General features: G+C 46.2%; 2 protein-coding genes across 2 annotated transcripts in view; one reads left to right on the top strand and one right to left on the bottom strand.

Moving 5' to 3' along the window:
• LOC139375515 (multiple PDZ domain protein-like) overlaps positions 1-6,908 on the top strand; it is a 108,160-nt gene extending 101,252 nt beyond the window's left edge. The window contains exons 37-38 of the mRNA XM_071117348.1: positions 1,009-1,132; positions 6,672-6,908. Coding sequence (XP_070973449.1) covers positions 1,009-1,132; positions 6,672-6,818 — 271 coding nt within the window. The 3' untranslated portion in view covers positions 6,819-6,908. The remainder of the gene's footprint in view (positions 1-1,008; positions 1,133-6,671) is intronic.
• Positions 6,909-25,755: 18,847 nt separating this feature from the next.
• Positions 25,756-46,641, bottom strand: LOC139374622 (5,6-dihydroxyindole-2-carboxylic acid oxidase-like). The gene is made up of 9 exons (XM_071115653.1): positions 46,577-46,641; positions 41,436-41,794; positions 39,011-39,119; positions 37,834-38,047; positions 37,090-37,294; positions 29,388-29,555; positions 27,613-27,792; positions 27,345-27,491; positions 25,756-26,006 (listed from the first exon to the last, which is right to left on the bottom strand). The coding sequence occupies exons 1-9, from the start codon at positions 46,588-46,590 to the stop codon at positions 25,807-25,809; spliced, it is 1,596 nt and encodes a 531-aa protein (XP_070971754.1). The 5' UTR covers positions 46,591-46,641; the 3' UTR covers positions 25,756-25,806.
• Positions 46,642-72,089: the final 25,448 nt, after the last annotated feature.

The following is a 72,089-nucleotide window of genomic DNA, read 5'->3' as shown; positions in this document are numbered from 1 at the left end:
GAGGGAGAGGGAGAGTAGGTAGAGGAGGCTGAGGACAGGGAGAGGGACAGGGAGAGGAGGATGTAGGTAGAGGAGGCTGAGGACAGGGAGAGGAAGAGGGGGAGGAGGCTGAGGACAGGGAGAGGGAGATGTAGGTAGAGGAGGCTGAGGACAGGGAGAGATAGAGGAGGCTGAGGCCAGGGACAGGGAGAGGAGGATGTAGGTAGAGGAGGCTGAGGACAGGGAGAGGGAGAGTAGGTAGAGGAGGCTGAGGACAGGAAGAGGGAGAGTAGGTAGAGGAGGCTGAGGACAGGGAGAGGGAGAGTAGGTAGAGGAGGCTGAGGACAGGTCCAGGGCCAGGGGGATGTAGGTAGAGGAGGCTGAGGACAGGGTCAGGGCCAGGGGGATGTAGGTAGAGGAGGCTGAGGACAGGGCCGGGGAGAGTAGGTAGAGGAGGCTGAGGACAGGGTCAGGGAGAGGAGGCTGAGGACAGGGTCAGGGAGAGGAGGCTGAGGACAGGGAGAGGGGGATGTAGATAGAGGAGGCTGAGGACAGGGTCAGGGAGAGGAGGCTGAGGACAGGGAGAGGGGGATGTAGGTAGAGGAGGCTGAGGACAGGGTCAGGGCCAGGGGGATGTAGGTAGAGGAGGCTGAGGACAGGGCCAGGGAGAGTAGGTAGAGGAGGCTGAGGACAGGGTCAGGGAGAGGAGGCTGAGGACAGGGAGAGGGGGATGTAGGTATCCTCTCCACAGGATCAACTACCCTTCACAACAACATGAGGTGGTTATGTACTGCTGTTTATAAATGTTTAGCTCCATAACACATTGATTCTCAACTATTTTGTCCCTCGGGGCCACCGTACAGCAATATTTTAACACTTATTTAATCAATGCTGTTATAAAAAATGGTCACATGGCAGACAGTTTGTTTAACACTTTTCACAAATGCAAAAATGTTTGGAATGACATCATTTCAGATAGAGAACCGCACATCTGACATGTTGTTGTTGTTGTTGTTATATCTCCCACAGTCCCCAGTTTTATAGAACCATCAGTCTGGACAGAGGAGCTCTGGGTCTAGGCTTCAGTATAGTAGGAGGGTTCAGCAGTCCCCACGGAGACCTGCCCATCTACGTCAAAACTGTCTTCGGAAAGGTAACTGTCGATTTCATGTATAAAGGTAACACAGGCCTCTATTTCATTTAGAAAGGGAACACAGGCCTCTATTTCATTTAGAAAGGTAACACAGGCCTCTATTTCATTTAGAAAGGTAACACAGGCCTCTATTTCATTTAGAAAGGTAACTGTCGATTTCATTTAGAAAGGTAACTGTCGATTTCATTTAGAAAGGTAACACAGGCCTCTATTTCATTCATAAAGGTAACACAGGCCTCTATTTCATTTAGAAAGGTAACTGTCTATTTCATTTAGAAAGGGAACACAGGTCTCTATTTCATTTAGAAAGGTAACACAGGTCTCTATTTCATTTAGAAAGGTAACACAGGCCTCTATTTCATTTCGAAAGGTAACACAGGCCTCTATTTCATTTAGAAAGATAACTGTCTATTTCATTTAGAAAGGTAACACATGCCTCTATTTCATTTTAGGAAGATAACTGTCTATTTCATTTAGAAAGGTAAGACAGGCCTCTATTTCATTTAGAAAGGTAACACAGGCCTCTATTTCATTTAGAAAGGTAACTGTCTATTTCATTTAGAAAGGTAACTGTCGATTTCATTTAGAAAGGGAACACAGGCCTCTATTTCATTTAGAAAGCTAACACAGGCCTCTATTTCATTTAGAAAGGTAACACAGGCCTCTATTTCATTTAGAAAGGTAACACAGGCCTCTATTTCATTTCGAAAGGTAACACAGGCCTCTATTTCATTTAGAAAGATAACTGTCTATTTCATTTAGAAAGGTAACACAGGCCTCTATTTCATTTAGAAAGGTAACACAGGCCTCTATTTCATTTAGAAAGATAACTGTCTATTTCATTTAGAAAGGTAACACAGGCCTCTATTTCATTTAGAAAGGTAACTGTCTATTTCATTTAGAAAGGTAACTGTCGATTTCATTTAGAAAGGTAACACAGGCCTCTATTTCATTTAGAAAGGTAACTGTCTATTTCATTTAGAAAGGTAACTGTCGATTTAATTTAGAAAGGTAACACAGGCCTCTATTTCATTTAGAAAGGTAACACAGGCCTCTATTTCATTTAGAAAGCTAACACAGGCCTCTATTTCATTTAGAAAGGGAACACAGGCCTCTATTTCATTTAGAACGGTAACACAGGCCTCTATTTCATTTATAAAGGTAACACAGGCCTCTATTTCATTTAGAAAGGTAACACAGGCCTCTATTTCATTTAGAAAGGTAACACAGGCCTCTATTTCATTTATAAAGGTAACACAGGCCTCTATTTCATTTAGAAAGGTAACACAGGCCTCTATTTCATTTAGAAAGGGAACTGTCTATTTCATTTAGAAAGGTAACACAGGCCTCTATTTCATTTAGAAAGGTAACACAGGCCTCTATTTCATTTAGAAAGGTAACACAGGCCTCTAAGGTAACACATTATTTTAGTCCTCAATGTCAATTCAATATACCTATCATTCTACTGTAAATTCCTTGTTTCTTACAACAACCAGTAGAAACTCAACAACCAGTAGAAACTCAACAACCAGTAGAAACTCAACAACCAGTAGAAACTCAACAACCAGTAGAAACTCAACAACCAGTAGAAACTCAACAAACAGTGGAAACTCAACAACCAGTAGAAACTCAACAACCAGTAGAAACTCAACAACCAGTAGAAACGCAACAACCAGTAGAAACTCAACAACCAGTAGAAACTCAACAACCAGTAGAAACGCAACAACCAGTAGAAACTCAACAACCAGTAGAAACGCAACAACCAGTAGAAACGCAACAACCAGTAGAAACTCAACAACCAGTAGAAATGCAACAACCAGTAGAAACGCAACAACCAGTAGAAACTCAACAACCAGTAGAAACTCAACAACCAGTAGAAACTCAACAACCAGTAGAAACGCAACAACCAGTAGAAACTCAACAACCAGTAGAAACTCAACAACCAGTAGAAACTCAACAACCAGTAGAAACTCAACAGAAACTCAACAACCAGTAGAAACTCAACAACCAGTAGAAACTCAACAACCAGTAGAAACTCAACAACCAGTAGAAACTCAAACAACCAGTAGAAACGCAACAACCAGTAGAAACGCAACAACCAGTAGAAAGTCAACAACCAGTAGAAACTCAACAACCAGTAGAAAGTCAACAACCAGTAGAAACGCAACAACCAGTAGAAACTCAACAACCAGTAGAAACTCAACAACCAGTAGAAACTCAACAACCAGTGGAAACGCAACAACCAGTGGAAACTCAACAACCAGTAGAAACGCAACAACCAGTAGAAACTCAACAACCAGTAGAAACTCAACAACCAGTAGAAACTCAACAACCAGTAGAAACTCAACAACCAGTAGAAACGCAACAACCAGTAGAAACTCAACAACCAGTAGAAACTCAACAACCAGTAGGAACGCAACAACCAGTAGAAACGCAACAACCAGTAGAAACTCAACAACCAGTAGAAACTCAACAACCAGTAGAAACTCAACAACCAGTAGAAACTCAAACAACCAGTAGAAACGCAACAACCAGTAGAAACTCAACAACCAGTAGAAACGCAACAACCAGTAGAAACTCAACAACCAGTAGAAACTCAACAACCAGTAGAAACTCAACAACCAGTAGAAACGCAACAACCAGTAGAAACTCAACAACCAGTAGAAACTCAACAACCAGTAGAAACTCAACAACCAGTAGAAACTCAACAACCGGTAGAAACGCAACAACCGGTAGAAACTCAACAACCAGTAGAAACTCAACAACCAGTAGAAACTCAACAACCAGTAGAAACTCAACAACCAGTAGAAACTCAAACAACCAGTAGAAACGCAACAACCAGTAGAAACGCAACAACCAGTAGAAACGCAACAACCAGTAGAAACTCAACAACCAGTAGAAACTCAACAACCAGTAGAAACTCAACAACCAGTAGAAACTCAACAACCAGTAGAAACGCAACAACCAGTAGAAACTCAACAACCAGTAGAAACTCAAACAACCAGTAGAAACGCAATACCCAGTAGAAACTCAACAACCAGTAGAAAGTCAACAACCAGTAGAAACTCAACAACCAGTAGAAACTCAACAACCAGTAGAAACTCAACAACCAGTAGAAACTCAACAACCAGTAGAAACTCAACAACCAGTAGAAACGCAACAACCAGTAGAAACTCAACAACCAGTAGAAACGCAACAACCAGTAGAAACGCAACAACCAGTAGAAACTCAACAACCAGTAGAAACTCAACAACCAGTAGAAACGCAACAACCAGTAGAAACTCAACAACCAGTAGAAACGCAACAACCAGTAGAAACTCAACAACCAGTAGAAACTCAACAACCAGTAGAAACTCAACAACCAGTAGAAACTCAACAACCAGTAGAAACTCAACAACTAGTAGAAACGCAACAACCAGTAGAAACGCAACAACCAGTAGAAACTCAACAACCAGTAGAAACGCAACAACCAGTAGAAACTCAACAACCAGTAGAAACTCAACAACCAGTAGAAACTCAACAACCAGTAGAAAGTCAACAACCAGTAGAAACTCAACAACCAGTAGAAACTCAACAACCAGTAGAAACTCAACAACCAGTAGAAACTCAAACAACCAGTAGAAACGCAACAACCAGTAGAAACTCAACAACCAGTAGAAACTCAACAACCAGTAGAAACTCAACAACCAGTAGAAACGCAACAACCAGTAGAAACGCAACAACCAGTAGAAACTCAACAACCAGTAGAAACGCAACAACCAGTAGAAACTCAACAACCAGTAGAAAGTCAACAAACAGTAGAAACTCAACAACCAGTAGAAACGCAACAACCAGTAGAAACTCAACAACCAGTAGAAACTCAACAACCAGTAGAAAGTCAACAACCAGTAGAAAGTCAACAACCAGTAGAAACTCAACAACCAGTAGAAACTCAACAACCAGTAGAAACTCAACAACCAGTAGAAACTCAAACAACCAGTAGAAACGCAACAACCAGTAGAAACTCAACAACCAGTAGAAAGTCAAACAATGCAGCTGTGTTTGATGCCGTGTCTCTCCCTCTGCATCTGTCTCTCCCTCTGCATCTGTCTCTCCCTCTGCATCTGTCTCTCCCTCTGCATCTGTCTCTCCCTCTGCATCTGTCTCTCCCTCTGCATCTGTCTCTCCCTCTGCATCTGTCTCTCCCTCTGCATCTGTCTCTCCCTCTGCATCTGTCTCTCCCTCTGCATCTGTCTCTCCCTCTGCATCTGTCTCTCCCTCTGCATCTGTCTCTCCCTCTGCATCTGTCTCTCCCTCTGCATCTGTCTCTCCCTCTGCATCTGTCTCTCCCTCTGCATCTGTCGATCCCTCTGCATCTGTCGCTCCCTCTGCATCTGTCGCTCCCTCTGCATCTGTCTCTCCCTCTGCATCTGTCGCTCCCTCTGCATCTGTCTCTCCCTCTGCATCTGTCGCTCCCTCTGCATCTGTCTCTCCCTCTGCATCTGTCTCTCCCTCTGCATCTGTCTCTCCCTCTGCATCTGTCTCTCCCTCTGCATCTGTCGCTCCCTCTGCATCTGTCGCTCCCTCTGCATCTTTCTCTCCCTCTGCATCTGTCTCTCCCTCTGCATCTGTCTCTCCCTCTGCATCTGTCTCTCCCTCTGCATCTGTCGCTCCCTCTGCATCTGTCTCTCCCTCTGCATCTGTCGCTCCCTCTGCCTCTGTCTCTCCCTCTGCCTCTGTCGCTCCCTCTGCATCTGTCTCTCCCTCTGCATCTGTCTCTCCCTCTGCATCTGTCTCTCCCTCTGCATCTGTCTCTCCCTCTGCATCTGTCTCTCCCTCTGCATCTGTCTCTCCCTCTGCATCTGTCTCTCCCTCTGCATCTGTCTCTCCCTCTGCATCTGTCACTCCCTCTGCATCTGTCGCTCCCTCTGCATCTGTCTCTCCCTCTGCATCTGTCTCTCCCTCTGCATCTGTCTCTCCCTCTGCATCTGTCGCTCCCTCTGCATCTGTCTCTCCCTCTGCATCTGTCGCTCCCTCTGCATCTGTCTCTCCCTCTGCATCTGTCTCTCCCTCTGCATCTGTCTCTCCCTCTGCATCTGTCTCTCCCTCTGCATCTGTCGCTCCCTCTGCATCTGTCGCTCCCTCTGCATCTGTCTCTCCCTCTGCATCTGTCTCTCCCTCTGCATCTGTCTCTCCCTCTGCATCTGTCTCTCCCTCTGCATCTGTCTCTCCCTCTGCATCTGTCGCTCCCTCTGCATCTGTCGCTCCCTCTGCATCTGTCGCTCCCTCTGCCTCTGTCTCTCCCTCTGCATCTGTCGCTCCCTCTGCATCTGTCTCTCCCTCTGCATCTGTCGCTCCCTCTGCCTCTGTCTCTCCCTCTGCATCTGTCGCTCCCTCTGCATCTGTCTCTCCCTCTGCATCTGTCTCTCCCTCTGCATCTGTCTCTCCCTCTGCATCTGTCTCTCCCTCTGCATCTGTCTCTCCCTCTGCATCTGTCTCTCCCTCTGCATCTGTCTCTCCCTCTGCATCTGTCTCTCCCTCTGCATCTGTCTCTCTCCAGGGAGCAGCGATTGAGGACGGCCGGCTGCAGCGCGGGGATCAGATCCTCGCCGTGAACGGTCACAGTCTGGAGGGGGTCACCCACGCCGGCGCCGTCGCCATACTGAAGAGGACCAAGGGAACTGTAGTCCTCACCGTACTCTCCTGAGTGTCAGTCCTCACACAACCGTCTGTCGCCCTTTGATGATGTCATTAGCAGACTACATCAGGGTTGTGTTCATCAGGAAACAGACAAAACAGGGAGGGACTGTCTGAACTTTCTTTTCAATAAGAAACATTCATTTATGTGTTCTGTTGCAAAACGTTTTGCTACGGTGTGCGCGCTAATGAACACGACCCTGTTTATCTCTAGAAGGAGGTGAAGATTCTCACAGAAGAATGTCTTCTATATGTCCTCCTAGATGTAACTGGTTCTCATTGTAACAAAACTATGAACCCTGTAATGCATGTCTATGTGTCTGTGTACATCAATATGGACCTCATCATACCAGACTACTGACTACTCACATCACTGTGTCCTTCTAAATGGACCTCATCATAGCAGACTACTGACATCACTGTCTCCTTCAAAATGGACCTCATCATAGCAGACAACTGACTACTCACATCACTGTCTCCTTCTAAATGGACCTCATCATAGCAGACTACTCACATCACTGTGTCTCCTTCTAAATGGACCTCATCATACCAGACTACTGACTACTCACATCACTGTCTCCTTCTAAATGGACCTCATCATACCAGACTACTCACATCACTGTGTCTCCTTCTGAATGCACCTCATCATACCAGACTACTGACTACTCACATCACTGTGTCTCCTTCAAAATGGACCTCATCATACCAGACTACTCACATCACTGTGTCTCCTTCTAAATGCACCTCATCATACCAGACTACTGACATCACTGTCTCCTTCTAAATGGACCTCATCATACCAGACTACTCACATCACTGTGTCTCCTTCAAAATGTACCTCATCATACCAGACTACTGACGACTCACATCACTGTCTCCTTCTAAATGGACCTCATCATACCAGACTACTCACATCACTGTGTCTCCTTCAATATGCACCTCATCATACCAGACTACTGACTACTCACATCACTGTGTCTCCTTCAAAATGTACCTCATCATACCAGACTACTGACGACTCACATCACTGTGTCTCCTTCTAAATGCACCTCATCATACCAGACTACTGACTACTCACATCACTGTCCCCTTCAATATGTACCTCATCATACCAGACTACTGACTACTCACATCACTGTCCCCTTCAATATGTACCTCATCATACCATACTACTGACTACTCACATCACTGTGTCTCCTTCAATATGCACCTCATCATACCAGACTACTGACGACTCACATCACTAACTAACACACTCTAATGACGCAAGAACAAATGTGGCAATAGATGCCAAGACTCTTCTCCAATCTTTTATATTGGCGTTTAGGTGTAGAATTTACATTCTAATTAAGAATTCAAAAGATAATTCATTTCTCTCTCTCTCTCTCTGTTTTGTTAGTTGCTACCTGAACTACATGAATAGGATACGGTTTATTTCTTATTTCATTACGTAACTTCATACTTCGATCATGTTCATGAATGTTATTTTAATGTGACTGTTATATAACCATTTATTTATTCTGTTTTATATGTTTCCTGTAGGAAGGTCTACTAACCTGTACTTTTGTTTTATTATTTTAATATGAATGTCATTTAGAAAGAAACTATTACAGTTTTACGAGATGAATTTTCTACAGTATAGATAGAATATTGGTATTTTAAGCTCTTCGGCTGCTAATACTGAATACTTAATGTTTTGTAGTTTTCTGATATACTGCCAGCTTATTATAGCTACAGCTATTACTAATGCTATATACAGGCTGGATGACAAGGTGCCGCGTGCATCGATGAGGCAGAAGGTCACGTGGTGTTATGATTCTGAACGGTCCGATACCCTAGCAACAATGACAACAAGCCGCCACGTGGGGAATCGCAGGTGGCTCGTTTCAGCTCGTTCTATCTTGTTGTTGATACCATGTCTCGTTTTGAGGTGTTTTGACTCATTTCACGTTTGTGCTACTATAGTAAAACATCATCTAGCTAGCTAACCAACAACTGTAAGGATGTTTTTTGTGACAACAATTGCTCATTGTGTAAATGTATTTATGTTTTCAATAAAAAAATATAGTTTACAACACGCCAAGGCAACTTAGTCCGTTTTGCCCCATAGTTGTGCACGCGTCGGTTTTGTTGCTAAACAACCAACTCGTCTACGCGAATAGATCAGTACAACCAAAGAATCGACGAATCAACCAAAGAATCGACGAATCAACCAATCAATGATGAATCAACCAAAGAATCGACGAATCAACCAACCAATGATGGGCGCTGGTCTGTTTTGCATCGGTATAGAATAGATGACAACGACTTGTCAGTATCTAATTTCTGCAATGCAATAGTTATTTACTTTATTGATCTATTCATTGTGTTTTATATATTCTCTGTAGGAACCTGTTTGCCAATAGTTTTTCAGTTCTTCCCTGCTAGAACCTAAAAGGTTATTTTAGGTTCTAGAACCTTTCAGTGGAGTGTTTGTATAGGAGAAGGTGATACCTGTATTCTGTATGTTACTCCATATGTCATCTTGTAGACAAGTCAGTTCTTCCCTGCTAGAACCTTTTTAGGTTCTAGAACCTTTCAGAGGAGTGTTTGTATAGGAGAAGGTGATACCTGTATTCCGTATGTTACTCCATATGTCATCTGTAGACAAGTCAGTTCGTCAAATGTGTGCCCCGCTAAGAGCTGCCTCGGTCAACTGTAAGTGCTGTTACTGTGAAGTGGAAACGTCTAGGAGCAACAACGGCTCAGCTGCGAAGTGGCAGGCTACACAAACCATTCCGGCGTTGCTTTGTCTGTATGCTTGGGGTGATTGTCCAGTTGGGACGTAAAATCCCCCCCCCCCCCCCCCAGTCTAAGATTGTTTGAAACTCTGAAGCAGGTTCTCATCAAAGATTTGCCTGTATTTGGCTCCATTAGTTGTTCCCTCTATCCTTACCAGTCCCTGCCGCTGAACAGCATCCCCATAACATGATGCTGCCGCCACCACCATGCTTCACGGTGGGGATGGTGTTTTAAGGGTGATGACCCGTGCCTGGTTTTCTGCAGACATAGCGCTTTGCATTCAGGCCAACAAGTAACATGTTTGTCTCATTAGAACACAGAATATTTTGCCTTATTCTCTCAGTCTTTCATGTGTCTTCATGCCATCTCTAGGCGTGCTGTCATGTGCCTTTTCAGGAGTGGCTTCCATCTGGCCACTCTCCCATAAAGCCCAGATTGATGAAGTTCTGTAGAGACTGTTGTCCTTCTGGCATATTCTCCCATCTCACCCAAGGAACTCTGTATTTCTGTCAGAATGGTCATTGAGTTCTTGGTCACCTCCCTGACCGAGGTCCTTCTTGCCCCGTTGCTTAGTCTAGTAGCACAGTCAGCTCTAGGCAGAGTCTGGGTAGTTCCATATTTTTTCAATTTCCCAATGATGGAGACCACTGTGCTCTTGGAAATGTTCAACACTTTAGCAATGGTTTTATACCCTTCCCCAGATATATGCCTCATCAAAATTCTATCTCAGATATCTATGGACAGTTCCTTGGATTTCATGGTATAGTTTCTGACATGCACTGTCAACTGTGGAACCTTATATAGACAGGTGTGTTTCTTTCTAAATCACGTCCAAACGATTGAATTGGCCACAGGTGGACTCCAATCAAGTTGTAGTGACATGTCAAGGATGATGAAAGGAAACAGGAAGTAGCTGAGCTCCGTTTGGAGCGTCAAAACAAAAGGGGTGTGAATACTTATGTAAATGAGATATTTCTGAATTTCACGTTCAATACATTTGCAATAATTTCTAAAAACATGTTTTCCTTTTGTTATTATGCGTTATTGCGTGTAGATGGGTGAGATATTTAAAAAAAAAAAAAATCCATTTTGAATTCAGGCTGTAACACAACAAAATGTGGAATAAATCAAGAGGTATTAATACTCTCTGAAGGCTCTGTATCTCACAGCAGACTGGAGCTATCAGCTCACTGCACAACCCATAATGTGTGAATGAATGGGATGGCCTGGTTAACTACGGTCCTGATGGTTGATGTAGGGAATAGGGTTTCATTTTCAACCCATAATGTGTGAATGAATGGGATGGGCTGGTTAACTACGGTCCTGATGGTGGAATCCTTTCTGAAGGAGCTGTATGTAGGGAATGGGGTTTCATTTGGGACGCACGCTTGGCCTTTTGAGGGACTGCATTACCAATTAAACACACTGCTCACAGAAAACATGTTCACAGGAGGTGAGGGACAGTAGGAACACTAAACTACAGGAGGTTATGTACAGTAGGAACACTAAACTACAGGAGGTTATGTACAGTAGGAACACACTAAACTACAGGAGGTTATGTACAGTAGGGACACTAAACCACAGGAGGTTATGTACAGTAGGAACACTCTAAACTACAGGAGGTTATGTACAGTAGGAACACACTAAACTACAGGAGGTTATGTACAGTAGGAACACTAAACTACAGGAGGTTATGTACAGTAGGAACATTAAACTACAGGAGGTTATGTACAGTAGGAACACTAAACTACAGGAGGTTATGTACAGTAGGAACACTAAACTACAGGAGGTTATGTACAGTAGGAACACTAAACTACAGGAGGTTATGTACAGTAGGAACACTAAACCACAGGAGGTTATGTACAGTAGGATCATTAAACTACAGGAGGTTATGTACAGTAGGAACACTAAACTACAGGAGGTAATGTACAGTAGGAACACTAAACTACAGGAGGTTATGTACAGTAGGAACACTAAACTACAGGAGGTTATGTACAGTAGGAACACTCTAAACCACAGGAGGTTATGTACAGTAGGAACACTAAACTACAATTATGTACAGTATGAACACTAAACTACAGGAGGTTACATACAGTAGGATCACTAAACTACAGGAGGGTATGTACAGTAGGAACACTCTAAACTACAGAAGGTTATGTACAGTAGGAACACTAAACTACAGGAGGTTATGTACAGTAGGAACATACTAAACTACAGGAGGTTGGTGTACAGTAGGAACATACTAAACTACAGGAGGTTATGTACAGTAGGAACATACTAAACTACAGGAGGTTATGTACAGTAGGAACACTAAACTACAGGAGGTTGGTGTACAGTAGGAACACTCTAACCACAGGAGGTTATGTACAGTAGGAACACTCTAAACCACAGGAGGTTATGTACAGTAGGAACACTAAACTACAGGAGGTTACATACAGTAGGATCACTAAACTACAGGAGGTTATGTACAGTAGGAACACTCTAAACCACAGGAGGTTGTGTACAGTAGGAACACTAAACTACAGGAGGTTACATACAGTAGGATCACTAAACTACAGGAGGTTATGTACAGTAGGAACACTCTAAACCACAGGAGATTGGTGTACAGTAGGAACACTCTAAACCACAGGAGGTTGGTGTACAGTAGGAACACTCTAAACCACAGGAGGTTATGTACAGTAGGAACACTAAACTACAGGAGGTTACATACAGTAGGAACACTAAACCACAGGAGGTTGGTGTACAGTAGGAACACTCTAAACCACAGGAGGTTATGTACAGTAGGAACACTAAACTACAGGAGGCTATGGACAGTAGGAACACTCAACCACAGGAGGTTATGTACAGTAGGAACACTAAACTACAGGAGGTTATGTACAGTATGAACACTCTAAACCACAGGAGGTTATGTACAGTAGGAACACTCTAAACCATAGGAGATTGGTGTACAGTAGGAACACTCTAAACCACAGGAGGTTGGTGTACAGTAGGAACACTCTAAACCACAGGAGGTTATGTACAGTAGGAACACTCTAAACCACAGGAGGTTATGTACAGTAGGAACACTAAACTACAGGAGGTTATGTACAGTAGGAACACTCTAAACCACAGGAGGTTATGTACAGTGGGAACACTCTAAACCACAGGAGGTTGGTGTACAGTAGGAACACTCTAAACCACAGGAGGTTATGTACAGTAGGAACACTAAACTACAGGAGGCTATGTACAGTAGGAACACTCTAAACCACAGGAGGTTATGTACAGTAGGAACACTAAACTACAGGAGGTTATGTACAGTAGGAACACTCTAAACCACAGGAGGTTATGTACAGTGGGAACACTCTAAACCACAGGAGGTTGGTGTACAGTAGGAACACTCTAAACCACAGGAGGTTGGTGTACAGTAGGAACACTAAACTACAGGAGGCTATGTACAGTAGGAACACTCTAAACCACAGGAGGTTGGTGTACAGTAGGAACACTCTAAACCACAGGAGGTTGGTGTACAGTAGGAACACTCTAAACCACAGGAGGTTATGTACAGTAGGAACACTCTAAACCACAGGAGGTTGGTGTACAGTAGGAACACTCTAAACCACAGGAGGTTGGTGTTACCTTAATTGGGGAGGACGGGTTCGTGGTAATGGCTGGGGCAGAATGGTGGAATGGTATCAAATCAATCAAACCCATTGGTTTCCATGGTTACCATGTGTTTGATGTCACTCCGTTCCAGCCATTATGATGAGCAGTCCTCCCCTCAACAGCCTCCACTGCCATTGATCTAAACATCACATGGTTAAAGGTTGGGGGGGTGGAAGGCCTGAAATATTTAAACATCACATGGTTAAAGGTTGGGGGGGTGGAAGGCCTGAAATATTTAGCTTTTACAAAATGTTATGCAGTTTTTAAATGAAACAGAATACCTTGTTCTTGTTAAATATTTTAGAAATGTAAACCCCCTAAATCTTTAATGCCTTGAGGGAATTGTATGGTACAATACATTTCTCTCTCTCTCACTCACTCACTCTTTCTGTCCACATTTCCCCCCCTCTTTCTCTGTTTTCCCCCTCCCCCTCTCCCTCTCTGTCCACCTTTCTCCCCCCTCTTTCTCTGTTCTCCCCTCTCCCACTCTCTTTCTCTCTCTGTCCAACTTCCTCCCCCCTCTTTCTCTGTTCTCCCCTCTCCCACTCTCTTTCTCTCTCTGTCCAACTTCCTCTCCCCTCTTTCTCTGGTCTCCCCCTCTCCCACTCTTTCTCTCTCTGTCCACCTTTCTCCCCCCTCTTTCTCTGTTTTCCCCCTCTCCCTCTCTCTCTCTCTCTGTCCACCTTTCTCCCCCTTCTAGCTCCCCCTCTTTCTCTGTTCTCCCCCTCTCCCTCTCTCTCTCTGTCCAACTTCACCCCCCCTCTTTCTCTGTTCTCCCACTCTCTTTCTCTCTCTGTCCAACTTCCTCTCTACTCTTTCTCTGGTCTCCCCCTCTCCCACTCTTTCTCTCTCTGTCCACCTTTCTCCCCCCTCTTTCTCTGTTTTCCCCCTCTCCCACTCTTTCTCTCTCTGTCCACCTTTCTCCCCCCTCTTTCTCTGTTTTCCCCCTCTCCCTCTCTATCTCTGTCCACCTTTCTCCCCCTTCTAGCTCCCCCGCTTTCTCTGTTCTCCCCCTCTCCCTCTCTGTCCACCTTTCTCCCCCCTCTTTCTCTGTTCTCCCCTCTCCCACTCTCTTTCTCTCTCTGTCCAACTTCCTCTCCCCTCTTTCTCTGGTCTCCCCCTCTCCCACTCTTTCTCTCTCTGTCCACCTTTCTCCCCCCTCTTTCTCTGTTCTCCCCTCTCCCACTCTCTCCCTCTGTCCAACTTCCTCCCCCCTCTTTCTCTGTTCTCCCCCCTCTCCCACTCTCTTTCTCTCTCTGTCCAACTTTCTCCCCCTTCTAGCTTCCCCCTCTTTCTCTGTTCTCCCCCTCTCTCTCCTTTAAAAGTTGATGGATTCGTCTAAAGGCCATATGTGGGTTACTAGAGGATGAAAGGATGATGTGTTAACATGATCTCATTCTTCTCTCTCGTTAAGAAAGAGGGAGAAACCTGATCAAGGGGAATTGGATAGAGTCAGGTTCAAATTCCTCTCCCCCTCTGTTAAATTTATGAGGTCCCATGCCTAGGGGGGGACAGAGGTACTACCGGTAGACAAGACCATGTTATTCATGAAGTGAATCTATGTGAATCTAAATGTGTGTGTGTTTCTGTGTGTGTGTGTGTGTGTGTGTCATGCCTACAGAGGACTGTGGAATGTCTCCCTCTAACGTTCTCCTCTGAATCCCTCTTGATACAGTGGTTGTCGTGGAAATTCTAATCAATAACGAGGAGAGACAAGGTCAATTTACCAATCAGGATCTTTACTTTATTCAAAACGTATTAATAACATCGATTGCAATAATGAAGCTGGTCGACGAACCACCTTTAGATGATTCGTTGAGAGCCCCGACAAACACCTTTTTATAGTAAAGATACACCCCCTTAGTCTACATGACAAACAACAGATGTGTGGAAAGGGTCACAAGGTGGTGTGACTTGATACATGAGAAAGGAGTATCACCCAGCCAGATAGCATTTGCTATGAAGACGGTTCTTATTGTACAGAGTTTGGCCCCCTAAGATCTCGTCCCTGGTACCTCATAGTACAGCAACACTAACTCATTCTATGGCATAAATCAATTGTCAGCTCCAGATACCCCCATCTCAAGTAAAACCCATGTCCGTGACCACACGCCTAGACGGGCTGACTGAGGGGAGTGAGCCTCTGGGTCATACAGTATCCCAGGATAGGTGCAACATCAGAGAGGACGTACTAAGGTTCCAGACACTACCCCACACATCCTGTCTCAGACCTTATCTCCCCCAGGGCCCAACTCAGAAGACCCCAGATTGTTCAAACACCTCTATTCTATTCCAGAAAAACAACCATTTGATGCAACAGAATCATAACATCATCTTGTAATTTCGCTCTCACACTGTTCCTGGACTCTCCCCCACTAACGTTGTCCTCTCAAACCCTCAGGATACACTGTTCCTGGACTCTCCCCCACTAACGTTGTCCTCTCAAACCCTCAGGATACAGTGTTCCTAGACTCTCTCCCACTAACGTTGTCCTCTCAAACCCTCAGGATACAGTGTTCCTGGACTCTCACCCACTAACGTTGTCCTCTCAAACCCTCAGGATACAGTGTTCCTAGACTCTCTCCCACTAACGTTGTCCTCAAACCCTCAGGATACAGTGTTCCTGGACTCTCACCCACTAACGTTGTCCTCTCAAACCCTCAGGATACAGTGTTCCTAGACTCTCTCCCACTAACGTTGTTCTCTCAAACCCTCAGGATACACTGTTCCTGGACTCTCCCCCACTAACGTTGTCCTCTCAAACCCTCAGGATACAGTGTTCCTAGACTCTCTCCCACTAACGTTGTCCTCTCAAACCCTCAGGATACAGTGTTCCTGGACTCTCACCCACTAACGTTGTCCTCTCAAACCCTCAGGATACAGTGTTCCTAGACTCTCTCCCACTAACGTTGTCCTCAAACCCTCAGGATACAGTGTTCCTGGACTCTCACCCACTAACGTTGTCCTCTCAAACCCTCAGGATACACTGTTCCTGGACTCTCTCCCACTAACGTTGTCCTCTCAAACCCTCAGGATACAGTGTTTCTGGACTCTCACCCACTAACGTTGTCCTCTCAAACCCTCAGGATACACTGTTCCTGGACTCTCTCCCACTAACGTTGTCCTCTCAAACCCTCAGGATACAGTGTTTCTGGACTCTCACCCACTAACGTTGTCCTCTCAAACCCTCAGGATACACTGTTCCTAGACTCTCACCCACTAACGTTGTCCTCTCAAACCCTCAGGATACAGTGTTCCTAGACTCTCTCCCACTAACGTTGTCCTCAAACCCTCAGGATACAGTGTTCCTGGACTCTCTCCCACTAACGTTGTCCTCAAACCCTCAGGATACAGTGTTCCTAGACTCTCTCCCACTAACGTTGTCCTCTCAAACCCTCAGGATACACTGTTCCTGGACTCTCTCCCACTAACGTTGTCCTCTCAAACCCTCAGGATACAGTGTTCCTGGACTCTCCCCCACTAACGTTGTCCTCTCAAACCCTCAGGATACAGTGTTCCTGGACTCTCTCCCACTAACGTTGTCCTCTCAAACCCTCAGGATACAGTGTTCCTGGACTCTCTCCCACTAACGTTGTCCTCAAACCCTCAGGATACAGTGTTCCTAGACTCTCTCCCACTAACGTTGTCCTCTCAAACCCTCAGGATACAGTGTTCCTAGACTCTCACCCACTAACGTTGTCCTCAAACCCTCAGGATACAGTGTTCCTGGACAGGCACAGTACAGGTAGGTTACAATGTGAGCATGCTTTTGTTCCAGGCAGCCCAACACACCTGATTTAACTAATCATCATACCTTGATTTTAGGCCAGTATAGCTGAATCAGGTTTGTTAGAGCTGGTCTGCAATAATAGTCTGGATATGCACAGTAGTTTTCCAGGACCCAAACACAGGGTTAACTTTCCCTCCAAGCCTCCTTCTCCAACTACCCGGTCAGCGGGTGAGAGAGGGCCGGTATCACCTCTGGGTCTTCCCTCCAAGCTACCCAGATAACTCCCCACAGACATCACATCAAAACCCCATCTCTCCCCTAGTGCAGACTGGACACGCTGCTTCGCCGGGATGTAGCCTGGCCGAGAGACAGGACGCTCTCTCCTGGCTAGTCACCGCTACCATCCCCAACCTCAGTTACACCTCCAGGTCCCAGCGCGTCGCCTCGATGCCGTCGTTGATCGACAGGAGCTGGCACATCAGGCGGACGTCCATGCCCCGCAGGTGTGACTGTGTTGTTAGGAGAGGACAGGACAAACAGGTGTGACTGTGTTGTTAGGAGAGAACAGGACTAACATGAGTTAGGGCAGGTGTGACTGTGTTGTTAGGAGAGGACAGGACAAACATGAGTTAGGACAGGTGTGACTGTGTTGTTAGGAGAGGACAGGACAAACACGAGTTAGGGCAGGTGTGACTGTGTTGTTAGGAGAGGACAGGACAAACATGAGTTAGGGCAGGTGTGGCTGTGTTGTTAGGAGAGAACAGGACAAACAGGTGTGACTGTGTTGTTAGGAGAGGACAGGACAAACATGAGTTAGGGCAGGTGTGACTGTGTTGTTAGGAGAGGACAGGACAAACAGGTGTGACTGTGTTGTTAGGAGAGGACAGGACAAACATGAGTTAGGGCAGGTGTGACTGTGTTGTTAGGAGAGGACAGGACAAACATGAGTTAGGGCAGGTGTGACTGTGTTGTTAGGAGAGGACAGGACAAACAGCTGTGACTGTGTTGTTAGGAGAGGACAGGACAAACATGAGTTAGGGCAGGTGTGACTGTGTTGTTAGGAGAGAACAGGACAAACATGAGTTAGGGCAGGTGTGACTGTGTTGTTAGGAGAGGACCGGACTAACAGGTGTGACTGTGTTGTTAGGAGAGGACAGGACTAATATGAGTTAGGGCAGGTGTGACTGTGTTGTTAGGAGAGGACAGGACTAACATGAGTTAGGGCAGGTGTGACTGTGTTGTTAGGAGAGAACAGGACTAACATGAGTTAGGGCAGGTGTGACTGTGTTGTTAGGAGAGAACAGGACTAACATGAGTTAGGGCAGGTGTGACTGTGTTGTTAGGAGAGAACAGGACTAACATGAGTTAGGGCAGGTGTGACTGTGTTGTTAGGAGAGGACAGGACAAACAGGTGTGACTGTGTTGTTAGGAGAGGACATGACAAACATGAGTTAGGGCAGGTGTGACTGTGTTGTTAGGAGAGAACAGGACTAACATGAGTTAGGGCAGGTGTGACTGTGTTGTTAGGAGAGAACAGGACTAACATGAGTTAGGGCAGGTGTGACTGTGTTGTTAGGAGAGAACAGGACTAACATGAGTTAGGGCAGGTGTGACTGTGTTGTTAGGAGAGGACAGGACTAACATGAGTTAGGGCAGGTGTGACTGTGTTGTTAGGAGAGGACAGGACTAACATGAGTTAGGGCAGGTGTGACTGTGTTGTTAGGAGAGGACAGGACTAACATGAGTTAGGGCAGGTGTGACTGTGTTGTTAGGAGAGGACAGGACAAACAGGTGTGACTGTGTTGTTAGGAGAGAACAGGACTAACATGAGTTAGGGCAGGGGTGACTGTGTTGTTAGGAGAGGACAGGACTAACATGAGTTAGGGCAGGTGTGACTGTGTTGTTAGGAGAGGACAGGACTAACATGAGTTAGGGCAGGTGTGACTGTGTTGTTAGGACAGGACTAACATGAGTTAGGGCAGGTGTGACTGTGTTGTTAGGAGAGAACAGGACTAACATGAGTTAGGGCAGGTGTGACTGTGTTGTTAGGAGAGAACAGGACTAACATGAGTTAGGGCAGGTGTGACTGTGTTGTTAGGAGAGAACAGGACTAACATGAGTTAGGGCAGGTGTGACTGTGTTGTTAGGAGAGAACAGGACTAACATGAGTTAGGGCAGGTGTGACTGTGTTGTTAGGATGAGTTAGGGCAGGTGTGACTGTGTTGTTAGGAGAGAACAGGACTAACATGAGTTAGGGCAGGTGTGACTGTGTTGTTAGGAGAGAACAGGACTAACATGAGTTAGGGCAGGTGTGACTGTGTTGTTAGGAGAGAACAGGACTAACATGAGTTAGGGCAGGTGTGACTGTGTTGTTAGGAGAGAACAGGACAAAAATGAGTTAGGGCAGGTGTGACTGTGTTGTTAGGAGAGGACAGGACACATGAACAGGTGTGACTGTGTTGTTAGGAGAGGACAGGACTAACATGAGTTAGGGCAGGTGTGACTGTGTTGTTAGGAGAGAACAGGACTAACATGAGTTAGGGCAGGTGTGACTGTGTTGTTAGGAGAGAACAGGACTAACATGAGTTAGGGCAGGTGTGACTGTGTTGTTAGGAGAGGACAGGACTAACATGAGTTAGGGCAGGTGTGACTGTGTTGTTAGGAGAGGACAGGACAAACAGGTGTGACTGTGTTGTTAGGAGAGAACAGGACTAACATGAGTTAGGGCAGGTGTGACTGTGTTGTTAGGAGAGGACAGGACTAACATGAGTTAGGGCAGGTGTGACTGTGTTGTTAGGAGAGGACCGGACTAACATGAGTTAGGGCAGGTGTGACTGTGTTGTTAGGAGAGGACAGGACAAACATGAGTTAGGGCAGGTGTGACTGTGTTGTTAGGAGAGGACAGGACAAACAGGTGTGACTGTGTTGTTAGGAGAGAACAGGACTAACATGAGTTAGGGTAGGTGTGAACTTGAACGAGAACAGATTTTAATACCTGATTTTCCTCCCCTCCCACAGATTCCATTCCAATGCCCTATTTTCTCTCTCTAAACGTGTAAAGGCTAAACGGTATTATAGCCCATTAATGTAACTTCTTACTAACATTTAACTATTTAAAATAATACAATTATGAGGACAGTAATTAACATTTTTAAAACCAACTGTCCTCATTACATGTTTTTGTTCCTGTGACAATAAAGCCTGTAAACACTCTACAGGACTTGGATAGACACTCTACAGGACTTGGATAAACACTCTACAGGACTTGGATAAACACTCTAAAGGACTTGGATAAACACTCTACAGGACTTGGATAAACACTCTACAGGACTTGGATAAACACTCTACAGGACTTGGATAAACACTCTACAGGACTTGGATAAACACTCTACAGGACTTGGATAAACACTCTACAGGACTTGGATAGACACTTAGACACAATAAAGGTGAAATAAAATGCTTACCATTTCTTGTCTTAGGAGTCGCATGTTGCTCTGCAGACTCTGGGTGGAGGACATGTCTTCGACATGGCCAGGCCAGTCCCACTCGTCTCTACCATGTGTATTGTCGTTCATCATCCTTCCATCTGGGGCAAAAGGAAACAGACTCTCTGGAATCTCCCGACCCATCTTTCTCTCTATCTCGCTCAGATCCGTTCCGATGGTAACATCCATTACATGGGAAATACACACTCTTCACCTGATAATAGTCCACGGTAATATAACGTCATAGACTACTGTTACGCAAAGTTGTGCTGTTCCAGGGGCACACGCGTAATAAACGCGTCAGAGATCTGGCTGCGACCAATGGAAAGATACAGACGAGAGTCATACCATTCGATTCCCTCTCGACGCCAGCTGACTTTAAAACGTACTTTTGAAATGCGTTTATCGTCGAACATAAAGATAATGCGTTAACACACATTAAATGTGGGAGAGGAGGAGATGCATTTCCATATGAGGAATTCCATACGGCCAGTGGCAACCGTAGGAATTCATGTTACGTCATTCAACCAACCAGCCCTATAATTGTGGGAACGAAGCATAGACTGACACAAAGCTCGAGGGGTGGGTGTTCAACTGTGAGTGAACACTTGACTGACTTGATTGTAGAGGTGAGTCACCCCGCTCAACACCATTGTGCTTAAACAAGGTGTCACGCTGCTCAATTTGACACAATCTGCATACATTCTAGTAAGATTTAGGACCTTTCAGCATTCATATCATATCAATATACACAATAATAATTATAATAATAAACATAATTGAATATTGGGCAAAAGTTGACTTCCCCAATGGCGTCACACCAATCAATAACAGTGCGCACTTGTGGCATGCGACCTTCTTTGGCTGAATCATAGAGATAGATAGAGGACTCATCTTTGTATCTCTGCTATTAAGGCATATGTGACAGCATGGGCAACGCTATTGAGGCTTTCTCTAATTTTAAAGTAGTCCATTTTCTTATTCACAATTGGCTGATCCTTCCCGATGACTCGGTTGGACATGACTCCAAAAGGGTCACGAGGAGGGATCAGCCAATGAAGTTGAAAGTCCCACCCAGTTGTCTACATTAAAATGGTGGAAGCCCTCAATGGCGCTGCCTGTGCTAACACAGGCCTATTGGCTACTAGAGGCCTCTATCATTCTCTATGGGCAGTTGATCAGAACCAGGAAATAGTCATGAGTTTGAACTGTTTGTTAGATCGCGCTAAACAACAACAAAACACGAGTTTTGCAAACATATGGTCCCAATAAATATATGTTAATAACAAGTATATGTGTTTTCCTACTGAATTGTAGGATGTGGAAACGGTGACAAATGCTGAACAACTATAAAAACCTAAACGCACGTTGGACTGTCACTATAGAATCATTGTAGCCTATTGGGCTCGAGGAAGTCCTAAATAGCGATGTTACGTAGAGTAGCCTAAGAAAACACATTTACAAGTTGTAAATTGACAGGTTATATTAAGACGGGAATGTTTTAGTCCGTGAGCAGGTTGTCAAAAGAGGAGAATTGGCATTTTCTAAACTAAATGCGTAAGTGATTTCAGACCTACTGGCTACGGTCCACATCGTCACTGGCAATCGGAAAATATTAGTTTTCTTATTAGCAGGCGACCTATTTTCATTTGAATTGTTTTTCTTCCATTACTGTCACGTAAAGCATGTTAATGTGGTGCCTTGGGTTCAGACTAGCAGCTACAATGCCTGTCTGATGGGTGGTGCCTTGGGTTCAGACTAGCAGCTACAATGCCTGTCTGATGGGTGGTGTTGTGAAGCGCTGGACAGTATGTCTGTCTGATGGGTGGTGTTGTGAAGCGTAGGACAGTATGTCTGTCTGATGGGTGGTGTTGTGAAGCGCTGGACAGTATGTCTGTCTGATGGGTGGTGCTGTGAAGCGTAGGACAGTATGTCTGTCTGATGGGTGGTGTTGTGTTGTGAAGCATAGGACAGTATGCCTGTCTGATGGGTGGTGTTGTGTTGTGAAGCGTAGGACAGTATGTCTGTCTGATGGGTGGTGTTGTGTTGTGAAGCGTAGGACAGTATGCCTGTCTGATGGGTGGTGTTGTGTTGTGAAGCGTAGGACAGTATGTCTGTCTGATGGGTGGTGCTGTGAAGCGTAGGACAGTATGTCTGTCTGATGGGTGGTGTTGTGTTGTGAAGTGCAGGACAGTATGCCTGTCTGATGGGTGGTGTTGTGAAGCGTAGGACAGTATGCCTGTCTGATGGGTGGTGTTGTGAAGCGTAGGACAGTATGTCTGTCTGATGGGTGGTGCTGTGTAGCGTAGGACAGTATGTCTGTCTGATGGGTGGTGTTGTGAAGCGTAGGACAGTATGTCTGTCTGATAGGTGGTGTTGTGAAGCGTAGGACAGTATGTCTGTCTGATGGGTGGTGTTGTGAAGCGTAGGACAGTATGTCTGTCTGATGGGTGGTGTTGTGAAGCGTAGGACAGTATGCCTGTCTGATGGGTGGTGTTGTGAAGCGTAGGACAGTATGCCTGTCTGATGGGTGGTGCTGTGAAGCGTAGGACAGTATGTCTGTCTGATGGGTGGTGCTGTGAAGCGTAGGACAGTATGTCTGTCTGATGGGTGGTGCTGTGAAGCGTAGGACAGTATGTCTGTCTGATGGGTGGTGCTGTGAAGCGTAGGACAGTATGTCTGTCTGATTGGTGGTGCAGTGAAGCGTAGGACAGTATGCCTGTCTGATGGGTGGTGTTGTGTTGTGAAGTGCAGGACAGTATGCCTGTCTGATGGGTGGTGTTGTGAAGCGTAGGACAGTATGCCTGTCTGATGGGTGGTGTTGTGAAGCGTAGGACAGTATGTCTGTCTGATGGGTGGTGTTGAGAAGCGTAGGACAGTATGCCTGTCTGATGGGTGGTGTTGAGAAGCGTAGGACAGTATGTCTGTCTGATGGGTGGTGTTGAGAAGCGTAGGACAGTATGTATGTCTGATGGGTGGTGCAGTGAAGTGCAGGACAGTATTTTCTCCACCAGAGGGCGCCCCATACACTGTTATGAAGGAACTGCTGACTACAGTCCTGGGATAAAAGGCGCTGGACCAGGTTTACTAAACCAGAGGCCCGTATCCACAAAACCCCTCAGGGTCTCAGTCTCCGTGGAAACGGGCCAATGAGTAGTGAATGTTATGAAAACATAGACCAAGCGGCTCGGGACACAGGTTTTCAAAACCAGTACAACTTTATTAGAGATGGGAGAAGGAATACAAACAGCATAAACTATAGACAGGGTTCTGGTTTAATAGCACCCTAACCTAAATATAGTGCACTACTTTTAACCAGAACTCTATGGGTACCCAAGGGCACCATTCCCTCTATAGTGCACTACTGTTGACCAGGGATCGTATGCTAAATAGTGCAGTAGCCTAGTGGTTAGTGTTGGGCCAGTATGCTAAAGTAGTGCATTAGCCTAGTGGTTAGAGTGTTGGGCCAGTATGCTAAAGTAGTGCATTAGCCTAGTGGTTAGAGTGTTGGGCCAGTATGCTAAAGTAGTGCACTAGCCTAGTGGTTAGAGTGTTGGGCCAGTATGCTAACGTAGTGCATTAGCCTAGTGGTTAGAGTGTTGGGCCAGTATGCTAAAGTAGTGCATTAGCCTAGTGGTTAGAGTGTTGGGCCAGTATGCTAAAGTAGTGCATTAGCCTAGTGGTTAGTGTTGGGCCAGTATGCTAAATAGTGCATTAGCCTAGTGGTTAGAGTGTTGGGCCAGTATGCTAAAGTAGTGCATTAGCCTAGTGGTTAGAGTGTTGGGCCAGTATGCTAAAGTAGTGCACTAGCCTAGTGGTTAGAGTGTTGGGCCAGTATGCTAAAGTAGTGCATTAGCCTAGTGGTTAGAGTGTTGGGCCAGTATGCTAAAGTAGTGCACTAGCCTAGTGGTTAGAGTGTTGGGCCAGTATGCTAACGTAGTGCATTAGCCTAGTGGTTAGAGTGTTGGGCCAGTATGCTAAAGTAGTGCATTAGCCTAGTGGTTAGAGTGTTGGGCCAGTATGCTAAAGTAGTGCATTAGCCTAGTGGTTAGAGTGTTGGGCCAGTATGCTAAAGTAGTGCATTAGCCTAGTGGTTAGAGTGTTGGGTCAGTATGCTAAAGTAGTGCATTAGCCTAGTGGTTAGAGTGTTGGGCCAGTAACCCCAAGATCGAATCCCCCGAGCTGACAAGGTAAAAATCTGTTCGTTCTGCCCCTGAACAAGTCAGTTAACCCCACTGTTCCCCAGTAGGCCGTGATTGTAATTAAGTATTTGTTCTTAACTGACTTGCCTAGTTAAATTAAGGTTAAATAAAAAAATATTATATAGGCTATGGTCCCTGGCCTAAAGTAGTGCACTATATAGGGAATAGGGCTCTGGTCACTAGTAGTGCACTATATAGGGAATAGGGCTCTGGTCACTAGTAGTGCACTATATAGGGAATAGGGCCCTGGTCTAAAGTAGTGCACTATATAGGGAATAGGGCTCTGGTCACTAGTAGTGCACTATATAGGGAATAGGGCTCTGGTCACTAGTAGTGCACTATATAGGGAATAGGGCCCTGGTCTAAAGTAGTGCACTATATAGGGAATAGGGCTCTGGTCACTAGTAGTGCACTATATAGGGAATAGGGCTCTGGTCACTAGTAGTGCACTATATAGGGAATAGGGCCCTGGTCTAAAGTAGTGCACTATATAGGGAATAGGGCTCTGGTCACTAGTAGTGCACTATATAGGGAATAGGGTTCTGGTCACTAGTAGTTCACTATATATAGGGAATAGGGCTCTCGTCACTAGTAGTGCACTATATAGGGAATAGGGCCCTGGTCTAAAGTAGTGCACTATATAGGGAATAGGGCTCTGGTCACTAGTAGTGCACTATATAGGGAATAGGGCTCTGGTCACTAGTAGTGCACTATATAGGGAATAGGGCCCTGGTCTAAAGTAGTGCACTATATAGGGAATAGGGCTCTGGTCACTAGTAGTGCACTATATAGGGAATAGGGCTCTGGTCATTAGTAGTGCACTATATAGGGAATAGGGCCCTGGTCTAAAGTAGTGCACTATATAGGGAATAGGGCTCTGGTCACTAGTAGTGCACTATATAGGGAATAGGGTTCTGGTCACTAGTAGTGCACTATATATAGGGAATAGGGCTCTCGTCACTAGTAGTGCACTATATAGGGAATAGGGCCCTGGTCTAAAGTAGTGCACTATATAGGGAATAGGGCTCTGGTCACTAGTAGTGCACTATATAGGGAATAGGGCTCTGGTCACTAGTAGTGCACTATATAGGGAATAGGGCCCTGGTCTAAAGTAGTGCACTACATAGGGAATATGGTGCCGGTGGAGACACATGATCTCTACACGACAGACTGGCTGTTGTCCGGCCGTCTGTCTGAGTAGCGACGGAAGGTCTCCCCTAGCAACGGCTCCAGTCCCTCAGCCGAGCGGAAGTAGCGAGCACGCATGGCACACGCGATGACCCCCGACACCACCGCAGCCACCAGCACCGCGGCGACGATCGCTATGGTGATGATCTCCGACAGCGTGTAGGGGCGAGCTGTACGGGGGGGGAAGAGAGAAAAGCAACAGTTGGCTAAATAAAATACATATATATATATGAGAACAGCTGTGCAGGTTTTTGCTCTATCCCTGCGCTAGGGTTATCAATATTACAGTTAACAATTAGACTACAGTTACGTCCCAAATGGTATCCTATTCCGTGAGTAGTCCACACTATTGGGAATAGGGCCCTGGTCACTAGTAGTGCACTATATAGGGAATAGGGCCCTGGTCTACAGTAGTGCACTATATAGGGAATAGGGCTCTGGTCACTAGTAGTGCACTATATAGGGAATAGGGCCCTGGTCACTAGTAGTGCACTATATAGGGAATAGGTCCCTGGTCTAAAGTAGTGCACTATATAGGGAATAGGGCTCTGGTCACTAGTAGTGCACTATATAGGGAATAGGGCCCTGGTCTATAGTAGTTCACTATATAGGGAATAGGGCCCTGGTCTAAAGTAGTGCACTATATAGGGAATAGGGCTCTGGTCACTAGTAGTGCACTATATAGGGAATAGGGCCCTGGTCACTAGTAGTGCACTATATAGGGAATAGGTCCCTGGTCACTAGTAGTGCACTATATAGGGAATAGGTCCCTGGTCTAAAGTAGTGCACTATATAGGGAATAGGGCCCTGGTCACTAGTAGTTCACTATATAGGGAATAGGGCCCTGGTCTAAAGTAGTGCACTATATAGGGAATAGGGCTCTGGTCTAAAGTAGTTCACTATATAGGGAATAGGGCCCTGGTCTAAAGTAGTGCACTATATAGGGAATAGGGCTCTGGTCACTAGTTGTTCACTATATAGGGAATAGGGCTCTGGTCATTAGTAGTTCACTATATAGGGAATAGTGCTCTGGTCACTAGTTGTTCACTATATAGGGAATAGGGCTCTGGTCACTAGTAGTTCACTATATAGGGAATAGGGCCCTGGTCATTAGTAGTTCACTATATAGGGAATAGGGCTCTGGTCACTAGTAGTGCACTACATAGGGAATAGGGCTCTGGTCACTAGTAGTTCACTATATAGGGAATAGGGCTCTGGTCACTAGTAGTGCACTATATAGGGAATAGGGCTCTGGTCACTAGTAGTGCATTATATAGGGAATAGGGCTCTGGTCACTAGTAGTGCACTATATAGGGAATAGGGCTCTGGTCACTAGTAGTGCACTACATAGGGAATAGGGCTCTGGTCACTAGTAGTTCACTATATAGGGAATGGGGGGCATTTGGAATATAATCATAGAGTTCAAAGGTCATACATTCTCTGTGTATGACTCACTGTGCTGTGTGACCTATGTTCTGTCTGTCTGTCTGTCTGTCTGTGTGACTCACTGGGCCATGTGACCTCGTAGGTGTATCCCAGGTTCTCGGGGGCTGTGACGAACATCTCAGCGTTGGTGACGGGTGGCCAGAAGGGAACCATGTTGAACTGTCTGTTGTGACCAATAGGAGCATCCTCCTCCGGGTACACTGCCTCCCCTGGGGGACGACGTGAACCTTAGCCGAGAGCTGGGTGTGGGTCTGCAGACACTTTCCCCATTGGTCTGTTTGACTGAATTGTTTGTGTTCTGTGATTGGCTGCAGTTGTGACATACTATACCTGGGGCGTGTCGGCTCAGCCACTCATCAAAGATGGCGTCAGTGAAGGTGTGGAGCAGGACAAAGATGGGGTCGTTAGGGGACAGGTGTGTCTGCCCTCCCGTCCCGTTGAGGAACAGGTGAGCCAGGTTATGGAGGCTGCGCACCACTGGGTCATAGCCACCCTGAGGGGCACTGTAGCCTGGAGGGAGGGGAGGAGAGGGGGAGGAGAGAGGAGAGGAAAGGAGGGAGAGGGAGGAGAGGGGCAGAGAGAGGAGAGGAGAGGAGGGGGAGGAGAGAGGAGAGGAGAGGAGGGAGGAGAGGGGCAGAGAGAGAGGAGGAGGAGGAGAGGGAGGGAGAGGAGAGAGGAGAGGAGGGAGAGGGGGAGGAGGGGGAGGAGAGGGGGAGGAGAGAGGAGAGGAGAGGAGGGAGAGGGAGGAGAGGGGCAGAGAGAGGAGAGGAGAGGAGGGGGAGGAGAGAGGAGGGAGAGGGAGGAGAGGGGCAGAGAGAGAGGAGGAGGAGGAGAGGGAGGGAGAGGAGAGGAGGGAGAGGGGGAGGAGGGAGAGGAGAGGGGGAGGAGAGAGGAGAGGAGAGGAGGGAGGGAGAGGGGGAGGAGGGAGAGGAGAGGAGAGGAGAGAGGAGAGGAGAGGGGAGAGAGGAGAGAGGGAGGAGAGAAGGGGGAGAGGGAGGAGAGAAAGGAGAGGATAGAGAGGGGGAGGAGAGAGAGGAGAGGGGGGAGGAGGGAGAGGAGAGGGGGAGGAGAGAGAGGAGAGGAGAGGGGGGAGGAGGGAGAGGAGAGGAGAGGGGGGAGGAGGGAGAGGAGAGGGAGATGAGAGGGGGAGGAGAGAGAGAGAGAGGAGAGGGGGAGGAGAGAGAGAGAGAGGAGAGGGAGGAGAGAGAAGAGAGGAGAGGAGAGAAGAGAAGAAGGGGAGAGAGAGAGAGAGGGGAGAGAGAAGAGAGGAGAGGGGGAGGAGAGAGAGAGGAGGGGGGTGGGAGAGGAGAGGAGAGGAGAGGGAGAGAGAGAGAGAGAGAGAGAGAGAGAGAGAGAGAGAGAGAGAGAGAGAGAGAGAGAGAGAATAGAGAGGGGGAGGAGAGAGAGGAGAGGAGAGGAGGGAGAGGAGAGGGGGAGGAGAGAGAGGAGAGGAGAGGGGGGAGGAGAGGAGAGGGGGAGGAGAGGGGAGAGAGGAGAGGAGGGAGAGGAGAGGGGGGGAGAGGGAGGGGGAGGAGAGGGGGGGAGAGGGAGGGGGAGGAGAGAGAGGAGAGGAGAGGGGGGAGGAGGGAGAGGAGAGGGAGAGGAGAGGGGGAGGAGAGAGAGAGGGGAGAGAGAAGAGAGGAGAGGGGGAGGAGAGAGAGAGAGAGAGGAGGGGGGTGGGAGAGGAGAGGAGAGGAGAGGAGAAGAGAGAGAGAGAGAGAGAGAGAGAGAGAGAGAGAGAGAGAGAGAGAGAGAGAGAGAGAGAGAGAGAGAGAGAGAGAGAGAGAGAGAGAGAGAGAGAGAGAGAGTGAATCCTGACCCTCTACGGTGTTCCTGAATCCTCACCCTCTACGGTGTTCCTGAATCCTCACCCTCTACGGTGTTCCTGAATCCTCACCCTCTACTGTGTTCCTGAATCCTCACCCTCTACAGTGTTCCTGAATCCTCACCCTCTACGGTGTTCATGAAACCTCACCCTCTACTGTGTTCCTGAATCCTCACCCTCTACTGTGTTCCTGAGTCCTCACCCTCTACTGTGTTCCTGAATCCTCACCCTCTACGGTGTTCATGAAACCTCACCCTCTACTGTGTTCCTGAATCCTCACCCTCTACGGTGTTCCTGAAGCTCTCTGAAGAGGTGGAGTAGTAAGGTGGGGAATCGAAGGTTTTCAGGTCCAGACAGTCCACTACATCCTGGGGTTCAGGCAGCCTCTGCACCATGGGTCGCGCCACGTTACCGGCTGGGTTCCTCCTGATGGGACTGGTCTCTGAATCTATAGGGTCATAGGTTAGGTATCACAGGTCTCTGAATCTATAAAGTCATAGGTTAGGGTTTAGGGGTCAGAGGTCTCTGAATCTATATTGTCATAGGTTAGGGGTCACACGTCTCTGAATCTATAGGGTCATAGGTTAGGGTTTAGGGGTCAGAGGTCTCTGAATCTATAGGGTCATAGGTTAGGGTTTAGGGGTCACAGGTCTCTGAATCTATAGGGGTCATAGGTTAAGGTTTGGGGTCACAGGTCTCTGAAATCTATAGGGTCATAGGTTAGGGGTCACAGGTCTCTGAATCTATAGTGGTCATAGGTTAGGCTTTAGGCGTCACAGGTCTCTGAATCAATACGGGTTAGGGGTTAGGGGTCACAGGTCTCTGAATTTATAGGGCACAGAGGGTTGACATGTCAAAACAAGTATTGGACTAGTCTCTTAACTTAGAGATGGTCAACGTCCACATTTAACATGGATGCATCACAAATGGCACCCTATTCACAGTGTAGTGCACTTCTGTTGACAGAACTCTATGGGTACCCAAGGGCACCATTCCCTCTATAGTGCACTTCTGTTGACAGAACTCTATGGGTACCCAAGGGCACCATTCCCTCTATAGTGCACTTCTGTTGACAGAACTCTATGGGTACCCAAGGGCACCATTCCCTCTATAGTGCACTTCTGTTGACAGAACTCTATGGGTACCCAAGGGCACCATTCCCTCTATAGTGCACTTCTGTTGACAGAACTCTATGGGTACCCAAGGGCACCATTCCCTCTATAGTGTACTTCTGTTGACAGAACTCTATGGGTACCCAAGGGCACCATTCCCTCTATAGTTCACTTCTGTTGACAGAACTCTATGGGTACCCAAGGGCACCATTCCCTCTATAGTGCACTTCTGTTGACAGAACTCTATGGGTACCCAAGGGCACCATTCCCTCTATAGTGCACTTCTGTTGACAGAACTCTATGGGTACCCAAGGGCACCATTCCCTCTATAGTGCACTTCTGTTGACAGAACTCTATGGGTACCCAATGGCACCATTCCCTCTATAGTGCACTTCTGTTGACAGAACTCTATGGGTACCCAAGGGCACCATTCCCTCTATAGTGCACTTCTGTTGACAGAACTCTATGGGTACCCAAGGGCACCATTCCCTCTATAGTGCACTTCTGTTGACAGAACTCTATGGGTACCCAAGGGCACCATTCCCTCTATAGTGCACTTCTGTTGACAGAACTCTATGGGTACCCAAGGGCACCATTCCCTCTATAGTGCACTTCTGTTGACAGAACTCTATGGGTACCCAAGGGCACCATTCCCTCTATAGTGCACTTCTGTTGACAGAACTCTATGGGTACCCAAGGGCACCATTCCCTCTATAGTGCACTTCTGTTGACAGAACTCTATGGGTACCCAAGGGCACCATTCCCTCTATAGTGCACTTCTGTTGACAGAACTCTATGGGTACCCAAGGGCACCATTCCCTCTATAGTGCACTTCTGTTGACAGAACTCCATGGGTACCCAAGGGCACCATTCCCTCTATAGTGCACTTCTGTTGACAGAACTCTATGGGTACCCAAGGGCACCATTCCCTCTATAGTGCACTTCTGTTGACAGAACTCTATGGGTACCCAAGGGCACCATTCCCTCTATAGTGCACTTCTGTTGACAGAACTCTATGGGTACCCAAGGGCACCATTCCCTCTATAGTGCACTTCTGTCGACAGAACTCTATGGGTACCCAAGGGCACCATTCCCTCTATAGTGCACTTCTGTCGACAGAACTCTATGGGTACCCAAGGGCACCATTCCCTCTATAGTGCACTTCTGTCGACAGAACTCTATGGGTACCCAAGGGCACCATTCCCTCTATAGTGCACTTCTGTCGACAGAACTCTATGGGTACCCAAGGGCACCATTCCCTCTATAGTGCACTTCTGTCGACAGAACTCTATGGGTACCCAAGAGCACCATTCCCTCTATAGTGCACTTCTGTCGACAGAACTCTATGGGTACCCAAGGGCACCATTCCCTCTATAGTGCACTTCTGTCGACAGAACTCTATGGGTACCCAAGGGCACCATTCCCTCTATAGTGCACTTCTGTTGACAGAACTCTATGGGTACCCAAGGGCACCATTCCCTCTATAGTGCACTTCTGTTGACAGAACTCTATGGGTACCCAAGGGCACCATTCCCTCTATAGTGCACTTCTGTTGACAGAACTCTATGGGTACCCAAGGGCACCATTCCCTCTATAGTGCACTTCTGTTGACAGAACTCTATGGGTACCCAAGGGCACCATTCCCTCTATAGTGCACTTCTGTTGACAGAACTCTATGGGTACCCAAGGGCACCATTCCCTCTATAGTGCACTTCTGTTGACAGAACTCTATGGGTACCCAAGGGCACCATTCCCTCTATAGTGCACTTCTGTTTACAGAACTCTATGGGTACCCAAGGGGACCATTCCCTCTATAGTGCACTTCTGTTGACAGAACTCTATGGGTACCCAAGGGCACCATTCCCTCTATAGTGCACTTCTGTTGACAGAACTCTATGGGTACCCAAGGGCACCATTCCCTCTATAGTGCACTTCTGTTGACAGAACTCTATGGGTACCCAAGGGCACCATTCCCTCTATAGTGCACTTCTGTTGACAGAACTCTATGGGTACCCAAGGGCACCATTCCCTCTATAGTGCACTTCTGTTGACAGAACTCTATGGGTACCCAAGGGCACCATTCCCTCTATAGTGCACTTCTGTTGACAGAACTCTATGGGTACCCAAGGGCACCATTCCCTCTATAGTGCACTTCTGTTGACAGAACTCTATGGGTACCCAAGGGCACCATTCCCTCTATAGTGCACTTCTGTTGACAGAACTCTATGGGTACCCAAGGGCACCATTCCCTCTATAGTGCACTTCTGTTGACAGAACTCTATGGGTACCCAAGGGCACCATTCCCTCTATAGTGCACTTCTGTTGACAGAACTCTATGGGTACCCAAGGGCACCATTCCCTCTATAGTGCACTTCTGTTGACAGAACTCTATGGGTACCCAAGGGCACCATTCCCTCTATAGTGCACTTCTGTTGACAGAACTCTATGGGTACCCAAGGGCACAGAAGTAGTGCACTATAAAGGGAATAGGGAGGTGGGAATAGGGAACTCCTTGGCTCTGTCTGAAAACGTAGGCTTAACTAGCCTTTAAACCCTTGATTCCTTCTGTCCTTGATTCCTCCTGTCCTTGATTCCTCCTGTCCTTGATTCCTCCTGTCCTTGATTCCTCCTGTCCTTGATTCCTCCTGTCCTTGATTCCTTCTGTCCTTGATTCCTTCTGGCCTTGATTCCTTCTGGCCTTGATTCATTCTGGCCTTGAATCCTTCTGTCCTTGATTCCTCCTGTCCTTGATTCCTTCTGTCCTTGATTCCTTCTGTCCTTGATTCCTTCTGTCCTTGATTCCTTCTGTCCTTGATTCCTTCTGTCCTTGATTCCTTAATTATTACTCACCTTCCTCTCAAAGGTCACTGGAGGAGGGGCTCAAAGTGGAAGAACACCTTGATTGGATCCTTTCCTCCAATGAGCTTTGAGAGGGAGGCAAGGAATTTAGGAATCAAATCAAGGATTCAACGGTTAGTTCTGATTTCAGATAAAGACGTTTTCTGAGTTTTCTCACTGGTTAGGTCATGTGGTCACTGGTCAGGAAAATCTCTCACTCACTCACTCACTCACTGACTCACTCACACACACACACACACACACACACACACACACACACACACACACACACACACGAGGAGATATTGCATAGCTGTGTGCTATCTATCTGTCCATTTGAGTGTAATTCCTCTTGATCAAAGAGAACCAGTAGACTGTCAGACTTCTTCCTCCTTAGCCTCATAACGCCCATATTAGGAAGTCACATGACCACAATGTGTTGTTCCCTGTGTACTGAGGTAAAGAGGATCAGCTAGGAGACAGACTGGAAAACTACTAGATATCACTGAGCAGGTCACACACCCTCACTCCTCTCATGTTCTGTCAGGTCACACACCCTCACTCCTCTGATGTTCTGTCAGGTCACACACCCGCACTCCTCTCATGTTCTGTCAGGTCACACACCCTCACTCCTCTGATGTTCTGTCAGGTCACACACCCTCACTCCTCTGATGTTCTGTCAGGTCACACACCCTCACTCCTCTCATGTTCTGTCAGGTCACACACCCTCACTCCTCTGATGTTCTGTCAGGTCACACACCTTCACTCCTCTCATGTTCTGTCAGGTCACACACCCTCACTCCTCTGATGTTCTGTCAGGTCACACACCCTCACTCCTCTCATGTTCTGTCAGGTCACACACCCTCACTCCTCTCATGTTCTGTCAGGTCACACACCCTCACTCCTCTGATGTTCTGTCAGGTCACACACCCTCACTCTTCTCATCTTCTGTCAGGTCACACACCCTCACTCCTCTCATGTTCTGTCAGGTCACACACCCTCACTCCTCTCATGTTCTGTCAGGTCACACACCCTCACTCCTCTCATGTTCTGTCAGGTCACACACCCTCACTCTTCTCATCTTCTGTCAGGTCACACACCCTCACTCCTCTCATGTTCTGTCAGGTCACACACCCCCACTCCTCTCATGTTCTGTCAGGTCACAATTCTAACTCAATTCTCCCCAATTTGAATCTCTAGGAAATTGTAGGACATTTCCTGAGATGAAAGTAGGGAGGAAGTGAGTGTTGTAATCTGGCCCAGATTATACATACCAACCAGACTAATCTCCTAATCTGGAGTCATGTGGATGTAGATTATACTACTTATTCCTTAGTCCAGACCTTCAGAACCCTGTTGTTCATTGTGTTTTAGTTATAATTCCTTCCAAAGCCCAGAGAAATCACATGTCAGCACTACTTCTAACAGGTCCAACCAAAATCACTGTTACAGATGGTTCCCTCTATCCAGAGTGGCACAGTCTGGGGTGTGTTTCTGTCAGTTTCCCTGGGCCAGATCAGTCTGGGGTGTGTTTCTGTCAGTTTCCCTGGCCCAGATCAGTCTGGGGTGTGTTATTGTCATTTTCCAACCTCAGATCAGTCTGGGATGTGTTTCTGTCGGTTTCCCTGGCCCAGATCAGTCTGGGGTGTGTTACTGTCAGTTTCCCTGCATCAGATCAGTCTGGTGTGTGTTACTGTCAGTTTCCCTGGCCCAGATCAGTCTGGGGTGTGTTACTGTCAGTTTCCCTGCCCCAGATCAGTCTGGGGTGTGTTACTGTCAGTTTCCCTGCCCATGATCAGTCTGGGGTGAGTTTCTGTAAGTTTCCCTGGCCCAGATCAGTCTGGGGTGTGTTACTGTCAGTTACCCTGCATCAGATTTAGCCTAGTGCTGGACTAGAAAAGCATGCTCAGTCACCAAGCACAGGGTTAGTCATCACTGTTCCAGATGGTTCCCAGAGTGTCGTAGTGTTTACAAGGTGTTGGGACATATCATGCTCACTGTTACAGATGGTTCCCAGAGTGTCGTAGTGTTTACAAGGTGTTGGGACATATCATGCTCACTGTTACAGATGGTTCCCAGAGTGTCGTAGTGTTTACAAGGTGTTAGGGCATATCATGCTCACTGTTACAGATGGTTCCTATAGTGTCGTAGTGTTTACAAGGTGTTGTGACATATCATGCTCACTGTTACAGATGGTTCCCAGAGTGTCGTAGTGTTTACAAGGTGTTAGGACATATCATGGTCACTGTTACAGATGGTTCCTATAGTGTCATAGTGTTTACAAGGTGTTGGGACATATCATGCTCACTGTTACAGATGGTTCCCAGAGTGTCGTAGTGTTTACAAGGTGTTGGGACATATCATGCTCACTGTTACAGATGGTTCCCAGAGTGTCGTAGTGTTTACAAGGTGTTAGGGCATATCATGCTCACTGTTACAGATGGTTCCCAGAGTGTCGTAGTGTTTACAAGGTGTTGGGACATATCATGCTCACTGTTACAGATGGTTCCTATAGTGTCGTAGTGTTTACAAGGTGTTAGGACATATCATGCTCACTGTTACAGATGGTTCCTATAGTGTCGTAGTGTTTACAAGGTGTTAGGGCATATCATGCTCACTGTTACAGATGGTTCCTATAGTGTCGTAGTGTTTACAAGGTGTTAGGGCATATCATGCTCACTGTTACAGATGGTTCCCAGAGTGTCGTAGTGTTTACAAGGTGTTAGGGCATATCATGCTCACTGTTACAGATGGTTCCTATAGTGTCGTAGTGTTTACAAGTTGTTGGGACATATCATGGTCACTGTTCCAGATGGTTCCTATAGTGTCGTAGTGTTTACAAGTTGTTGGGACATATCATGCTCACTGTTCCAGATGGTTCCTATAGTGTCGTAGTGTTTACAAGGTGTTAGGACATATCATGTTCACTGTTACAGATGGTTCCTATAGTGTCGTAGTGTTTACAAGTTGTTAGGACATATCATGCTCACTGTTACAGATGGTTCCCAGAGTGTCGTATGTTACAGATGGTTCCCAGAGTGTCGTAGTGTTTACAAGGTGTTAGGGCATATCATGCTCACTGTTACAGATGGTTCCTATAGTGTCGTAGTGTTTACAAGGTGTTAGGGCATATCATGCTCACTGTTACAGATGGTTCCTATAGTGTCGTAGTGTTTACAAGGTGTTAGGACATATCATGCTCACTGTTACAGATGGTTCCCAGAGTGTCGTATGTTACAGATGGTTCCCAGAGTGTCGTAGTTTTTACAAGGTGTTAGGGCATATCATGCTCACTGTTACAGATGGTTCCTATAGTGTCGTAGTGTTTACAAGGTGTTAGGGCATATCATGCTCACTGTTACAGATGGTTCCTATAGTGCCGTAGTGTTTACAAGGTGTTAGGACATATCATGCTCACTGTTACAGATGGTTCCCAGAGTGTCGTATGTTACAGATGGTTCCCAGAGTGTCGTAGTGTTTACAAGGTGTTAGGACATATCATGCTCACTGTTACAGATGGTTCCCAGAGTGTCGTATGTTACAGATGGTTCCCAGAGTGTCGTAGTGTTTACAAGGTGTTAGGGCATATCATGCTCACTGTTACAGATGGTTCCTATAGTGTCGTAGTGTTTACAAGGTGTTAGGGCATCTCATGCTCACTGTTACAGATGGTTCCCAGAGTGTCGTAGTGTTTACAAGGTGTTAGGACATCTCATGCTCACTGTTACAGATGGTTCCCAGAGTGTCGTAGTGTTTACAAGGTGTTAGGACATCTCATGCTCACTGTTACAGATGGTTCCTATAGTGTCGTAGTGTTTACAAGGTGTTAGGACATATCATGCTCACTGTTACAGATGGTTCCCAGAGTGTCGTAGTGTTTACAAGGTGTTAGGACATATCATGCTCACTGTTACAGATGGTTCCTATAGTGTCGTAGTGTTTACAAGGTGTTAGGGCATATCATGCTCACTGTTACAGATGGTTCCTATAGTGTCGTAGTGTTTACAAGGTGTTAGGACATATCATGCTCACTGTTACAGATGGTTCCCAGAGTGTCGTAGTCCTCTACACTCTCACAGATCACCCTCCACTGGGAGAAGACAGAGTTGGGGCTGAGGCTGTTCATATCGAAGGAAGACCTGGCTCCTAGGAGGTCGTCAGTACACACGTCACACTCACTGCCGCCGATGGCAAAGTTCCAGTAGGGGAGGGCAAAAGTGGCATCACCCAACATGTCCTGGAGAGGATGGAGAGATGGAGAGATGGAGGGGATGGAGAGATGGAGAGATTTAGGGGATGGAGAGATGGAGAGATTGAGGGGATGGAGAGATGGAGAGATTGAGGGGATGGTGAAATGGTGAGATGAAGAGATGGAGGGGATGGAGAGATGGAGAGATTTAGGGGATGGAGAGATGGAGAGATGGAGGGATGGAGAGATTGAGGGGATGGAGAGGATGGGAGGGATGGAGAGATGGAGGAATGGAGGAATGGAGTGATGGAGGGATGAATGGGGTGGAGAGATGGAGAGATTGAGGGAATGGAGAGATTGAGGAGATGGAGAGATTGGAGAGATGGAGAGATTGAGGGGGTGGCGAGATACTCAATTCTGATTGGTCGAGAGAGTGTTTTACAATGTTTGAATATACGACAATATTGAACACACGCACACACACTCTCTCTTTCTTTTCTCTCTCTCTCACACACACACACACACACACACACACACACACACACACACACACACACATACACTTCGTACCCCCTTCTCTCACTCACCTGCATATCTCTCTCCAGCTGCAGCAGGTGGAACCTGTGCCAGGTGACGAATCCCGGGCCTTCGTGAGAAAAGTCCACACCCCCAAAGCTAGCCTGCCCCGCCCCCATGTAGGTCTTGCTGACAGAGTAGTAGTGGGTCCACACAAAGTAGTTATAGATGGTGACGTTGTCAAACTGAGGGGTGTTACCGTCCGGACCGTACACTTCCTGGTAACTGTAGAGAGATGAGGATTTATCAGTGACAATGTGGCAAAGTGGAGTTTAATGCACAACCAAGCTCCCACCCAATTCTCTAACCTCTAGCCTCTAAATCTATAACCTCCAATCTCTTACCTATAGCCTCCAATTCTCTAACCTACAGCCTCCAATTCTCTAACCTCTAGCCTCCAATTCTGTAACCTCTAGCCTCCAATTCTCTTACCTCTAGCTTCCAATTCTCTAACCTCTAGCCTCAATTCTCTAACCTCTAGCCTCCAATTCTCTAACCTCTAGCCTCCAATGCTCTAACCTCTAGCCTCCAATTCTCTAACCTCTAGCCTCCAATTCTCTAACCTCTAGCTTCCAATTCTCTAACCTCTAGCTTCCAATTCTCTAACCTCTAGCTTCCAATTCTCTTAACCTCTAGCCTCCAATTCTCTAACCTACAGCCTCCAATTCTCTAACCTACAGCCTCCAATTATCTTACCTCTAGCCTCCAATTCTCTAACCTACAGCCTCCAATTCTCTAACCTACAGCCTCCAATTCTCTAACCTACAGCCTCCAATTCTCTAACCTACAGCCTCCAATTCTCTAACCTACAGCCTCCAATTCTCTATTCTACAGCCTCCAATTCTCTAACCTACAGCCTCCAATTCTCTAACCTACAGCCTCCAATTCTCTAACCTACAGCCTCCAATTCTCTAACCTACAGCCTCCAATTCTCTAACCTCTAGCCTCCAATTCTCTAACCTCTAGCTTCCAATTCTCTAACCTATAGCCTCCAATCCTCTAACCTACAGCCTCCAAATCTCTAATCTCTAGCCTCCAATTCTCCAACGAATGAGATTATATTTGATCAGATGAGATGAGTGGTGAGTGGTGATGAAGTTTCAGTTATTTGGTTCCGATGCACAATCAGATCGAAGCAATCGATCTGCGATCATTAAGATAAGATCACAGCACCATCAAACTGGTTACCGTCGTGTGCAGATGACCAGGTCAGGGTGGACGGTCCTCTTGGCCTGGTCCAGAGAGTTCACAAACGCCTGCTTCTCTGCTGAACTCATCTGCATCACATTCCTCCTGACTGGAGGGAGGCAGGGAGGAGGGAGGAGGGAGGATGGAGGGAGGGAGGGAGGGAAGGAGGATGGATGGAGGGAGGGAGGCAGGGAGGATGGAGGGAGGGAGGGAAGCATGGAGGGAGGGAGGGAGGGAAGCAGGAAGGATGGAGGGAGGGAGGGAAGCAGGGAGGATGGAGGGAGGGAGGGAAGCATGGAGGGAGGGAGGGAGGGAGGGAAGCAGGAAGGATGGAGGGAGGGAGGGAGGGAAGCAGGAAGGATGGAGGGAGGGAGGGAGGGAGGAGGGAAGCAGGAAGGATGGAGGGAGGGAAGCAGGAAGGATGGAGGGAGGGAGGAGGGATGCAGGGAGGATGGAGGGAGGGAGGGAAGCAGGGAGGATGGAGGGAGGAAGGATGGAGGGAGGGAGGGAGGATGGAGGGAGGGAAGCAGGGAGGATGGAGTAAGGGAGGATAAAGGAAGAGAGGGAGAGTGAAAGGGGGAAGGGAAGAGGGAGGAGAAAGGAAGGGAGATGCATCAAATATTGTACGTTAGAAACTGTAGATGGTCCCTGATAAAGAAATACAGTGCCTTGCGAAAGTATTCGGCCCCCTTGAACTTTGCGACCTTTTGCCACATTTCAGGCTTCAAACATAAAGATATAAAACTGTATTTTTTGTGAAGAATCAACAACAAGTGGGACACAAACATGAAGTGGAACGACATTTATTGGATATTTCAAACTTTTTTAACAAATCAAAAACTGAAAAATTGGGCGTGCAGAATTATTCAGCCCCTTTACTTTCAGTGCAGCAAACTCTCTCCAGAAGTTCAGTGAGGATCTCTGAATGATCCAATGTTGACCTAAATGACTAATGATGATAAATACAATCCACCTGTGTGTAATCAAGTCTCCGTATAAATGCACCTGCACTGTGATAGTCTCAGAGGTCCGTTAAAAGCGCAGAGAGCATCATGAAGAACAAGGAACACACCAGGCAGGTCCGAGATACTGTTGTGAAGAAGTTTAAAGCCGGATTTGGATACAAAAAGATTTCCCAAGCTTTAAACATCCCAAGGAGCACTGTGCAAGCGATAATATTGAAATGGAAGGAGTGTCAGACCACTGCAAATCTACCAAGACCTGGCCGTCCCTCTAAACTTTCAGCTCATACAAGGAGAAGACTGATCAGAGATGCAGCCAAGAGGCCCATGATCACTTTGGATGAACTGCAGAGATCTACAGCTGAGGTGGGAGACTCTGTCCATAGAACAACAATCAGTCGTATATTGCACAAATCTGGCCTTTATGGAAGAGTGGCAAGAAGAAAGCCATTTCTTAAAGATATCCATAAAAAGTGTCGTTTAAAGTTTGCCACAAGCCACCTGGGAGACACACCAAACATGTGGAAGAAGATGCTCTGGTCAGATGAAACCAAAATTGAACTTTTTGGCAACAATGCAAAACGTTATGTTTGGCGTAAAAGCAACACAGCTCATCAACCTGAACACACCATCCCCACTGTCAAACATGGTGGTGGCAGCATCATGGTTTGGGCCTGCTTTTCTTCAGCAGGGACAGGGAAGATGGTTAAAATGGATGGGAAGATGGATGGAGCCAAATACAGGACCATTCTGGAAGAAAACCTGATGGAGTCTGCAAAAGACCTGAGACTGGGACGGAGATTTGTCTTCCAACAAGACAATGATCCAAAACATAAAGCAAAATCTACAATGGAATGGTTCAAAAATAAACATATCCAGGTGTTAGAATGGCCAAGTCAAAGTCCAGACCTGAATCCAATCGAGAATCTGTGGAAAGAACTGAAAACTGCTGTTCACAAATGCTCTCCATCCAACCTCACTGAGCTCGAGCTGTTTTGCAAGGAGGAATGGGAAAGAATGTCAGTCACTCGATGTGCAAAACTGATAGAGACATACCCCAAGCGACTTACAGCTGTAATCGCAGCAAAAGGTGGCGCTACAAAGTATTAACTTAAGGGGGCTGAATAATTTTGCACGCCCAATTTTTCAGTTTTTGATTTGTTAAAAAAGTTTGAAATATCCAATAAATGTCGTTCCACTTCATGATTGTGTCCCACTTGTTGTTGATTCTTCACAAAAAAATACAGTTTTATATCTTTATGTTTGAAGCCTGAAATGTGGCAAAAGGTCGCAAAGTTCAAGGGGGCCGAATACTTTCGCAAGGCACTGTATATGGATGTATGAAGAAAATAAATATATTTATTCTAGGTTATCTATTTTATTTTATTTTAAAGGAAGTAGGAAAGAGTCTCTTTCTTCACTCTATCTAATCAGATAAATAAATCCACCTCCCTCTCTCTTACCCACAGATATCCTCTGATCACAGTTAGGTCCGGTGAGTCCATACCGGCACCGGCCACAGTTATACCCCGCAAAGCTCCCGTTACACCGGCACGTCCGGTTAAAGAACCTTAACGGCCAGCGTTCCCGGTCGTCCCGGCCGTCATGTGGGTACTGGGGCCCGTGGCGGTGGCTGTCGGCAGCTACGGACACACACTGACCCCTCGCTGTGGCAGAACCACACTCGTCGTCCAGGGCTCCAGTGGGAGAGGGGCAGCACTGGCCGCTCCGTAGCCCCGCTGAGGTGACACATTCTCTGGGGAACTGTGCCAGGGTCCACGGGGTCAGAGCCACCACCACCAGGAGACCCAGCCAACACATACTGGAGCAGGGAGAGAGAGAGAGATCATTACAACTCTGTATATATACGTAATATGACATTTGAAATGTCTTTATTCTTTTGGAACTTCTATTAGTGTAATGTTTACTCTAAATGTGTTTATTTCACTTTTGTTTATTATATTCTTCACTTTCTTTGGCAATGTAAACCTATGTTTCCAAGCCTAATTGAATTTAGAGATGGCGAGAGAGAGAGGAAGTGAGAGACCGAGGAGAGCAGAGCAGAGAGAGAGAGAGAGAGAGGAAGTGAGAGACAAAGGAGAGCAGAGCAGAGAGAGAGGAAGTGAGAGACAAAGGAGAGCAGAGCAAAGAGAGAGAGAGAGAGGAAGTGAGAGACAGGGGAGAGCAGAGCAGAGAGAGAGAGGAAGTGAGAGCAGAGGAGAGCAGAGCAGAGAGAGAGAGAGAGGAAGTGAGAGACAGAGGAGAGCAGAGCAGAGAGAGAGGAAGTGAGAGACAAAGGAGAGCAGAGCAGAGAGAGAGAGGAAGTGAGAGACAGAGGAGAGCAGAGCAGAGAGAGAGAGAGGAAGTGAGAGACAGAGGAGAGCAGAGCAGAGAGAGAGAGGAAGTGAGAGACAGAGGAGAGCAGAGCAGAGAGAGAGAGAGAGAGAGGAAGTGAGAGACAGAGGAGAGCAGAGCAGAGAGAGAGAGAGAGAGGAAGTGAGAGACAGAGCAGAGCAGAGAGAGAGAGAGAGAGGAAGTGAGAGACAGAGGAGAGCAGAGCAGAGAGAGAGAGTAAGTGAGAGACAGAGGAGAGCAGAGCAGAGAGAGAGAGAGAGGAAGTGAGAGACAGAGGAGAGCAGAGCAGAGAGAGAGGAAGTGAGAGACAAAGGAGAGCAGAGCAGAGAGAGAGAGGAAGTGAGAGACAGAGGAGAGCAGAGCAGAGAGAGAGAGAGAGGAAGTGAGAGACAGAGGAGAGCAGAGCAGAGAGAGAGAGGAAGTGAGAGACAGAGGAGAGCAGAGCAGAGAGAGAGAGAGAGAGAGGAAGTGAGAGACAGAGGAGAGCAGAGCAGAGAGAGAGAGGAAGTGAGAGACAGAGCAGAGCAGAGAGAGAGAGAGAGAGGAAGTGAGAGACAGAGGAGAGCAGAGCAGAGAGAGAGAGTAAGTGAGAGACAGAAGAGAGCAGAGAGAGAGAGAGAGGAAGTGAGAGACAGAGGAGAGCAGAGAGAGAGGAGAGCGTCAACAGGGATATGCATCAACAGCAACCTTGGGAAAATCCTCTGCATTATCATTAACAGCAGACTCGTACCTTTCCTCAGTGAAAACAATGTACTGAGCAAATGTCAAAATGGCTTTTTACCAAATTACCGTACAACAGACCATGTATTCACCCTGCACACCCTAATTGACAACCAAACAAACCAAAACAAAAGGCAAAGTCTTCTCATGCTTTGTTGATTTCAAAAAAGCCTTCGACTCAATCTGGCATAAGGGTCTGCTATACAGACTGATGGAAAGTGGTGTTGGGGGTAAAACATACGACATTATAAAATCCATGAACACAAACAAGTGTTTTTTTGGGGGGGGGGATCTGGCTAAAAATACTTGAATCAGTCATAGAACCCATTGCCCTTTATGGTTGTGGGGTCTGGGGTCCGCTCACCAACCAAGAATTCACAAAATGGGACAAACACCAAATATATATATTTATTTAACTTGGCAAGTCAGTTAAGAACAAATTCTTATTTTCAATGACGGCCTAGGAACAGTGGGTTAACTGCCTTGTTCAGGACAACAGATTTTTACATTGTCAGCTCAGAGATTTGATCTTGCAACCTTTCGGTTATTAATTCAACGCTCTAACCACTAGGCTACCTGCCGCCCTGAAACTGAGACTCAAAGCAAGCTGGTCCTGGGGCGCTGTTCACAAACACACCTCACAGAGCCCCAGGACAGCAGCACAATTAGACATTACACATGTTTACTGTTCATTTTTATATTTTATTGTTTTATTGTTTTTATTGTTTATTTCACTTTATATATTATCTACCTCACTTGTTTTGGCAATGTCAACACATGTTTCCCATGACAATAGAGCCCCTTGAATTGAATTGAATTGAGAGAGAAAGATGTAGTTAGAGAGTTGAAGGCTGGTCCATTTTTTGAGTGCCAAGCCCTGCTCAGCCTAGACTCCACACTCATCAGATATCAGATTTTCACAAAGGATTGGAGATGTTTTCTTGCCCAGACGTATGCCAGCTCCAGCACATCTCTTTTATCTCTGAAATTAATCTTTCCCTTTGTTATTATTCCCAATAATTCCCTCCGAATAACTTATCGAGCCAAAGACAACAGGTTCTACTTTCTAAAACAATTATCAAAAGTGTTCTAGGATTTGCAAGGACCCTGTTTATACGCAGTGTCTGAGACACTGCATCTCAGTACTAGAGGCGTCACTACAGACACCCTGGTTCAAATCCAGGCTGTATAATAGTCCCATAGTGAGATGCACAATTGGCCCAGCATCGTCCGGGTTGTGCTGTTGTAAACCGTCAATGTAAATAATAATTTGTTCTTAACTGCCGAGTTAAATAAAGTTTATTTATTTATTTTTTAATCCCACCGCCTATAAGACTCTCAGTTTCTCTCAGTGATGTTTCACTGAATGGAAACAATGTCTGACGAAGGAGTTTCTCCTTCACCCATAAACTCAATCCACTGTCTTTGTAGCCTACTATAAATAAACCAGCGATCTGTTGTTCTCCCATATAATACCAGACAATTTAAATGTCTATAGACCCATAAAATAAATATCAATATATAATTCCTTATCAAACCTGTTGCTGTGTTTCATTAGTTAGCTAGGCAAGTCAGTAAAGAACACACGGACTAGGAACAGTGGGTTAACTGCCTTGTTCAGGGGCAGAACGAACGGTTTTTACCTTGTCGGCTCGGGGATTTGATCTAGCAACCTTCTGGTTACTAGTCCAACACTCTAACCACTAGGCTACTAGGCTACCTGCCGCCCCTCTAACCACTAGGCTACCTGCCACCCCTCTAACCACTAGGCTACCTGCCGCCCCTCTAACCACTAGGCTACTAGGCTACCTGCCACCCCTCTAACCACTAGGCTACCTGCCACCCCTCTAACCACTAGGCTACTAGGCTACCTGCCGCCCCTCTAACCACTAGGCTACTAGGCTACCTGCCACCCCTCTAACCACTAGGCTACCTGCCACCCCTCTAACCACTAGGCTACTAGGCTACCTGCCGCCCCTCTAACCACTAGGCTACTAGGCTACCTGCAGCCCCTCTAACCACTAGGCTACTAGGCTACCTGCCGCCCCTCTAACCACTAGGCTACTAGGCTACCTGCCGCCCCTCTAACCACTAGGCTACTAGGCTACCTGCAGCCCCTCTAACCACTAGGCTACTAGGCTACCTGCCGCCCCTCTAACCACTAGGCTACTAGGCTACCTGCAGCCCCTCTAACCACTAGGCTACTAGGCTACCTGCCGCCCCTCTAACCACTAGGCTACTAGGCTACCTGCCGCCCCTCTAACCACTAGGCTACTAGGCTACCTGCAGCCCCTCTAACCACTAGGCTACTAGGCTACCTGCCGCCCCTCTAACCACTAGGCTACTAGGCTACCTGCCGCCCCTCTAACCACTAGGCTACTAGGCTACCTGCCGCCCCTCTAACCACTAGGCTACTAGGCTACCTGCCGCCCCTCTAACCACTAGGCTACCTGCAGCCCCTCTAACCACTAGGCTACTAGGCTACCTGCCGCCCCTCTAACCACTAGGCTACTAGGCTACCTGCCGCCCCTCTAACCACTAGGCTACTAGGCTACCTGCAGCCCCTCTAACCACTAGGCTACCTGCCGCCCCTCTAACCACTAGGCTACTAGGCTACCTGCCGCCCCTCTAACCACTAGGCTACTAGGCTACCTGCCGCCCCTCTAACCACTAGGCTACTAGGCTACCTGCAGCCCCTGTATCGTAGTGACATCAATAAGATACAAATATACAGATCATACAAAACCAATGATGGTAAGTCAATAAATGAGTTAAATAGATGAATGAATTAACAACTAACCTGTTGCTGTCTCCTACCTGTTGCTGTTTCCTACCTGTTGCTGGTTCCTACCTGTTGCTGTTTCCTACCTGTTGCTGTCTCCTACCTGTTGCTGTATCCTACCTGTTGCTGTTTCCTACCTGTTGCTGTTTCCTACCTGTTGCTGGTTCCTACTTGTGATAGTGCCTACCTGTTGCTGGTTCCTACCTGTTGCTGTTTCCTACCTGTTGCTGGTTCCTACCTGTTGCTGTCTCCTACCTGTTGCTGTATCCTACCTGTTGCTGTTTCCTACCTGTTGCTGTTTCCTACCTGTTGCTGGTTCCTACTTGTGATAGTGCCTACCTGTTGCTGGTTCCTACCTGTTGCTGTTTCCTACCTGTTGCTGGTTCCTACATGTTGCTGTCTCCTACCTGTTGCTGTATCCTACCTGTTGCTGGTTCCTACCTGTTGCTGTTTCCTACCTGTTGCTGTTTCCTACCTGTTGTTGTCTCCTACCTGTTGTTGTCTCCTACCTGTTGCTGATTCCTACCTGTTGTTGTCTCCTACCTGTTGTTGTCTCCTACCTGTTGCTGTTTCCTACCCGTTGCTGTTTCCTACCCGTTGCTGGTTCCTACCCGTTGCTGTTTCCTACCCGTTGCTGTTTCCTACCCGTTGCTGTTTCCTACCCGTTGCTGTTTCCTACCCGTTGCTGTCTCCAACCTGTTGCAGGTTCCTACCTGTTGCTGTCTCCTACTTGTTGCTGTTTCCTACCTGTGGTAGTGCATGCTGTTCCTCTGTCTCAGTCCAACTGATCACCCACTAGGGACGGCCCATTGGCCCCTTCTCTCTCATATAGCCTACTGCTCACACACACACACACACACTCTGCCGCATGACTAGGCCTTTCCTCCCAGAGCCCCACACACACACACACACCTCGCCTCGTGATTCAACCCAACCCAGCTGGAGGCCAATCTGGGAGTTCACTCACACACGAACCGAGATCCTACTACCATGGAACCCACACACACACACCCTGAGGAAATACCACAGGACGGCCCATACCTTTGAAGATGATTTTATTGTGCACACGTCAATCAACAAAATGGCCGTCAGAAGGTTGTAGTTTGGTATTGTGGTATTTGATTAGAATCCCCATGAGCTGTTTCTAAAGCAGCAGATAGTCTTCCTGGCGTTCCACACAAAACAGGAAACATGACATAATACAGAACATCAATAGACAAGAACAGCTGAAGGACAGAAATACATCAATTTAAATAAATATATTTAACAATGCACTCTACATATCAATACACTCTACATATCAATACACTCTACATATCAATACACTCTACATATCAATACACTCTACATATCAATACACTCTACATATCAATACACTCTACATATCAATACACTCTACATATCAATACACTCTACATATCAATACACTACATATCAATACACTCTACATATCAATACACTCTACATATCAATACACTCTACATATCAATACACTCTACATATCAATACACACTACATATCAATACACTCTACATATCAATACACTCTACATATCAATACACTCTACATATCAATGCACTCTACATATCAATACACTCTACATATCAATACACTCTACATATCAATGCACTCTACATATCAATACACTCTACATATCAATACACTACATATCAATACACACTACATATCAATACACAAACTATCTAGGTCAAATAGGGGAGAGGCGTTGTGCCGCGAGATGTTGCTTTATCTGTTTTTGAAACCAGGTTTGTTGTTTATTTCAGCGATATGAGATGGGAGGAAGTTCCATGCAATAAGGGGTCTATATAATACTGTACCCTTTCTTCAACACAGGAACAGGGGAGGGAGAGAAGGGGAGAGGGACACAGGAACAGAGGGAGGGAGAGAAGGGGTGGAGAGGGACACAGGAACAGGGGAGGGAGAGAAGGGGAGAGGGACACAGGAACAGGGGAGGGAGAGAAGGGGAGAGGGACACAGGAACAGGGGAGGGAGAGAAGGGGAGAGGGACACAGGAACAGAGGGAAGGAGTGTCAGCTGACTGTGTAGATCTATAGAACTGAAGTCTGGACATCATGTGACAGATCTACTGGTCTGTTGGTCAGGTCCTCTATGGAGGTGAGCTGTAGATCCGTAATTTCTACCTCCTCCTCCTCCTGCTGCAGCTGCTGTTGGGTTAGAAAGGGGTCCAGGTCCCACAGGTCCAGAACAGCAATTCTAGAGGAGAGAAGGAAGTAGAATGGGTTAAAGAAACAATAGGAGAGACAAGCAGGGTAGAAAATACAGAGAGAGAAGGACTGGGAGAGAGGGGAGAGATGGGGAAAGAGGAGGAGAGAGAGGGAGGAGCTGGGCGAGAGAGAGAGAGAGAGAGGGGAGAGGGGGGAAAGGGGAGGAGAGAGAGAGGGAGAAGAGAAAGAGAGGGAGATAGTGAGAGGAGCTGGGCGTGAGAGAGAGAGAGAGAGGGGGGAAAGAGGAGGGGAGAGGGGAGAGATGGGGAAAGAGGAGGAGAGAGGGGGAAAGAGGAGGAGAGAGGGGGAAAGAGGAGGAGAGAGGGGAGAGAGAAGAGAAAGAGGAGCTGGGCGAGAGATAGAGAGAGGAGAGGGGGTACAAGGAGGGGGAAGGAAGAGGGAGGATCAGAGAGAAAAAGGGAGGGAGGAGAAAGAGAGAAAAATATAGAAAGAGAGAGAGAGAAAATGACAGAAAGAGACTACTTTTTCCAAATCTCTAACCTTCTTTCTTAGTGTACTTTCCTTGATGTGGATTAGGTCTGCAGTAAGGCAGTATAATACTCTGGCTTCAGCTGGACTGAGGTCTGCAGTAAGGCAGTATAATACTCTGGCTTCAGCTGGACTGAGGTCTGCAGTAAGGCAGTATAATATTCTGGCTTCAGCTGGACTGAGGTCTGCAGTAAGGCAGTATAATACTCAGGCTTCAGCTGGACTGAGGTCTGCAGTAAGGCAGTATAATACTCTGGCTTCAGCTGGACTGAGGTCTGTAGTAAGGCAGTATAATACTCTGGCTTCAGCTGGACCGAGGTCTGCAGTAAGGCAGTATAATACTCTGGCTTCAGCTGGACTGAGGTCTGCAGTAAGGCAGTATAATACTCTGGCTTCAGCTGGACTGAGGTCTGTGGTAAGGCAGTATAATACTCTGGCTTCAGCTGGACTGAGGTCTGCAGTAAGGCAGTATAATACTCTGGCTTCAGCTGGACTGAGGTAAGGCAGTATAATACTCTGGCTTCAGCTGGACTGAGGTAAGGCAGTATAATACTCTGGCTTCAGCTGGACTGAGGTAAGGCAGTATAATACTCTGGCTTCAGCTGGACTGAGGTCTGTAGTAAGGCAGTATAATACTCTGGCTTCAGCTGGACCGAGGTCTGCAGTAAGGCAGTATAATACTCTGGCTTCAGCTGGACTGAGGTCTGCAGTAAGGCAGTATAATACTCTGGCTTCAGCTGGACTGAGGTAAGGCAGTATAATACTCTGGCTTCAGCTGGACTGAGGTAAGGCAGTATAATACTCTGGCTTCAGCTGGACTGAGGTCTGCAGTAAGGCAGTATAATACTCTGGCTTCACCTGGACTGAGGTAAGGCAGTATAATACTCTGGCTTCAGCTGGACTGAGGTAAGGCAGTATAATACTCTGGCTTCAGCTGGACTGAGGTAAGGCAGTATAATACTCTGGCTTCAGCTGGACTGAGGTAAGGCAAAAGAATACTCTGGCTTCAGCTGGACTGAGGTCTGCAGTAAGGCAGTATAATACTCTGGCTTCAGCTGGACTGAGGTAAGGCAGTATAATACTCTGGCTTCAGCTGGACTGAGGTCTGCAGTAAGGCAGTATAATACTCTGGCTTCAGCTGGACTGAGGTAAGGCAGTATAATACTCTGGCTTCAGCTGGACTGAGGTCTGCAGTAAGGCAGTATAATACTCTGGCTTCAGCTGGACTGAGGTCTGTAGGAAGGCAGTATAATACTCTGGCTTCAGCTGGACTGAGGTCTGTGGTAAGGCAGTATAATACTCTGGCTTCAGCTGGACTGAGGTCTGTAGTAAGGCAGTATAATACTCTGGCTTCAGCTGGACTGAGGTCTGTAGCAAGGCAGTGTAATACTCTGGCTTCAGCTGGACTGAGGTCTGTGGTAAGGCAGTATTATACTCTGGCTTCAGCTGGACTGAGGTCTGTGGTAAGGCAGTATTATACTCTGGCTTCAGCTGGACTGAGGTCTGCAGTAAGGCAGTATAATACTCTGGTTTCAGCTGGACTGAGGTCGGCAGTAAGGCAGTATAATACTCTGCCTTCAGCTGGACTGAGGTCTGTGGTAAGGCAGTATAATACTCTGGTTTCAGCTGGACTGAGGTCGGCAGTAAAGCAGTATAATACTCTGGTTTCAGCTGGACTGAGGTCGGCAGTAAGGCAGTATAATACTCTAGCTTCAGCTGGACTGAGGTCTGTAGTAAGGCAGTATAATACTCTGTCTTCAGCTGGACTGAGGTCTGTAGTAAGGCAGTATAATACTGTGGTTTCAGCTGGACTGAGGTCTGCAGTAAGGCAATATAATACTCTGGCTTCAGCTGGACTGAGGTCTGCAGTAAGGCAGTATAATACTCTGGCTTCAGCTGGACTGAGGTCTGCGGTAAGGCAGTATATAACTCTGGCTTCAGCTGGACTGAGGTCTGCAGTAAGGCAGTATAATACTCTGGCTTCAGCTGGACTGAGGTCTGCGGTAAGGCAGTATAATACTCTGGCTTCAGCTGGACTGAGGTCTGCAGTAAGGCAGTATAATACTCTGGCTTCAGCTGGACTGAGGTCTGTAGTAAGGCAGTATAATACTCTGGCTTCAGCTGGACTGAGGTCTGCAGTAAGGCAGTATAATACTCTGGCTTCAGCTGGACTGAGGTCTGTAGTAAGGCAGTATAATACTCTGGCTTCAGCTGGACTGAGGTCTGTAGTAAGGCAGTATAATACTCTGGCTTCAGCTGGACCAACTAACTCATGTAATGTGACCTCCTGGGCACTGACTACAGATCAACAGACCTAGAACAGACTTTACCCAAGACTCAGAGGCAGGAAACCATGTTGAGACACACAGGTAATAGATAAAATGTACACTGATATACGCTGAGTTTACAAAAACATTAAGAACACCTTCCTGATATTGAGTTGTTACTTTTTTAAACTGTGCATTTGTTGGTTAAGGGCTTGTCAGTAAGTATTTCACAGTGAAGTCTACACCTGTTGTATTCTGCACCTCACTATGTTGTTGTTGTTGTTGTTGTTGTTGGGCTTTGGTCATAAACACTGGTTCTGAAGAGCTACAGGGCTGTGCAGGCTTCTGTTACAGCCCAACACTAACACTCTTGATTCAGCTTATTGTTATCTTGAGGACTGGTTGAATCGGGTGGTCTTCAGTGCAGGGTTGGAACTAAAGCCTGCACTCCCTGTACCTCTTCAGGACCAGGTTAGGAAACCACCTTATCTGTATTGAGTAAAAGACAGACTGCAGGGCTGGAACTAAAGCCTGCACCCCCTGTACCTCTTCAGGACCAGGTTAGGAAACCACCTTATCTGTATTGAGTAAAAGACAGACTGCAGGGCTGGAACTAAAGCCTGCACCCCCTGTACCTCTTCAGGACCAGGTTAGGAAACCAACATATCTGTATTGAGTAAAAGACAGACTGCAGGGTTGGAACTAAATCCTGCACTCCCTGTACCTCTTCAGGACCAGGTTAGGAAACCAACATATCTGTATTGAGTAAAAGACAGACTGCAGGGTTGGAACTAAAGCCTGCACCCCCTGTACCTCTTCAGGACCAGGTTAGGAAACCAACATATCTGTATTGAGTAAAAGACAGACTGCAGGGTTGGAACTAAAGCCTGCACTCCCTGTACCTCTTCAGGACCAGGTTAGGAAACCAACATATCTGTATTGAGTAAAAGACAGACTGCAGGGTTGGAACTAAAGCCTGCACTCCCTGTACCTCTTCAGGACCAGGTTAGGAAACCAACATATCTGTATTGAGTAAAAGACAGACTGCAGGGTTGGAACTAAAGCCTGCACTCCCTGTACCTCTTCAGGACCAGGTTAGGAAACCAACATATCTGTATTGAGTAAAAGACAGACTGCAGGGTTGGAACTAAAGCCTGCACCCCCTGTACCTCTTCAGGACCAGGTTAGGAAACCAACATATCTGTATTGAGTAAAAGACAGACTGCAGGGTTGGAACTAAAGCCTGCACTCCCTGTACCTCTTCAGGACCAGGTTAGGAAACCAACATATCTGTATTGAGTAAAAGACAGACTGCAGGGTTGGAACTAAAGCCTGCACTCCCTGTACCTCTTCAGGACCAGGTTAGGAAACCAACATATCTGTATTGAGTAAAAGACAGACTGCAGGGTTGGAACTAAAGCCTGCACTCCCTGTACCTCTTCAGGACCAGGTTAGGAAACCAACATATCTGTATTGAGTAAAAGACAGACTGCAGGGTTGGAACTAAAGCCTGCACTCCCTGTACCTCTTCAGGACCAGGTTAGGAAACCAACATATCTGTATTGAGTAAAAGACAGACTGCAGGGTTGGAACTAAAGCCTGCACTCCCTGTACCTCTTCAGGACCAGGTTAGGAAACCAACATATCTGTATTGAGTAAAAGACAGACTGCAGGGTTGGAACTAAAGCCTGCACTCCCAGTAACCTCTTCAGGACCAGGTTAGGAAACCAACATATCTGTATTGAGTAAAAGACAGACTGCAGGGTTGGAACTAAAGCCTGCACTCCCTGTACCTCTTCAGGACCAGGTTAGGAAACCAACATATCTGTATTGAGTAAAAGACAGACTGCAGGGTTGGAACTAAAGCCTGCACTCCCTGTACCTCTTCAGGACCAGGTTAGGAAACCAACATATCTGTATTGAGTAAAAGACAGACTGCAGGGTTGGAACTAAAGCCTGCACTCCCTGTACCTCTTCAGGACCAGGTTAGGAAACCAACATATCTGTATTGAGTAAAAGACAGACTGCAGGGTTGGAACTAAAGCCTGCACTCCCTGTACCTCTTCAGGACCAGGTTAGGAAACCAACATATCTGTATTGAGTAAAAGACAGACTGCAGGGTTGGAACTAAAGCCTGCACTCCCTGTACCTCTTCAGGACCAGGTTAGGAAACCAACATATCTGTATTGAGTAAAAGACAGACTGCAGGGTTGGAACTAAAGCCTGCACTCCCTGTACCTCTTCAGGACCAGGTTAGGAAACCAACATATCTGTATTGAGTAAAAGACAGACTGCAGGGTTGGAACTAAAGCCTGCACCCCCTGTACCTCTTCAGGACCAGGTTAGGAAACCAACATATCTGTATTGAGTAAAAGACAGACTGCAGGGTTGGAACTAAAGCCTGCACTCCCTGTACCTCTTCAGGACCAGGTTAGGAAACCAACATATCTGTATTGAGTAAAAGACAGACTGCAGGGTTGGAACTAAAGCCTGCACTCCCTGTACCTCTTCAGGACCAGGTTAGGAAACCAACATATCTGTATTGAGTAAAAGACAGACTGCAGGGTTGGAACTAAAGCCTGCACTCCCTGTACCTCTTCAGGACCAGGTTAGGAAACCAACATATCTGTATTGAGTAAAAGACAGACTGCAGGGTTGGAACTAAAGCCTGCACTCCCTGTACCTCTTCAGGACCAGGTTAGGAAACCAACATATCTGTATTGAGTAAAAGACAGACTGCAGGGTTGGAACTAAAGCCTGCACTCCCTGTACCTCTTCAGGACCAGGTTAGGAAACCAACATATCTGTATTGAGTAAAAGACAGACTGCAGGGTTGGAACTAAAGCCTGCACTCCCTGTACCTCTTCAGGACCAGGTTAGGAAACCAACATATCTGTATTGAGTAAAAGACAGACTGCAGGGTTGGAACTAAAGCCTGCACTCCCTGTACCTCTTCAGGACCAGGTTAGGAAACCAACATATCTGTATTGAGTAAAAGACAGACTGCAGGGTTGGAACTAAAGCCTGCACTCCCTGTACCTCTTCAGGACCAGGTTAGGAAACCAACATATCTGTATTGAGTAAAAGACAGACTGCAGGGTTGGAACTAAAGCCTGCACTCCCTGTACCTCTTCAGGACCAGGTTAGGAAACCAACATATCTGTATTGAGTAAAAGACAGACTGCAGGGTTGGAACTAAAGCCTGCACCCCCTGTACCTCTTCAGGACCAGGTTAGGAAACCAACATATCTGTATTGAGTAAAAGACAGACTGCAGGGTTGGAACTAAAGCCTGCACTCCCTGTACCTCTTCAGGACCAGGTTAGGAAACCAACATATCTGTATTGAGTAAAAGACAGACTGCAGGGTTGGAACTAAAGCCTGCACCCCCTGTACCTCTTCAGGACCAGGTTAGGAAACCAACATATCTGTATTGAGTAAAAGACAGACTGCAGGGTTGGAACTAAAGCCTGCACTCCCTGTACCTCTTCAGGACCAGGTTAGGAAACCAACATATCTGTATTGAGTAAAAGACAGACTGCAGGGTTGGAACTAAAGCCTGCACTCCATGTACCTACCTCTTCAGGACCAGGTTAGGAAACCAACATATCTGTATTGAGTAAAAGACAGACTGCAGGGTTGGAACTAAAGCCTGCACTCCCTGTACCTCTTCAGGACCAGGTTAGGAAACCAACATATCTGTATTGAGTAAAAGACAGACTGCAGGGTTGGAACTAAAGCCTGCACTCCCTGTACCTCTTCAGGACCAGGTTAGGAAACCAACATATCTGTATTGAGTAAAAGACAGACTGCAGGGTTGGAACTAAAGCCTGCACTCCCTGTACCTCTTCAGGACCAGGTTAGGAAACCAACATATCTGTATTGAGTAAAAGACAGACTGCAGGGCTGGAACTAAAGCCTGCACTCCCTGTACCTCTTCAGGACCAGGTTAGGAAACCAACATATCTGTATTGAGTAAAAGACAGACTGCAGGGTTGGAACTAAAGCCTGCACTCCCTGTACCTCTTCAGGACCAGGTTAGGAAACCAACATATCTGTATTGAGTAAAAGACAGACTGCAGGGTTGGAACTAAAGCCTGCACTCCCTGTACCTCTTCAGGACCAGGTTAGGAAACCAATATATCTGTATTGAGTAAAAGACAGACTGCAGGGTTGGAACTAAAGCCTGCACCCCCTGTACCTCTTCAGGACCAGGTTAGGAAACCAACATATCTGTATTGAGTAAAAGACAGACTGCAGGGTTGGAACTAAAGCCTGCACTCCCTGTACCTCTTCAGGACCAGGTTAGGAAACCAACATATCTGTATTGAGTAAAAGACAGACTGCAGGGTTGGAACTAAAGCCTGCACTCCCTGTACCTCTTCAGGACCAGGTTAGGAAACCAACATATCTGTATTGAGTAAAAGACAGACTGCAGGGTTGGAACTAAAGCCTGCACTCCCTGTACCTCTTCAGGACCAGGTTAGGAAACCAACATATCTGTATTGAGTAAAAGACAGACTGCAGGGTTGGAACTAAAGCCTGCACTCCCTGTACCTCTTCAGGAGAAAAACAACCTTATTCTTTACTCTGATAAACCGCAAAATGTTAAGCAAAGAATCATGGGTAATGTAGTTCCATGCACAATTCTTGAGATGAGTAAAAAAAAAAAAAAAAAATGCTATGTAAATCGACATTCTTTATACTGCATTGCTGATAGGAGCCTCTTTCAGAGTTCTCACACCGCCTGGTAGAGCTCTGTCATTTCCAAAGTAAACATTGTTGTAAAAAGAGAAGAAGAAGAAGTATTGGAAAAAAAAAAAATTGCGTCGTTAGCAAATAGGAATTTAAGGTGGGATATTTGTTTCGACGGTTAAAACCTGTTAAGTCTACCCCCTCCTTTTTCGAACATTCTGTTAAAAATCGCGCAACTTTTCAGCGTCCTGCTACTCATGCCAGGAATATAGTATATGCATATGATTAGTATGTGTGGATAGAAAACACTCTGAAGTTTCTAAAACTGGTTCAATCACGGCTGTGACTATAACAGATCGTGTGTTTCATTGAAAAGCGCAAGAAAAACTGCTCTCTGAAAGCTAAAAATTATTTCCATGCATCACTTTCATGGTTGTTAAAAGGGCACAAAATTTATTATCGACCTGCATGCAATTCCTACAGATTCCACACGATATCGCCATTGTTGTCATTTTCAATGGAGTTTTTTCTTGGTAAATCCAACTAACTGGATTCCGTTTCTTCTGGTCTCCACCAGGATGTTTTGAATGTGCACATTGGCAGCCATTGATTTGCAGACGAGGAGCTATTGAATATACATCGCCCTGTAATCATTTTGATAGATTATAAACGTTTACTAATACCTAAAGTTGGATTACAAAAGTATTTCGAAGTGTTTTGTGAAAGTTTATCGTCGACTTTTTTAATTTTAAAAAATGACGCAGCGTTTAAAAACGATGTTTTTTTCTGAATGACACAGCTTCCATAGAAAGCTATTTTGGGTATAGATGGACCGATTTAAACGAAAAAAAGACCCAATAGTGATGTTTATGGGGCATATAAGAGTGCCAAGAAAGAAGCTCGTCAAAGGTAATGAATGTTTTATATTTTATTTCTGCGTTTTGTGTAGCGCCGGATAAGCAAAGTCTTTGTTTACGTCGCATTCAGGCATTTTGAGGTGTTGCATGCTATCAGATAATAGCTTCTCATGCTTTCGCCGAAAAGCATTTTAAAAATCTGACTTGTTGGCTAGGTTCACAACGAGTGTAGCTTTAATTCAATACCCTGCATGGGAATTTTGATTAAGGTTTGAGTTTTAACGAGTACATTTAGCATTTAGCGTAGCGCATTTGCATTTCCAGGTGTCTACTTGAGACATCTGCGTCTCAAGTAGGAGCAAGAAGTTAAAGGGTTAATGGGGGTTGATTACAGTTTGGACATGGACACCTGGGTTGTGTTCAGTAACCAAGTAATTAAAATACAGGAGTTCTTTTTTATTTTGTTAAACCTTTATTTAACTAGGCAAGTCAGGAACAAATTCTTATTTACAATGACGGCCTACCCCGGCCAAACCTGGACGATGCTGGGCCAATTGTGTACCGTCATATGGGACTCCCAATCACGGCCGGATGTGACACAGCCTGGATAATGTTAAGGTAATGTAGCTTCAGGACTCACTGTTGGCATTGTCCATCTCCGGCTGGTAGAGTCTCTTCATTACACAGTGCTGTACGTGTCCCCTCCTCACACAGCCTGGCTGGGGCTGGGCTGCTACACAGAGACGCAGTTTCACACATCAACCCTGCATCCTAACCAGACACTTTACAGAAACCTCAACCCTCATTTTAACTATAACCTCAATTTCCAAGAAAGAGAAGACATTTAAAGAAGATGTTCCAGAATGGGTATATTTCATAGTTCTAAGGTAGAATGTTAAGGTGTTCCAGAATGGGTATATTTCATAGTTCTAGTGTAGAACGTTAAGGTGTTCCAGAATGGGTACATTTCATAGTTCTAAGGTAGAACGTTAAGGTGTTACAGAATGTGTATATTTCATAGTTCTAATGTAGAACGTTAAGGTGTTCCAGAATGGGTACATTTCACAGCTCTAAGGTAGAATGTCAAGGTGTTCCAGAATGGGTATATTTCATAGTTCTAAGGTAGCATGTTTAATGTATTTCCCATTATTTACTAGTCCCTCATCTCTACCTCTTGTTCCAGGCTTAGTACAGTACCAACAGACCCACCTGTTAGTTTGGTTTGTACCTACAGGACCCACCTGTTAGTTTGGTTCCTACCTACAGACCCACCTATTAGTTTGGTTTCTACCTACAGACCCACCTGTTAGTTTGGTTTGTACCTACAGACCCACCTGTTAGTTTGGTTTCTACCTACAGACCCACCTGTTAGTTTGGTTTCTACCTACAGACCCACCTGTTAGATTGATCTCTACCTACAGACCCACCTGTTAGTTTGGTTTCTACCTACAGACCCACCTGTTAGATTGATCTCTACCTACAGGCCCACCTGTTAGTTTCATCTCTACCTACAGACCTACCTGTTAGTTTGGTTTCTACCTACAGACCCACCTGTTAGTTTGGTTTCTACCTACAGACCCACCTGCTAGTTTGATCTCTACCTACAGACCCACCTGTTAGTTTGGTTTCTACCTACAGACCCACCTGTTAGTTTGATCTCTACCTACAGACCCACCTGTTAGTTTGGTTTCTACCTACAGACCCACCTGTTAGTTTGGTTTCTACCTACAGACCCACCTGTTAGTTTGGTTCCTACCTACAGACCCACCTATTAGTTTGGTTTCTACCTACAGACCCACCTGTTAGTTTGGTTTGTACCTACAGACCCACCTGTTAGTTTGGTTTCTACCTACAGACCCACCTCTTAGTTTGGTTTCTACCTACAGACCTACCTGTTAGTTTCATCTCTACCTACAGACCCACCTGTTAGTTTGGTTTCTACCTACAGACCCACCTGTTAGATTGATCTCTACCTACAGACCCACCTGTTAGTTTGGTTTCTACCTGTAAGTTCCATCTCTACCTACAGACCCACCTGTTAGTTTGGTTTCTACCTACAGGCCCACCTGTTAGTTTTGCTACGACACTTGAGGACGTAGACAATGATGACGATGGTCTCCAGCACCAGAAACACAGCAGCAGAGATGGCTCCTATCTTCCAGGCTTCCAGACCTGATTCTGAACAGGGGATGAGAGGAGGAGAGGAGAAGAGAGGAGAGAGAGGTACATTAACACAGCAGCAGAGATGGCTCCTATCTTCCAGGCTTCCAGACCTGATTCTGAACAGGAGACGAGAGGAGGAGAGGAGAAGAGAGGAGATGAGAGGAGAAGAGAGGAGATGAGAGGAGGAGAGGAGAAGAGAGGAGAGAGAGGTACATTAACACAGCAGCAGAGATGGCTCATATCTTCCAGGCTTCCAGACCTGATTATGAACAGGGGATGAGAGGAGGAGAGGAGAAGAGAGGAGAGGAGAAGAGAGGAGAGAGAGGTACATTAACACAGCATCAGACATGGCTCCAATCGTACAAGCTTCCAGGCCTGATTCTGAACAGGAAATGAGAGGAGGAGAGGAGAAGAGAGGAGACGAGAGGAGGAGAGGAGAAGAGAGGAGAGAGAGGTACATTAACACAGCATCAGACATGGCTCCTATCTTCCAGGCTTCCAGACCTGATTCTGAACAGGGGATGAGAGGAGGAGAGGAGAAGAGAGGAGATGAGAGGTAGGTTAACACAGCATCAGACATGGCTCCTATCTTCCAGGCTTCCAGACCTGATTCTGAACAGGAGATGAGAGGAGGAGAGGAGAAGAGAGGAGAGAGAGGTACATTAACACAGCATCAGACATGGCTCCTATCTTCCAGGCTTCCAGGCCTGATTCTGAACAGGAGATGAGAGGAGGAGAGGAGAAGAGAGGAGAGAGAGGTACGTTAACACAGCATCAGACATGGCTCCAATCGTACAAGCTTCCAGACCTGATTCTGAACAGGAGATGAGAGGAGGAGAGGAGAAGAGAGGACAGAGAGGTACGTTAACACAGCATCAGACATGGCTCCTATCGTACAAGCTTCCAGACCTGATTCTGAACAGGGGATGAGAGGAGGAGAGGAGAAGAGAGGAGAGAGAGGAGAAGAGAGGAGATGAGAGGTAGGTTAACACAGCATCAGACATGGCTCCTATCGTACAAGCTTCCAGACCTGATTCTGAACAGGAGATGAGAGGAGGAGAGGAGAAGAGAGGAGAGAGAGGAGAAGAGAGGAGATGAGAGGTAGGTTAACACAGCATCAGACATGGCTCCTATCGTACAAGCTTCCAGACCTGATTCTGAACAGGGGATGAGAGGAGGAGAGGAGAAGAGAGGAGATGAGAGGTACGTTAACACAGCATCAGACATGGCTCCTATCTTCCAGGCTTCCAGGCCTGATTCTGAACAGGAGATGAGAGGAGGAGAGGAGAAGAGAGGAGAGAGAGGTACATTAACACAGCATCAGACATGGCTCCTATCGTACAAGCTTCCAAGCATCAGATTTTTACAATGTTGTGTAGAGGGTAAAAAGCTGCTCTTGAAATATTTTATATATGTTTGTCAAAAGAGAGATCAGGGTCCAGAGTAACGCAGAGGTCCTTCACAGTTTAATTTAGACTACCGCACAACCTTTCGAGATTCATTGGAAGATCTGACAACTGATCTCTTTGTTTATTGGGGCCTAAAACTAGCAAATCCGTTTGTCCGAGTTTGAAAGTAATACATTAATCCTCCTTATGACTGAAACACAGGACACTAGTCTATCTCCTGTTTCTGTAGTGAGACAGCTTGATGTACAGGACACCCCCTGGACAGGACACTAGTCTATCTCCTGTTTCTGTAGTGAGACAGCTTGATGTACAGTACACCCCCTGGACAGGACACTAGTCTATCTCCTGTTTCTGTAGGGAGACAGCTTGATGTACCAGTACACCCCCTGGACAGGACACTAGTCTATCTCCTGTTTCTGTAGTGTGAGACAGCTTGATGTAACAGGACACCCCATGGACAGGACACTAGTCTATCTCCTGTTTCTGTAGTGTGAGACAGCTTGATGTACCAGGACACCCCCTGGACAGGACACTAGTCTATCTCCTGTTTCTGTAGTGTGAGACAGCTTGATGTAACAGGACACCCCATGGACAGGACACTAGTCTATCTCCTGTTTCTGTAGGGAGACAGCTTGATGTACCAGGACACCCCCTGGACAGGACACTAGTCTATCTCCTGTTTCTGTAGTGTGAGACAGCTTGATGTAACAGGACACCCCCTGGACAGGACACTAGTCTATCTCCTGTTTCTGTAGTGTGAGACAGCTTGATGTAACAGGACACCCCATGGACAGGACACTAGTCTATCTCCTGTTTCTATAGGGAGACAGCTTGATGTACAGGACACCCCCTGGACAGGACACTAGTCTATCTCCTGTTTCTGTAGTGAGACAGCTTGATGTACAGTACACCCCCTGGACAGGACACTAGTCTATCTCCTGTTTCTGTAGTGTGAGACAGCTTGATGTACCAGTACACCCCCTGGACAGGACACTAGTCTATCTCCTGTTTCTGTAGTGTGAGACAGCTTGATGTACCAGTACACCGCCTGGACAGGACACTAGTCTATCTCCTGTTTCTGTAGTGAGACAGCTTGATGTACCAGGACACCCCATGGACAGGACACTAGTCTATCTCCTGTTTCTGTAGGGAGACAGCTTGATGTACCAGGACACCCCCTGGACAGGACACTAGTCTATCTCCTGTTTCTGTAGGGAGACAGCTTGATGTACAGGACACCCCCTGGACAGGACACTAGTCTATCTCCTGTTTCTGTAGTGTGAGACAGCTTGATGTAACAGGACACTAGTCTAAATCCTGTTTCTGTAGGGAGACAGCGTGATGTACCAGGACACCCCCTGGACAGGACACTAGTCTATCTCCTGTTTCTGTAGTGAGAGACAGCTTGATGTACCAGGACACCCCCTGGACAGGACACTAGTCTATCTCCTGTTTCTGTAGTGAGAGACAGCTTGATGTACCAGGACACCCCCTGGACAGGACACTAGTCTATCTCCTGTTACACTAGTGTGGTAAACCAAAGTGTGCCATTGGTTTACCGTTGTCCTGTCGATTATTGTTACCATGTCCGTTGGTTCGTGTGAGTACCTGTGCTGTGTTGTTTGGGATTTCGTGCCACGTATTTTGTGCAGATGATTACGGGTCTCGTCCCGTGGTGTTAATCATTGTGTTATTTATTCGAGCTACTCCTCGCTCTTTTGTTTGGGATTCAACCCTGTGTTTTGTTTACGTTTTTGTTTGGTTTTCGGTCCCGTGCCGTCGCACTGCACGCTGTAATTTGGGAAATAAAAACCCCTATTACGCTTTCCTGCGCCTGTCTCCCGACACATTTAAACCAGCGTGATAAATACAGCCCTTAGCTGTGGTATATTGGCCATATACCAGAAACCACAGATCTGCCTTATTGCTATAATACAGTTAGTTACCCATCGTCAGTAGTTATAATACAGGATACAGTTCCCTGTTGTCAGTAGTTATAATACAGGATACAGTTCCCTGTTGTCTGTAGTTATAATACAGTTAGTTTACCTGTTGTCAGTAGTTATAATACAGGATACAGTTCCCTGTTGTCAGTAGTTATAATACAGTTAGTTTACCTGTTGTCAGTAGTTATAATACAGGATACAGTTCCCTGTTGTCAGTAGTTATAATACAGTTAGTTTACCTGTTGTCAGTAGTTATAATACAGGATACAGTTCCCTGTTGTCAGTAGTTATAATACAGGATACAGTTCCCTGTTGTCAGTAGTTATAATACAGTTAGTTTACCTGTTGTCAGTAGTTATAATACAGGATACAGTTCCCTGTTGTCAGTAGTTATAATACAGTTAGTTTACCTGTTGTCAGTAGTTATAATACAGGATACAGTTCCCTGTTGTCAGTAGTTATAATACAGGATACAGTTCCCTGTTGTCAGTAGTTATAATACAGTTAGTTTACCTGTTGTCTGTAGTTATAATACAGGATACAGTTCCCTGAGTTGTCAGTACCTGTAGTGACCTCCACCACCTTATTGGTCTCTCCTGGCTCCTCCTCATTGGCCATGGCAGGAATGTCCTCCACAAAGTTATCCAGAGTAGAAATGACCTCATCAGGGTCAAAGTTCAAAAGGTTGTCCTGAAATGTGATGATCTTGTTGGCGTCGTTCGACTCCAGATCCACACCCTCCAGGATCTCCTCCCCTCCCATGGTGTTGCTCTCCGTCTCTCCCCGAGGACGGTGGGGGCTGAGTGGGCTAGCGGGGTCCCGAGACTTCCCTGGTATGGATCTCATGGAGCCTTCAACTGGGTCCAGCAGCACTTCTAGAGGAGGGGTCAGATATTTGGCACACATGTGTGAATGAGAGTGAGAAGGGCCCAAAGCTGAGGGTAGGGGCACTATAGAGTGGACCTATGGAATGTAGGGGCTAACGTGTGTGTATGTGTGTGTGTGTGTGTATGTGTGTGTGTATGTGTGTGTGTGTGTGTGTGTGTGTGTGTATGTGTGTGTGTGTGTGGAGTAATCTCAGTCAGAAAATTCAGTGCCTTATGAATGATTACATCGTCTCTGTAACCAACACATACGATCCCTCAGTCAAGCAGTGAATTTCAAACACAGGTTCAAACACAGATTCAAACACAGGTTCAAACACAAAGACCAGGGAGGTTTTTCAATGCCTCACAAAGGGCACCTGTTGGTAAATTGGTCAAAAGCATTGAACACGCCTTTGAGCATGTTGAAGTTATTAATTACACTTTGAATGGTGTATCAATACACCCAGTCACTACAAAGATACAGGCATCCTTCCTAACTCAGTTGCCGGAGAGGAGGGAAACTGCTCAGGGATTTCACCATGAGGCCTATGGTGATTTTAAAACAGTTACAGAGTTTAATGGCTGTGAAAGGAGAAAACTGAGGATGGATCAACAACATTGTAGTTACTCCTCAATACTAACGTAAATGACAGAGTGAAAAGAAGGAAGCCTGTACAGAATACAAATAATTGCAACAAGGCACTAAACTACTACAAAGAATGTGGCAAAGCAATTCACTTTTATCCTAAATACAAAGTGTTATGTTTGGGTCAAATCCAATACATTACTGAGTACCACTCTCCATATTTTCAAGAATAGTGTTGGCTGCATCATGTTATGGGTATGCTTGTATGCTTGTAAATACTGGGGAGTTTTTTGGGATAAAAAAAGAAACGGAATGGAGCTAAACAGGCAAAATCCTAGAAGAAAACCTGGATCAGTCTGCTTTCCAACAGACACTGGGTGTCACGTTCGTTGAATGGAGGAGACCAAGGCGCAGCGTGAGATGAATACATCTTATTTTAATGAAGACAAAGAAACATGACGCTAAATATAGTGCTGACACAGGCAACTAACACATAGACAATGACCCACGAATTACCCAAGGAATATGGCTGCCTAAATATGGTTCCCAATCAGAGACAACGAGAAAGAGCTGCCTCTGATTGAGAACCAATCTAGGCAACCATAGACATACAAAACACCTAGACAGGACCAAAAACACATACATCACCCATGTCACACCCTGACCTCACCAAAACAATAAAGAAAACCAAGAGTACTAATGTTTAAATATTGTAGTAGGAGTATTTTAATGATGTCACAATGTAGAATGTTTTAACATTGTAGTAGGAGTATTTTAATGATGTCACAATGTAGAATGTTTTAACATTGTAGAAGGAGTATTTTAATGATGTCACAATGTAGAATGTTTTAACATTGTAGTAGGAGTATTTTAATGATGTCACAATGTAGAATGTTTTAACATTGTAGTAGGAGTATTTTAATGATGTCACAATGTAGAATGTTTAAACATTGTAGTGGGAGTATTTTAATGATGTCACAATGTAGAATGTTTTAACATTGTAGTGGGAGTATTTTAATGATGTCACAATGTAGAATGTTTTAACATTGTAGTAGGAGTATTTTAATGATGTCACAATGTAGAATGTTTTAACATTGTAGTAGGAGTATTTTAATGATGTCACAATGTAGAATGTTTAAACATTGTAGTAGGAGTATTTTAATGATGTCACAATGTAGAATGTTTTAACATTGTAGAAGGAGTATTTTAATGATGTTGTGAGGGCGTGACACTGGGAGATGAATTCACATTTCACATTCACACCTAAAACACAAGGCCAAATCTACACTGGAGTCGATTACGAAGAATACTGTGAATGTTCATGAGCGTCCGAGTTACAGTTTTGACTGAAATCTACATGAAAATCTATGGAAAGACCTGAAAATGGTTGTCTAACAATGATCAACAACCAATTTGACAGAACTTTAAGAATTTTGAAAAGACAATGGGCACAATCCAGGTGTGTAAATCTCTTAGAAACTTTTCCAGAGACTTCCAGCTGTAATGGCTGCCAAAGGTGATTCTAACATGTATTGACTCCGGGGGTTGAACACTTATCTAATCAAGATATTTTTATTTTGTTTTTCATGTTCCACTATAGGTTACCTTGGTTCTCTGCTTGACTGGTTTCTGGTGTCTCCTCTTCAACGGCCTCTCCTCCTTCTCCTCCTCCTGCTGCACCTCCTCCTCCTTCTCCTCCTCCTGCTGCACCTCCTCCTCCTTCTCCTCCTCCTGTTTCACCTCCTCCTCCTTCTCCTCCTCCTGCTTCACCTCCAAGCTGGTCTGCAGCTCCTATCATCACTCCTTCATCTCTCTCTTCCTCTTCCACACTCTCTCCATCACTTTCCTCCTCTCCCCCTATCGCCTCACCCCCTGCGTCCCCAATCACTACTTCAGCTCCAGCCTCTTCCTCCTCCACAACCACCACACTTTCCTCCATCCTTCCCTCCTCCCCCTCTCCTCCCACCACCACCACCTCCTCCTTCCCTCCCTCCTCTTCGACTGGCTCCCCCACTACCGACTGAGTAGTATTCATTTCCTCATAGTCTTCCACCCCCACCTCCCCACCTAGCCCCTCACCTCCCTCATCTTCCACCTCCCCCTCCCCCTCCCCCTCTCGCTCCTTCTCTCCTCCAGCCTCCTCAGTCACAGTCTCCTGCTCTGTCTGCACCTCGTCCTCCTCCACCATTTCGGTTGCTAATTTCTCCTCTATTGCCTCCTCCTCTCCCGCCGCCTCCTCCTCCTCTCCATCCGTCTCCTCTACGTCTACCTCTCTTCCTCCCTCCTCCTCCTCTTCTTCTGGGAGGATAGTTTCCTCCTCCTCATTTTCTAGGAAGGTAGTATCTTGCACAACCTTTCCCTCAGTGAGGGGAAAAACAGGGGCCTCCACTAGTTGATCTTCCACCTCTGCTATACTCTCCTCCTCAGACTCAGCTGCTGTCTCTCCCAGCACCTCCTCTCTCCCCGCCTCCTCCTCTACAGACACAGCTTCAGTGGCCTCCCCTTCTCCTCCAACCTCCACCTCCTCTTCCACCACTTCAGTCAAGGCATCCTCCTGTTCTCCTTGCTCCTCCACCTCTCCTTCCTCCTCTACCTCCACCACCTCCTGCTCCCCTCTTCCTCCTCCTCCTCCAAACTCCTCCTCCACTCCATCCTCTACTTCAACCAGCTCCTCCTTCCCCTCCCCTTGTACCTCCTTCAGCACTTCTCCCATAGCGGCCTCCACCACCCTCTCTACCAGCTCCTTCAGCACCTCCTCGACCCCCGGCTCCTCGGCCAGCTCCGAGGCCTCCTGCACGGCGTCCTCCACCTCCTTCAGGCTGGGCGTAGCACCCTCCGGGAGCACCTCCTCCTGCTCTGGTTCCGGAGGAATCTCTGGTGCCTCTTGGAGGGTTACTTCCATAGAGGGCAAGGTGGACGTTGACAGGTCTGCATAGGGGAAATACACATATATTTTACATGTATAAATGTATTTTATAATATACAGAACCAGTCAAATGTTTGGACACACCGACTCATTCAAAGGTTTTTATTTATTTGGACTATGTTCTACATTGTAGAATAATAGTGAAGACATCAAAACTATGAAATAACACATGGATTCATGTAGTAACCAAAAAAGTGTTAAACAAATCAAACAATATGTTATATTCTTCAAAGTAGCCACCCTTGTTTGTCTACTGTCTCTCTTGTTTTCTACTGTCTCTTGTGTTTCTATTGTATCTCTTGTTTTCTACTGTCTCTTGTTTCTCTACTGTGCCTCTTGTTTTTCTACTGTGTCTTTATTGTGATGTTATCTAACTGTAATTAATTATTCATAGTAATAAGTAATGGTGCTTAGTTGTGGCCCATCAGTGTCCATGGACTTTGATGTGGTGATATTAACCCACATTTTGTTTTCTTTTAAGTCCTCTCCAAATGAAACACCCCATCATAAACGCAATGTGATTTATCTAAACAATATAACATTTTATAAATGTTCCTTACTTGTTTGAAAGACAATAAACCAAAAATAGTAGATTTATACCAACCCAGCCTTTTCCAGCAGAGAGACTGGCGAGAGTCAGGCAACACGATACTTTGTACTAGCTAGTCAACTACTACTATTTATATTTTACTGTTGGCATTTCTCTCCCAAGCCAACAAAGACCCAGGGTCCAACCCAGCTCAACCACTAGTCAAATCAAATCAAATCTAATTTATTTATATAGCCCTTCGTACATCAGCTGATATCTCAAAGTGCTGTACAGAAACCCAGCCTAAAACCCCAAACAGCAAGCAATGTAGGTGTAGAAGCACAGTGGCTAGGAAAAACTCCCTAGAAAGGCCAAAACCTAGGAAGAAACCTAGAGAGGAACCAGGCTATGAGGGATGGCCAGTACATAAGAGCACAAACATTCTCATAAAATTCTCACTATAATTCTCACAACATTCCCAAGAGGACCCCAATCCATCTTACCTTGAGACTTGCATTGACGTATCAGGTAAACAACAACAACAACAACAACAACAATCAATCCTTTCAGAAAACTGGAAGCCATTTTGTCAAAACAAAACTCACAGAAACACCCCAAAACTAAACTCCAATCACAGTCCCCGCTGCCTCTCTTTCTCCTCGTCCAGTCAGTGTGTCTGTTTGTCCAACAGAACGTGTTGAGCTGACAGCCCTGGGCAATCAGATAGTAAGACGTGCAGGCCCAGGTTGGGTGATGTCATCATGTGACGTCAGACAGACGAGAGAACAGAGGGACGGAACAGACAACACCATGTTACATATCATCTATACCCCTGGACGTCCCGCTAACTGTGTGTGTGTGTGTGTGTGTGTGTGTGTGTGTTTTCGTCCATGTGAGTGTGTGTGTGCCTGCATCTGTGTGTGTGTGTGTATCTGTGTGTGTCCGTGTGTGTGTGTGTGCTCGTATGCATCTGTGCGTCTCTCGCTCTTTCTCTGTGGAAGGGGGAAAAGTGTCATGCTGGCGTGAAATGCTGGTGGGGTTCTTAGCACACAGATCATGAACCCTAATCTAATTATAGGACTACTGTGAGTTACACTGTGGAGGGTCAGGGAGGCTAAGGTAGAGATAAGACTGCTGTGAGGTAGAGAGGCTACAGTAGAGACAGGACTGGTGTGGAGGGTCAGGGAGGCTACAGTAGAGATAGGACTGCTGTGAGTTAGAGAGGCTACAGTAGAGATAGGACTGGTGTGAGTTAGAGAGGCTACAGTAGCGATAGGACTGTTGTGAGTTAGAGAGGCTACAGTAGATATAGGACTGCTGTGAGTTAGAGAGGCTACAGTAGAGATAGGACTGCTGTGAGTTAGAGAGGCTACAGTAGGCCTGAACATAGAGATAGGACTACTGGGAGTTAGAGAGGCTACAGTAGAGATAGGACTGCTGTGAGTTAGAGAGGCTACAGTAGAGATAGGATTGTCGTGAGTTAGAGAGGCTACAGTAGAGATAGGACTGGTGTGAGGTAGGGAGGCTACAGTAGAGATAGGACTGCTGGGAGTTAGGGAGGCTACAGTAGAGATAGGACTGCTGTGAGTTAGAGAGGCTACAGTAGAGATAGGACTGCTGTGAGTTAGAGAGGCTACAGTAGAGATAGGACTGCTGGGAGTTAGGGAGGCTACAGTAGAGATAGGACTGCTGTGAGTTAGAGAGGCTACAGTAGAGATAGGACTGCTGTGAGTTAGAGAGGCTACAGTAGAGATAGGACTGCTGTGAGTTAGAGAGGCTACAGTAGAGATAGGACTGGTGTGAGTTAGAGAGGCTACAGTAGAGATAGGACTGCTGTGAGTTAGAGAGGCTACAGTAGAGATAGGACTGCTGGGAGTTAGGGAGGCTACAGTAGAGATAGGACTGCTGTGAGTTAGAGAGGCTACAGTAGAGATAGGACTGCTGTGAGTTAGGGAGGCTACAGTAGAGATAGGACTGCTGTGAGTTAGAGAGGCTACAGTAGAGATAGGACTGCTGTGAGTTAGAGAGGCTACAGTAGGCCTGAACATAGAGATAGGACTGCTGTGAGTTAGAGAGGCTACAGTAGAGATAGGACTGGTGTGAGTTAGTTAGAGAGGCTACAGTAGAGATACTGTAGGACTGCTGTGAGTTAGAGAGGCTACAGTAGGCCTGAACGTAGAGATAGGACTGCTGTGAGTTAGTTAGAGAGGCTACAGTAGGCCTGGACGTAGAGATAGGACTGCTGTGAGTTAGAGAGGCTACAGTAGGCCTGAACGTAGAGATAGGACTGCTGTGAGTTAGTTAGAGAGGCTACAGTAGAAATAGGACTGCTGTGAGTTAGTTAGAGAGGCTACAGTAGGCCTGAACATAGAGATAGGACTGCTGTGAGTTAGTTAGAGAGGCTACAGTAGGCCTGAACGTAGAGATAGGACTGCTGTGAGTTAGTTAGAGAGGCTACAGTAGGCCTGAACGTAGAGATAGGACTGCTGTGAGTTAGTTAGAGAGGCTACAGTAGGCCTGAACGTAGAGATAGGACTGCTGTGAGTTAGTTAGAGAGGCTACAGTAGAGATAGGACTGCTGTGAGTTAGTTAGAGTGGCTACAGTAGGCCTGAACGTAGAGATAGGACTGCTGTGAGTTAGTTAGAGAGGCTACAGTAGAGATAGGACTGCTGTGAGTTAGAGAGGCTACAGTAGAGATAGGACTGGTGTGAGTTAGAGAGGCTACAGTAGAGATAGGACTGCTGTGAGTTAGAGAGGCTACAGTAGAGATAGGACTGCTGGGAGTTAGGGAGGCTACAGTAGAGATAGGACTGCTGTGAGTTAGAGAGGCTACAGTAGAGATAGGACTGCTGTGAGTTAGGGAGGCTACAGTAGAGATAGGACTGCTGTGAGTTAGAGAGGCTACAGTAGAGATAGGACTGCTGTGAGTTAGAGAGGCTACAGTAGGCCTGAACATAGAGATAGGACTGCTGTGAGTTAGAGAGGCTACAGTAGAGATAGGACTGGTGTGAGTTAGTTAGAGAGGCTACAGTAGAGATACTGTAGGACTGCTGTGAGTTAGAGAGGCTACAGTAGGCCTGAACGTAGAGATAGGACTGCTGTGAGTTAGTTAGAGAGGCTACAGTAGGCCTGAACGTAGAGATAGGACTGCTGTGAGTTAGAGAGGCTACAGTAGGCCTGAACGTAGAGATAGGACTGCTGTGAGTTAGTTAGAGAGGCTACAGTAGAGATAGGACTGCTGTGAGTTAGTTAGAGAGGCTACAGTAGGCCTGAACATAGAGATAGGACTGCTGTGAGTTAGTTAGAGAGGCTACAGTAGGCCTGAACGTAGAGATAGGACTGCTGTGAGTTAGTTAGAGAGGCTACAGTAGGCCTGAACGTAGAGATAGGGCTGCTGTGAGTTAGTTAGAGAGGCTACAGTAGGCCTGAACGTAGAGATAGGACTGCTGTGAGTTAGTTAGAGAGGCTACAGTAGAGATAGGACTGCTGGGAGTTAGTTAGAGAGGCTACAGTAGGCCTGAACGTAGAGATAGGGCTGCTGGGAGTTAGAGAGGCTGCAGTAGGCCTGAACGTAGAGATAGGACTGCTGTGAGTTAGAGAGGCTACAGTAGGCCTGGACGTAGAGATAGGACTGCTGTGAGTTAGAGAGGCTGCAGTAGGCCTGAACGTAGAGATAGGGCAGGTAGATTGGACACAGTCCCCTTAAACCATCATGGCTGCATAGGAGAGGCTACAGCAAGCAAAGATGTAGAGATAGAGTTGGTAGAATGGACAGTCTCTTATAGGTGGGGTAGGGGGGTAGGCCTGAATGTAGAGATAGAGTTGGTAGAATGGACAGTCTCTCATCTTCATAGGTGGAGTAGGGGGGTAGGCCTGAATGTAGAGATAGAGTTGGTAGAATGGACAGTCTCTCATCTTTATAGGTGGGCTGTGGGGTAGGAGGTGAGAAAGGCAGGCCTGAATGTAGAGATAGGGCTGCTAGAATGGAATCAGCTGCCTAGACGTAGAGATAGGGCTGCTAGAATGGAATCAGTTGCCTAGACGTAGAGATAGGGCTGGTAGAATGAAAACAGTTGCCTAGACATAGAGATAGAGCTGCTAGAATGGAAACAGTTGCCTAGACGTAGATATAGGGTTGCTAGAACGGAAACAGTTGCCTAAATGTAGAGATAGGGCTGCTAGAATGGACACAGTTTCCTTGACATAGCTATAGGGCTGCTAGAATGGATTCAGTTTCCTAGACATAGAGATAGAGCTGCTAGAATAGACAGTTGCCTAGACATAGAGATAGGCCTGCTAGAATGAAAACAGTTGTCTAGACGTAGAGATAGGGCTGCTAGAATGGACAAAGTTGCCTAGACATAGAAATAGGGCTGCTAGAATGGATTCAGTTGCCTAGACATAGAAATAGGGCTGCTAGAATGGAATCAGTTGCCTAGGCATAGAAATGGGGCTGCTAGAATGGAATCAGTTGCCTAGACATAGAGACAGAGCTGCTAGAATAGACAGTTGCCTAGACGTAGAGATAGGCCTGCTAGAATGAAAACAGTTTGCAAATAAATTCATTAAAAATCCTAAAATTACAGGCCTCTCTCATCTTTTTAAGTGGGAGAACTTGCACAATTGGTGACTGACTAAATACTTTTTTGCCCCACTGTATCTATGGTACTGACAGAGTCCCTGAGGAGAGGTTTATCTATAATTATATATCTATGGTACTGATAGAGTCCCTGAGGAGAGGTTTATCTATAATAATATATATATGGTACTGATAGAGTTCCTGAGGAGAGGTTTATCTATAATAGTATCTCTATGGTACTGATATAGCTCTCTGAGGAAAGGTGTATCTATAATAGTATCTCTATGGTACTGATATAGCTCTCTGAGGAAAGGTGTATCTATAATAGTATCTCTATGGTACTGATAGAGTCCCTGAGGAGAGGTGTATCTATAATAGTATCTCTATGGTACTGATATAGCTCTCTGAGGAAAGGTGTATCTATAATAGTATCTCTATGGTACTGATATAGCTCTCTGAGGAAAAGTGTATCTATAATAGTATCTCTATGGTACTGATATAGCTCTCTGAGGAAAGGTGTATCTATAATAGTATCTCTATGGTACTGATAGAGTCCCTGAGGAGAGGTGTATCTATAATAGTATCTCTATGGTACTGATAGAGCTCTCTGAGGAGAGGTTTGTCTATAATACTATCTCTATGGTACTGATGGAGTCCCTGGGGAGAGGTTTATCTCTAATAATATATCTATGGTACTGATGG

Source organism: Oncorhynchus clarkii, chromosome 19 (assembly GCF_045791955.1).
Source record: "Oncorhynchus clarkii lewisi isolate Uvic-CL-2024 chromosome 19, UVic_Ocla_1.0, whole genome shotgun sequence".
In the NCBI taxonomy this organism is placed as follows: domain Eukaryota; kingdom Metazoa; phylum Chordata; class Actinopteri; order Salmoniformes; family Salmonidae; genus Oncorhynchus; species Oncorhynchus clarkii.
This window is presented reverse-complemented; position numbering and strand designations above follow the sequence as displayed.

Excerpts from the sequence above, each read along its gene's own strand:
- LOC139374622 (XM_071115653.1), bottom strand. Across the intron at positions 38,048-39,010 it reads CTGGTCATCTGCACACGACG|TTACCAGGAAGTGTACGGTC; the intron begins GTAACCAGTTTG and ends ATCTCTCTACAG. Across the intron at positions 27,492-27,612 it reads GCTGAGCCGACACGCCCCAG|GGGAGGCAGTGTACCCGGAG; the intron begins GTATAGTATGTC and ends GTCGTCCCCCAG.